This window comes from Balaenoptera borealis, assembly GCF_965194805.1.
Source record: "Balaenoptera borealis genome assembly, chromosome: 10".
Lineage (NCBI taxonomy): Eukaryota > Metazoa > Chordata > Mammalia > Artiodactyla > Balaenopteridae > Balaenoptera > Balaenoptera borealis.
Window position 1 is genome coordinate 117,619,535 of NC_138874.1, and position 69,501 is coordinate 117,689,035.

The window sequence follows — 69,501 nt, forward strand, 5'->3', positions numbered from 1 at the left end:
AGCGTCCTCGACCATGGAGCCGCCAGCGGGAGCAGCTGGAGGAGAGCTGTGGGGTCCCCGAGGGATGGGGCTCGGAGGGCGCCGCCCTCACGCGGATGGACCAGTGGGCGGATAGGACGAGACTGCAGGCACCACGGCCTCCGGTCACGGGGCACGGTGGCTCCTCCAGGCCCGAGGCCGCTGTGTCTGAGGGGTCCTCGGCTCACTGACCTCATCACGATGCCCAGGGTCGGGCCCGCGGCTCCGCATGTGAGATGGGATAGCACCCCCTTGACTAGTGGCCTAAAATCCCACCAGCTGGAGGCTGTGACTTAAGGATTAGGAGGAGAGGGACCAGCATCCCATCTAAATTTGGTCTGAGTCTCCGGAGAACAAAGATTTGTAAGGGTGGCCGCCTGGGGATGGGGTGGGGGGTGGGTTCCCTGGGGCCCAGCGCCCGCCAGAGGCTGGAGCCCTGGGAGGACGGGTGGACATGCCCTGGGAGACCATGGCCCCTCTGAAGGACGGCACAGAGCTGGGGCCACTGCGGGACTGGACCGTGGGGCCAGAGGTGTCCACCGCCTGCAGCCCTCCAGTGCTCCCTGAGGAGCGCCTGGTGACGGGTCGGAGGTCACTTCCCAGATGCTCCTTGGCTGTGTCTGAAGCCCCAGCACCGGGTTGGCCATTTCCCGCTGCTTGTGATTTGCAAAAGGAGCTGGCGAGTCCCGCCCACCTGCCTCGGGCCGAGCGGGGCAGCACTGGCTCCTCCCCCTTCTGTCTGGTCGCCCTGACGTTGGGCTCGGGGCCGGGTCGGAGAAGGCGCCTCTGTCTGGTCTCCAGGTGCTGGGCACGTGTAGGGAGCCTACACCTTCCTACCTGCCCCCGTCACCCCGGGCCTGGCAGGGCGGGGCCAGCAGCACAGGAGGCCGAGTTCCAGGCAGGCTGGGGCCCACACAGGCCCCCTCAGCTCAGGGTCATGCCTTCTCGCCCCTGAGGACCTTGCTGAGCGGGGGACTGGGAGAGCCCCCAGCCCCATGACCCAGAGCCTCGCAGGTGGGGCTGCCCCAGTCCCACCCCCGGCCCCCAAGTCTGCTGAAAAGCAGAAGGGGTGGGGGGGCGAGGGCTGTGGACGTGGGGCATCAACAAGGCCTTGGTGCAAAGCCCACCCCTGCCTACAGGCTGGGGACCCCCAGGGCGAGGGGCTCAGGAAGACCCGGGGGCTCGCTTTGGGAAGGCAGGTGAGGGCACAGGTGGCGCCCTCCGGGAAGTGCTGTCAGCCCACTGCCCAGCCCCAGCCCCATACGGACAGCCCATGGGGTCGGGATCCCTGGACTCAGCTGGGTCCCTCACGTGTCGGTCTGGAAGCCCTGACTGCTGCTGGTAGGGGACTTGGGGGGTGGGGCAGCACTTGTGTCCCGATGCAGGGAGGGCTCGGGTGACCCTGTCAGTCTCACGCCGCTCCATGTCCGTGGTTTCCCGAACCGCCCTGGCCTGGGTTCCGTGGCTCCATGTCCGTGGGTTCCCGGGCTGCCCTGGCCTGGGTTCTGTCGCTCTGTGGCAGTGGTGGAGAGCGGCAGGGCCCCATTCTAGAGCACGCCTCTTCATTCTAGGTGCACGAAAGCCAGTCCCTTTTACGAGGCGTTCCCTCACGTGTCACCAGCAGATCACGCCCTGCATTCTGTCTTCACACAAGCCCGGTGGGAACAGAGGCAGGACCAGACTCAGATGCGTCTCCTACAAGGAGGTCAAGGTTAAAGTGGAGCTGCATCCATCATGACCTTGGCTCTGCCTGGAAGCGCTGACTCCAGCCCTGAGGACAGAGTTATAGCTTCACTTAAATGCAGATTTTGGAACCAAATCATTTTCCTTGTGAGACACTGCCAGCGTACCGTGCATGCTCAGTTATAGCAAGATTATTCCCAGTTACCAGGAAACCACTGTCCGTCCGCGTCCACCCGGCCGCATGCTGCGTGCTGTCAGACACGTGGTTGAAATGGAACAAGGCTTCCCGTGGCATCTGCCTTGACGCTCCCAAGCCGCGGTGGAAACACAGCGACCCCCTCCGGAGCAGCTCGCGGGGCCGCCACGTCAGCCTCAGCTGCGAGGTCACACGGCAGGACCGTGCCCGAGGTTTGTGCCCATCGGTGCCAGGAGAGTCGTCAAGGGGCCACCACCCAGGCCTGTGTGCTGGGCGCAGGGAGCAGAGGGCCAGCACAGGCTCTGGCACAGCCGGGCGGGCAGCGGCCAGAGGAAGACGGGCAGGTGTCTCCTCACCACGCAGTCGGCGTGATGGTGACCTGGCCGCCCAACGTGTGGCAGGGCCATTCCACCAGGAGGGCGAGAGGGATGGGTTTCCATGGCCAGTCACCAGAGGGCCCCCTGGGCCTTCCCGACCTGCAGGGCCTCGGGGGAGGGTGCAGGCCGGGGCCAGGCACGGGGTCTCTGTGTATGTGAGGGGCCCCGCGGGAGGCCAGGGCCAGAGCAGGCACAGTCCTTGGGCTCGGGCTCACCCCCATGGGCAAGCGCCGTCCCCATCCGGCCACCTCTGGGTCTGAGAGCAGAAGCCAGTCACGCCAAGCCCAGGCCATCGGACGGCCTCGTAGACCCGGAGACCCCCCTAAGAGCAGGCCCAGGGGCCCAAGGCCACGTGAGCCGCTGTCCCCGCCAGGAGGGTCTGCAGTGGAGAAGAGGCGGTGAGCACAGCAGAGGGGGGAGGGCAGCGCGGGGGTTGGGGGGGGGCGGCAGGTAACGCAGGCACATCAGCCCCGTCTGAGTCCCAGGACGTCCTCGCAGAGCCTTCCGGCCGAGAGAGCTAATTTAGACAGAATCTAATAAATGATATTGACCTTGCCGAAAACCTTGTCTGAAATCATTTCTCTCCCTGTAGACGTCACTTGGAGACTCTAAGACGCAGGATGCGGAGGGGGGGCACTTCAGGCTGAAATCCTTCAAGGGGCGGCCTTCCCCTCTCCCGGCCACACAGCCCGGCTAACCTGGGGTCTGTCGGCAGCGGCTGCAGGTCCCCGGGCCCCACAGGGAGCCGTTTGGAGGGATGAGCACGCAGACCCGGGCCCACGGGGACGTCAGACATGGTGTGGGCGGCGATGAGGGTGGGGCAGGGACCCCAACGGGATCCGACAGGCCCCTGGGAGAGGACGAGGAGCCGACGGCGAAGGCCAGGCAACGGTCAGCCTGTGTCCCAGGACAGGCCTGCAGTCGGCGCACCTCTCATGGAGCAGGGGTCCCGCGTGACATGGCCAGAGCCGGGGCCCCACCCTTCCCACCAAGCGCCAGGCAGGGAGAGAAGGTGCTTTCACTCCCAACAAAAGGTATCCTGGGTCCCTCGTCAGGGTTCCAGCTGTCTGGTGTTCCTCACGGGCAGGAGGTCAGGCAGGTGTGACCCTCACGGGCAGGAGGGCAGGGCCTGGTTTGGTCCTTGTCACCTGCATGGCCGCAGACAAGGAGAAAGGGCCTGGGCAGGAGTCCTCTGCTTGTGCAGGTCATGCATTTCCCTGGAGGAGGCCTGGCCTGGTCCCCAAGGACATCACGAGGACAATGCACAGGGCATAACAGGTGACACAGGATAGAGGACTCCAAGGCAGGAAGACTCCACAGCAGGTCCCACTTGCTCGGTTGTCACTAGAATCTGTGGCTGATCAGGTCAGGATCCTGTGACTTTCTGATGCTTCAGAGACGGCGCTCTCCTGACTCGGAGAGAAGCACAGCCCACAAAGCTGCCACACTGCACCCTCTGGCTGACGAAAGGCACAGCCTTCGTGGGCGCCACCCATGGCCTCTGTGCCCTGCGCCCACGCCTGTGGCCCCTGTGAGGGTGTCTCAGCGCCGGGAGCAGGGATGTGGCAGCGGGGCTAACTGAGCGCCCAGAGCCCAGCACAAAAGGGCTTCCGCTCCCCCTGCCCTGAGATGGTGCCAGCTCTGCGTTGGTGCCGGAGCCAGAGTCGGAGCAGAGGTGGCGCGCCCTCCTCGCCGGCCAATCTCACACCGAAGGAGAAGCAGCTCACCTTTGAAGTCAGCTCTCCGACAGGTAATACGTTTTCAGGAGACACTCCCATTTATACCTGTTTGCTTTCGATCTCCTGCCTTTAGGCAGCAGGTCACGAGGCGCCCAGTGCAAGTGGGCCAGCCAGGAGAGCAAGGGTCCAAGATGACGCTCCAAGGCGGCTCCCACGCGCTGGTGGCACTGCCTCAGCCTCTCAGGGAGGTGGGACCTAAAGGGACCAGAGCAGGAGGCTCCCCTCTCAGCCCCAGGTCCCAGGGCTCTCGGCACGCAGGGCACTGGGGACCAAAGGCAGGGAGGTCACAGCCAGGACCCGAGGCATGGTGGCCGCTGGGATCCTTAAAAAAAGAATGGTCGGGTGAATGGGTGGATGGGTGGATGAGTGGATGGAGGATGGATGGGTGAGTGAGTGGGGGGTGGAGGCGTGGTTGGATAGGAGGACGGGTGGTGAGTGAGTAGATAACACGGGTAGGTGGACGGGCGGGTGGTGAGTGAGTAGATAACACGGGTAGGCAGGTGGATGGGCGGGTGGGTAGATGGATGGCAGGAATGGACAGGAGAGAGGACAAAAGAAGAACACGATGGCTGGAGAGTGCACGAAGTGGCAGATGGCCAGGAATCAAGGATGATTTCACCTTTCAAAAAGAGGAAAGTTTTCTCCAAAGAACAGCATTTTAGCATAAGCCAGTTATTTCCTCCTGGAATTTATTACAGCTTTGTGAATACTGACAACACATGGGGAGGGCATTTATTGATCCACTGCACAGGTAAATTGTCCTTTAAAAATTCAAATATTGGGTGAAATATAGTGAAGCAAATTCATGTTTCAAACCCCTATGGAGAAGTAGCAGCGCATGCGCGATGATAAACGACAGGACATGAAAAGAACATTGTTTGTGCCCTCCCCTGAGGTCAGAGAACAAATCTGCCTCTGGAGAAGGAAACTTTCCAAGGGGCAGCGGCAGCTCCGGGGGCAGCGCCATGCGGCCTGCAGACGGGGTAACACACGTCCCTCCTTGGAAGCGACCGAGGAAAGGCGGGCGTGAGGCCCAGCTCCCAGCAAGTGCACAGCAAACAGTGTTTCATCAGTGAGTTCTTCTTAAGCAAGGCTGTGTCCAAACATACAAATTAAATTTTACAAAAGCACACGTGTTTGGGAGTTCCTCAGCTACCTCATGAAAACTATTCTGCTTTTATGCAGAGAAATTATAGGCTTAGCGCTGGTTCTAAAAACGGTCATTATGGACTCTGTGTGCAGAGGTGGGACCGAGCAGGTAGCGAAGCGCTGGGGTTCACGGGGCTGGAGCTGTTCGCGGGCAGGTGTGCGTGAGAGACAGACCTCCGTGGACACACGGGCACAAAGTCACGTGGTGGGACCCAGTGCACGGCAGTCAGAGAGCGGGTGCCGGCCGGCAGGGGCACAGGAGTATGGAGGCCGGGCCTCCTGGACCATGAAGTCCTGGGCCACCTTCCCCCTTACCCCCCGCCGGGATGCGTGTCAGCACGTCTGGCCTCAGAGCTTCTGGCGCCTGCGCATCTGCCGGTCTCTGTTCCCCAGGCCTGGCCCTGGGAGTGACCGTCGGGGGGAGGGGAGAGTACAGGTGGGAGTGGCCTTGCCCTGCTGGCCTTGTGGGAGTGAGCTCCTTGGGAGGCAGGGGCGTGCAGCACCTTGGCCCACTGGCTGGAGCTGGAGGAGGCTCCAGAATGTTCTGCACTGAGCAGCTGGGCTGGATCCACACCCCAGTCTGGGTGAGCACCCAGTCCCAGCTTCCGGGTCACAGACCACGCAGGCCTGAGGGCCCAACCACCCCCATCCCCCTGAAGTGGCCAGAGAGCTGCCCGGCCTGACTCCCACCTGCGGCCCCCTGTCTCCCCACGTTCCCTCGAGCCGCCCCTGCCCCGCAGACCCTCCTCCCTAACCCACTCTGCCGACCCCTCCTTGCTTTGGGGATGCCCCAAGCCGCCCACCGTCTAGGACTGAGTGTCCCCCTGCCTCGGGGGCTCCAGGGGCTCCTGGCTGCAGGACAGCTGCCTCAGGGGTCTGGTCCCTGCACTGCTGTCTGTGGCCGTGACAGCGCACGGCGGCCAGGCCACTGCAGTCCCAGCCGAGAACCCAACCACGTCCCCAGTGCACGTCCGCTGGCACAGCAGAGATGCCCGGGGGCGAGGAGGTGACTTGGGGGAGCCCGGGGCAGCGGGTGCCTGAGCCCACCTTGCCGTCATGACAGACGCTGAGCCGCGAGGGGGGACCCCACATGGGTCGGACTCTCCTGGGCAGCGGTTCCTCCGAGGGGCTCAGGCAGCCTGCGGGTCCGAGAGACCATGAGGAGAGCGCTGTTGGGACACTGCTGTCACCCCTCTGACCCTGAGCGCCTCCTGCACGCCACCCGGCCCTGGACCGGCACCCACAGAAAGAGGGGAGGGCCCTGCCTGACCCCCAGGCCTCCCAGCCCCGCGGGGGCGTCACTCCCCCCCCCGGGGGCTGGGGGTCTTAGCGAGGGAGCTAGAAGACAGGTGGGGGATGGGGGCTTGGACTCAGGCTCACCCTGGCTCTAGCCTGTGCCTCTGACCTGGCGAGCGGCCTGGGCCCCAGTGTCCCCCTGGCGGGCTGAGTGGGGCCCCTCCCAGGGTCACGGAAGGGCTGGCGATCATCTCAGGGCTTGGCCCCCGAGCCTCGCGGACAACACGGGGTCACCTCACCGTCTTCAGGTCCACTCTGCATGCTTGGCCGCTCTGAGCTCCAGCTCAGGGGGTGAAGGAGAACTGACCACAGAGGTCGGAGGTCGGGGTGTGCTCCCTGGAAACGCAGGCAGCCTTGGCCAGAGCGACACTGTCTGGGGGCTGGGACCACCTGGGGCCCCACCGTCCTGCCCAAGGTGACCTCCTGGCTCCAGGCCACCCCTGACACACAGCCCCCCGCAAGGCTGGTTGCTCAGAAGTTTCTTCCTCCTGGCCGGTAGGGGCTGCGTCCAGCCCTTCGGCCTGTCCCCCAGGCCCCGAGCCCAGCCGGTTCCCCTGGGTTCTCGGAGGTGCCCGAGCTCTGGGCACTTTATTCTTTTAATTATCGCGCCAGTGACGACTTTCCTGTTTCTTCTCTAAAGCCAGGTTTGGGGCCCATCGGGAGACAGGAGAGATTTTCTCGTCTCTCTGACAGCCCCACTGGTTTTTAATTACTGCAAAGCCCTCGGGTGCTTTCTCACCTGCTTCAGACCGAAACCAATAAACACGTTCATTTACTTCTGAGTGACTCAAGCCCCAAGGCCTTGGTGCAGTTCTGGGGCCGGGAGATCTCAGAAGTTCTGACCATGTCCTTCACCCCCTGAGCTGGGCAGGGCCACCCTCCCTGTGCAGAGAAGGTGTGGCCTCCATCAGGCCCCGCTCCAGGCCCTGCGGGCTGCACACGCAGCCAGGAGGCGGGGCGGTGAGGTCGCCAGTGGGCCGTCCTGGGAGGTCTGAGGCCAGACTCTGGAGTGTCCAGCCCATCACCCGCCACATGCACCCATCAACAGACGTTTGCTGAGCCACGAAAGAAGGAACGGAAACGGTCTGAGGTTTTCTTAGAATGGCGAGAAGCATATTGTACTTGACAATTTTAATTGCATTTGCCAAAGGACGTTTAAGTCTCCCTGGAGCAACGAAGGAAACCGTGCCCCATCAGTTCGGGACAAGCAGCCGCGGGTGTGGTCTTGGATCAGAGGCAGAGAAGGTTCTGGACCCTCCAGCACCCGCGGGCTGACCACCGAGTCCTGCTGCCCCATCCCTGGGGCTGAGCAGAGCCCTGCCCGGGGGGGGGGCCCAGCGGGCACAGACGGCGGAGGCCCGTGCACAGGAACTCCTAGAGCACCTTCCAGAAAGGCCGCCAGGAAGCATTCCCAGCTCTGAGGGCACGTGGTCTCTGCCGAGCAGCTGGCCGTGCTCCAGGAGACCCTGTGGGCAGACAGGCCGGCCTTGCTGTGCGGAGGACCTGCCTCTTGGGGCTCTTGCTGCCGGTCGGGGGCGCCTGGTCTGGGGTCGGCCAGCATCGGGCCCCAGGCCTGGGCTGTGGAAGCAGTGGGGGCTGAGGCGGGCTGAACCCTGGCGCGGGAGGAAAGGAGGCCTGGGGCCTGAGTTATTCCGGAGGGGGCGTGGGGAGGGGGAGGGGGCAGGGGCCCAGGCTGCAGCTCAGAGGCTCCCTCTCGGGCCCCGACCCCAGCAGGGCCCGGGCCAGGCCTGCTCCCTGCCTGAGCCCGCATCGCCCTCACGCCAGCCCCGTGCAGCGTTCCTGTGGCTCTTTGTCCAGCGGTCCCCCGGCCTCGGGCCCTCCCCAGCTGGCTGGCTCTGACTGCTCTTCTTCCGGCTGGGGCGCTGGGCAGCTTCCTTTGCCCCGCGGAGATGCCCTTCCCGCTGGCCTTCGAGGCGTCTGCTGAGCCGACCACACCCTCCGCCGCGTCAGTGCTCACGGCCCCAAGGGACCGGGCCCCGCTGCAAGCACGCGGCACCACAGTCTCTCTCCACTCGGGGGGCTCCTGGGCACCATTCAGGGCACAGCTCAAAGGCTGCGGCCTCCCGGAAGCCCGGCCTGCTTGCTCCGCCCCGTCAGCATGGGTGGCCCTGTGCCCCAGGCTCACTCCTGCCCACCCCGTCTCTTCCCCACAAGCAGGGCCTGCCCGACCGGCCCTGCGTCCTCCAGCGGGACTCTGCCCGTCGCAGGCGCTGAGTGAGACTCGGAGCCCAGCGTGGGGACGGGGCCGGCCCTCCGAGCAACTTTGGAGAACGTCGCTCCCTCCATTCGCTCTCCGGATCCACGCGGAGACCCCACCCCAGTCTCCGGGGCGCCCAGCCCTTTCGGAACGGGAGGACAGACTGCCAGGATGAACGCGTCGCACAGAAACCACTTGCGGTGACATCCAGGGGTTTGTCTCGGTGGCATCCCTCACCACCAAGCAGACAGATCGCACAGGAGCTCGTGTCACTGAGGGTGCGTGACTTAACGGTCGCCAGGACGGTGGGGATGCCAGGGACAGCCAGGCGGACCGCCCACCCGAGAGCCTGCCAGCCAGGGGCGGCGAGCTCAGCTCTCCCAGAGCAGGTGTTTCTGGGAGGCCCAAGCCCAGGGGCCTGAGCACCCAGGCCTTCCGAGGTTAGCGGTACGTGGACACGGGTAGCGGCTGAGGGGGCGGGGAGGGGTCAGTGCAGACTTGGGCTTCGCGGGCCCTCCTCCCAGCTCCCCTCAGCCGTCCAGCCCAGGGGTTCCTCCCGTGAGTCCCCCAGGGCCCAGCAGGCGGCCCTCCTGCTCACTCCCCCTCCCTCTCTGTCTGCGTCTCTCTCTGTATCTTGAGGAGCGAGCTGGGCCCTCGCCCCGGGGATGACGAAGGCCTCTGGGAGCATTAGCCCTGCCGGGCAGCGGGCGGAGGGGCTGTGACCAGCAGCCGGCGGAGACGACGTGCCCAGGAGGTCGAGGCAGTGGCCTCGGGGAGAAGCTCAAGGCACCGGAACCCCCAGCTGCTGTCAGTCTCCGCTTCCATGTAAAGTGTCAAATTTACATACGTTTATTGTACTTTGTTGAGAGTTTAAGAACCGCAAGTACCTCATTTACAGAATTCGCACGTCAAGATTTTCAACCTCACTCCAATTTCACATCGTCCTTCTAAAGTCTAAAGTGCTTCTCCTCTAACGCAGTCTCAGGGCAGCGTCAGCTTGGCACCAACCCTGAGCACAAGCGGGTCCCAGGGCATGGGCCGTCACTGGGATCGCAGCCAGCGGCCCTGCGCACGGAAATGCAGCTGTTCAGAAACAGGCATCTTTATTTTCCCAAATTTCCTAGGCAACAAATAACCAGGGGCTGCGGACTTGCTTGGGGAAATTAATTCTGGGAACAGTGTTATTTTTACTTCTGTCTTGTATCCATCTCACCACCTCCCCGCCCCCTGCACCCGTGCGTACATCACGAAGTCAGGAGCTGCTGTGTGTGCTGGGCCTGGGGCTGAGCTGGGGCTGCCCGGTGCACAGGGCCCGAGGCAGCAGGGACTCAGGGCACATCTGGGGCCACGGCTGCAGCTGCAGAGGCCAGCGGCCAGCGGCCGGTCCCGCCGCAGACCGTGGGGCGGACGTCACCAGAGGCTTTGCCCAGCTCTTGGGACATGTCAGCAGGTGGCAAAGGGCCACGTGACTTCAAGGAGACATGGGGGACGAAGCCCAGGTCTCACCGGGGGCCCGCCTTACAGAGCAGGTGTCCAGACATCGGGTCTTTACAAACACATGGCACACCCACACACACACTCTACCGTGAGGGTCAGAGTGAAGCGCGGTCACCCAGCCCCCAGGACGGCAGTGTGGTCACCGCAACTCTGCCCCCTCCCCTCCCCGCACAGGTGACTGGGAAGCAAAGCCCAGATGTGACGTTGATCATCCCCCCTCCGAATGCCCCGTAAGTGCAGCCACAGGACCACTACCAACCCCTAAAATAGAGCAAGAAGAGTCCTGGGTTTAATCAAATATTTAGCCCATGTTCACATTTTCCAGATTGTCTTGTACTTTTTACAGTTTATTTTTAAATCGGGGTCTAAAGGTCCCTGAGCTGTGACCGTTGTTGCCTCTTTCTCTCCTCGTGCATTTTTGCTGAAGAAACACAGTCGTTTGTTCCCACGTCCGGCTTCCAGCGGCTCCTTGGGTGCTGTGTGTCCTGTAAGGTGGCACTTCTGTCCCCAGGTCACTGGGTCCCACGTCGGGTGCGACAGGGAAGCACCTGGGCCGCCCTCCCCGTGAAGGTCACGCCTACGTCACCTAACTCACTGGGGCTGCAGGACGAGCTCCGTCCTTCGTCTTCCTTTTGCCTGGACGCTCCCGTAAGAGAGACTCCCTCTCACCGTCCCCTTGGCCACCCCGAGGTGCACACTCACAGGACAGGCAGAACAGGCACTGGGCTTTTCCCTGTAGTGACCCATTTTCAAAACAATGAGTTTGTCCCCCGGAATCTGTCAGACGCGTCCTGAGCGTGTGACCCCAGCAGAAGCCCCACTCAACCTGCCGAGTACTCATGCCTGCGCCGGGGCCCTCGGGCCAGCTCCGGATCGAGCAGGGCTGTGGGTGCTGGCAGCCTGTGCCCCGCCCGGCCTCCCCTTCCCCCGAGGAGGCCGAGGAGGGGCGCGAGGACTGCGGAGGTGGGGCAGCAGCCGGCAGGCGGGGCCGGCCCTCGCCGGGGGCAGGGCAGGGGCACTGCCCACCTCCTCCTGGTGGTGCGGGGCTGGCAGGACGGGCCCCAGGGGCCCAGCCTCGTCTCCTCGGGAAGCTCTGGGTGGGCGGGCGCTGGGGCCCGGGCCGCTAGGAGGCTACCTTGCTGAGTCCTCCCGGCAGCAGATGTTTCAAACGACCTGTCCTGTATCCTGCAGGCGCCACCACAGCTCAGAGTGGAAATGGGGGCCAACCTATAGATGGCAGCTCACCCCCCAGGGGCTGGCCTCCATCCGGAGCAGGACGCTTCGGTCCCACTCCCCCGAGAGGGGTGCGGACCTTCCAGGGTGTGTGCTGGAGCTCAGCTGGGGGGTGTGAAGCCGGGGCACTGGGACCAGACCTGCGGGCCCACCGTGCCTCTGTTCCTGAGGCCTCACCCACAGCACCGGGGCCCACTCGACCGAGGCCCCAGCCAGAAGGACTGCCGCGGCCTGTGTTCTCCAGATGGCAGCCCCTGCTCCAGGCATAACGTAACAGGTTCACTCTGAGGGCACTGGGCCCACCACCCCCAGCACAGCGAAGAAACCAAGCCAGGCCGCGCCGAGTTACAGCCCCTTGGCCGCCTGCCATCAACACAGGGACCTCGCGTGCTTTCCCAACGAGCAGGCCGAGCGGGGGGCCAGGGGGCTCAAGAGAGGGGGTCCCTGCCAGGCGAGCGTCTCCCAAGAGCAAAGCCCCTTCCTCTGGGCCTGGACCTCGAGCTGCCGCAGGGTCTGTCCAGGAGCAGCAGTGGTGCCCTTAACCCCGCACGGTCTGCAGGGCCCCCGGTGACCGGCCTGGGGCCCGTTGTCCTCCCATCTCTCCAGACACCCCGACACTGGATCCTGGGCCCTCCGGGTGCAGGGACCGCCTATGAGCTCACTTCAGCATCAGGACCTGCCGACTCTTCCAGGAATGAAAAGGGAAACGCAGGAGGATTTGAAAGTCAACTTGAAACCTGACTCGGTGGATCTGACTGCGTCCAAATTGGACACATTTGGAGAAAAGTGCTTAACTGGGAATCTTTTATTAAACCGGGGATGAGGAGGGCTTTTTTTATCAGTGGTTTAGGAGTGATGAAGGATTAAGATGCACAGCAGAGGGATTCAAAGCAGGAAACAGAATCTTCCTGCAGTGCTGCACCCCTCACATCCGGTGGGGGGCCCGGGGCTCAAAGGCCTTGCAGGCCTCCCTGTGGGGTGATGAGCACAGAGGGGGGCCAGTCTGGCCTTGGGGACCGTGTGGCCCAAGCCCATGCTCAGCCCAAGTCTGTCCTTGACCATCTGATCTCTGTCTCCGTATCTAACTGGAGGCAATGGGCAGGCGTGGTCAGGCCCAGGGAGACACCGCCCCGACTGCCGGGACCCGGGGCCTGACCCTCCCTCCTGGGTTCTGGGTCCTATCGCTGCCCCCCGAGCCCCCCATTTGGTCTCCACAGCTGGCACCCCACAACCTCAGGGAGCTGGGGTGCCCGCCTGAGGCTGGGCCGAGTGGGGCTGCACGACAGGGCGGGTCAGGGGCTGGGCCCTGGGAGGACCACACACCCTTTCTTCCCACCAGGACCCCGCTCCTCCCCAGACCGATGTGCCAGCCCAGGGCGCCGGGCTTCCTGCAGAGGGGCTTGTGCAGGGGGCAGGGGTGGAGCCCGCCATGTGGACGACTTCTGCCCGCCCGGACGGAGATGGGCAGAGCGGAGCTGACAGCAGCCCACCTGGTCACCAGCAATGCCCGCGGGGCCAGGAGCCTCTGCCCACACCTGTGGTCTCAGGGCAGCTCCAAGGAGGCTGGGCAGGGAGGGAGGTTTGAGCCCCTCGTGGTGCCTGGGGGCCGGGGCAGGTTTAGACAGATGGCAGTGGCCACGGGAAGCCCCAGAACCCAGGGGAGGGGTGAGGAGGGAAGAGGGGCAGGGGGCTTATGAGCCCTGCCTGGGGTGGGAGGACCCCGGCCGGTGGGACCTCAGTTCCTCGGAGGGAAGTGTGAGCTCCGTCAGAGGATAAAGAGCACGGCTTCCAGGCAGGGGCTGGGCGGGAGGCGTGAGGGTCTCTTCCCCGGCCCGCGCGAGCCTCCTCCGGTGCCAAGCTGGTGAGCAGGACGGTGGTGCTGGCGGCCTTGGCAGGTCCTCCCCCGGGGGCCCCGACCCTCTGTCCTCCTCCTTCACGCCCACTTTCCCTCCACGTTCCCCCCACCTGCTGCTGCCGCTCAAAGAGTCCGTGGAGCGTGTGGACGTACGGGTCAATGTTGGAGTTTGCGAACCATATTTTGAAATTAATGAGGATCTTAGCTTTTATAGACTTCCAAAATGTATAAACCTGCCAACCTGGGCGAGTTCAGCGTGAGGCCAGCTCCTCGTGGACCTGACTGCTGTCCTGCAGGGTCGGCAGGGCCGGCCAGGGCACCCGGATCTGACTGGAGGGTGGCCGTCCGAGCGCCCTGGGGTCTGGGCGCCCCGCCCGCCAGCCTCCCCCGCGGACGCCTCCTCCAGGTGCTCCTCGTCACACGAGCAACCCAGGACGTATGCCCACTGCTTTCACAGGGTCCCAGATTGGGAAGAGGGGGATTTTGAAAATGCTTTCTTTATATTCACAAGTTGTGATCCTTTTTCAAAATTCAAGAGATTTTCTACTTTTGTTTCTGTTTATCATAATGTTTGCTTTTTCCTTATTTCTTGATTTTTTGGCTTGTAACTAATTTTAGTTATTTTGCCAGCCCTGCTTTGTAACGTAGGCAAACCATGGAGTGAGCCAAATAACTACAACTGAGGAGTTAATCACAAAACCTCAAAGTCACAACTATTAAAATTTTATATTTTTTTGTTTAAACTGATTTTGTTGGGTTTTTTTCTTTACCAATAAAACAATGCATGATCAAGAAAGTAGTATCTAAAATACGGATGCAGAAGAATAATCTGACCAATGGTCACTATCCTGCTTGGCTGTGGGCACCAACACCGCCCACTGGGTCCCTCAGATGGTCCCAACGCACACGCACAGGTTGCACACACTCGCTCCGCTACGCACATCCCGTCACACGTCTGTGAACAGCGGCTGCACGAGCGTCTGCTGGCCTCCTCTCCCAGGGCTGCTCCCCCATCACCAGCCAGCAGGCGTCAGTTACTCCAAGCCACCCCGTTAGACACTCAGAGCGTTCCAAACCTCTGCCATTCCAAAGGCTCAAGGCAGGAATAACTGGCTGAAAATGATTAGATATTAAAATGTAAAGATTATTTTTAGGCTTAGGGGTATTTTGAAAGGAGAAGGGGGAATGTTTCAAGATACAAAGCATTGGAAGTCTGTCCTGCGGTGTGCCAAAACGGCTAATGCTAGAAAACCAGAGACTTGGGAATATTAATTTTCTAACAAATCACTATTTTAACAAAATTGCCATGTGGAACAACTTGCTTTTGACCACATCAAATTTGGTATAATTACTTTGGCCCAAGTGCCAGAAGGGTTGGCAGGGACCGGGTAGCCGGCGGAGGAGAGTGGAGGCCGGGGAGACCGGTGGGAGCTGGGCCGCGTGGGACGGGCCAGCCCAGGCGGGGCCCAGACAGGCAGGGTGGGCCAGATGCTGGAGCAGGAGGCCTGAGCAGGAAGGAGGGCACGTCCTGCGGGAGCACGAGGGCGGCAGGGTCAGGCCCAGGCCGGCACCAAGGACGGACGGCTCAGCTGCGGCCATCCTGCTGTCTCCTCTTCCTGTGTCCACTGCCCCAGGATGGAAGGCTGCAGCAGGTGGTGACACGGCAGGGACAGCAGAGAAAGACCCTCCCGGCAGGAGTTTCCCTCAAGACCCTCCACTCCTGCGGGAACCCCACAGGTGAACTCAGCCCCACAGAGAGTACCAGGCCCCCCAGACACCGGCTCCAGTCCCAGGAGGCTGAATGCTTCCATGAACCAGTAAGTGCGGTTAATGACTCAGGTCTGGAAACTGGACTAGTCCCTCAAGTTTATTTTTTTTTTAATTTTTAATTTTATACTGGAACATAGTTGATTAACAATGTTGTGTTAGTTTCAGGTGTACAGCAAAGTGATTCAGTTATACATATACATGTAACTATTCTTTTTAAAATTCTTTTCCCATTTAGGTTGCTACAGAATATTGAGCAGAGTTCCCTGTACTATATAGTAGGTCCTGGTTGGTTATCTATTTTAAGTATAGCAGTGTGTACGTGTCAATCCCCAACTCCCAATCTATCCCTCCCCTCACCCTTTCCCCCCGGTAACCATAAATTCATTCTCTAAGTCCGTGAGTCTGTTTCTGTTATTCTAGATATAGAATATATATATATAGAGAGAGAGAAAGAGAATATATACCACATCTGCTAATGGACATTTAGGTTGCTTCCATGCCTGATTCCTCCAGCTCCGTTTTTCTTTCTCAAGATTGCTTTGGCTATTCAGGGTCTTTTGTGTCTCCACACAAATTTTAAGATTTTGTGTTCTAGTTCTGTGAAAAATGCCATTGGTAATTTGATAGGAATTGCATTGAATCTGCAGATTGCTTTGGGTAGTATAGTCATTTTCACAATGTTGATTCTTCCAATCCAAGAACATAGTATAGCTCTCCATCTATTTGTGTCATCTTTGATTTCTTTCATCAGTGTCTTATAGTTTTGTGAGTACAGGTCTTTTACCTCCTTAGGTAAGTTTATTCCTAGGTACTTTATTCTTTTTGTTGCAATGGTGAATGGGATTTTTTCCTTAATTTCTCCTTCTGATCTTTCATTATTAGTGTATAGAAGTGCAACAGATTTCTGTGTATTAATTTTGTATCTTGCAACTTTACTGAATTCATTGATGAGCTCTAGTAGTTCTCTGGTAGCATCTTTAGGATTTTCTATGTATGGTATCATGTCATCTGCAAACAGTGACAGTCTTACTTCTTCTTTTCCAATTTGGATTCCTTTTATTTCTTTTTCTTCTCTGATTGCTGTGGCTAGGACTTCCAAAACTATGTTGAATAAAAATGGTGAGAGTGGGCAACCTTGTCTTTTTCCTGATCTTAACGGAAATGCTTTCACCTTTTCACCATTGAGTATGATGTTAGCTGTAGTGTCATATATGGCCTTTATTATGATGAGGTATGTTCCCTCTATGCCCACTTTCTGGAGAGTTTTTATCATAAATGGGTGTTATATTTTGTCAAAAGCTTTTTCTGCATCTATTGAGATGATCATAGGGTTTTTAGTCTTCAACTTGTTAATGTGGTGTACTACACTAATTGATTTGCAGATATTGAAATCCTTGCATCCCTGGGATAAATCCCACTTGATCATGGTGTATGATCCTTTTAATGTATTGTTGGATTTGGATTGCTAGTATTTTGTTGAGGATTTTTGTGTCTATGTTCATCAGTGATATTGTCCTGTAATTTTCTCTTCTTGGGGTATCTTTGTCTGGTTTTGGTATCAGGGTAAAGTTGGCCTCATCGAATGAGTTCAGAAGTGTTCCTTCCTCTGCAATTTTTTGGATTAGTTTCAGAAGGACAGGTGTTAACTCTTCTCTAAATGATTGATAGAATTCGCCTGTGAGGCCATCTGGTCCCAGACTTTTGTTTGTTGGGAGTTTTTAATCACAGTTTCAATTTCAGTACTTGTGATTGGTATGTTTATATTTTCTATTTCTTCCTGGTTCAGTCTTGGGAGATTGTACCTTTCTAAGAATTTGTCCATTTCTCCCAGGTTGTCCATTTTATTGGTGTATGGTTCCTCATAGTAGTCTCTGATGATCCTTTGTATTTCTGTGGTGTCCATTGTAACTTCTCCTTTTTCATTTCTAATTTTATTGGTTTGAGCCCTCTCCCTTTTTTTCTTGATGAGTCTGGCTAAAGGTTTATCAATTTCATTTATCTTTTCAAAGAACCAGGTTTTAGTTTCATTGATCTTTTCTATTGTTTTCTTTGTTTATATTTCATTTATCTCTGCTCTGATCTTTATGATTTCTTTCCTTCTACTAACTTTGGGTTTTGTGTATTCTTTCTCCAGTTGCTTTAGGTGTAAGGTTAGGTTGTTCATTTGAGATTTTTCTTGTTTCCTGAGGTAAGATTGTATTGCTATAAAATTCCCTCTTAGAACTGCTTTTACCATGCCCCATAGGTTTTGAATCATCGTGCTTTCATTTTCATTTGTCTCTAGGTATTTTCTGATTTCCTCTTTGATTTCTTCAGTGATCCATTCATTGTTTAGTAGCATATTGTTAAGCCTCCATGTGTTTGTGTTTTTTACAGTTTTTTTCTTGCAATTGATTTCTAATCTCATAGAGTTGTGGTCAGAAAAGATGCTTGATATGATTTCAATTTTCTTAAATTTACCAAGGCTCTCTTTGTGGCCCAGCATGTGGTCAGTCCTGGAGAATGTTCCATGTGCACTTGAGAAAAATGTGTATTCTGCTGCTTTCGGATGGAATTAAGTTTGGTTAATGATTCAGGTCTGGAAACTGGACTAGTCTCTCAACATAAAACAGTCTGACCACTGGATGCTCCTGTTTCTGTCCTGACCTTGGGTTTGAGATCAGCACGGATGACCTCGATGCCAGCTGGGCAGGGGATTTGAAGGAGGACAGTTTAAGCAGAGGACCCTGGTTATAAAGCCTCATGTTCACAGACGGCCTTGGGACCCACATTAACTTCTGAAAGCGAGGCATCTCCCTGTGCTTCTCACATGTGCAGAGCCAGCGTCAGGGCTGCGGCTCAGCTGTCCCTCTGAGCGGACCCTTCGCTGCCCTGCCTGTGGTCAGCCCGTCCTCCATGGCAGAGCGCACCGGATGCCTCCTTGCCCGAGCCCATGCAGGTGTGTGCCCTCCACCAGGCACTTGCAGGTGTGTGCCCTCCACCAGGCACTTGCAGGTGTGTGCCCTCCACCAGGCACTTGCAGGTGTGTGCCCTCCACCAGGCACTTGCAGGTGTGTGCCCTCCACCAGGCACTTGCAGGTGTGTGCCCTCCACCAGGCACTTGCAGGTGTGTGCCCTCCACCAGGCACTTGCAGGTGTGTGCCCTCCACCAGGCACTTGCAGGTGTGTGCCCTCCACCAGGCACTTGCAGGTGTGTGCCCTCCACCAGGCACTTGCAGGTGTGTGCCCTCCACCAGGCGCTTGCAGGTGTGTGCCCTCCACCAGGCGCTTGCCGGTGTGTGCCCTCCACCAGGCGCTTGCCGGTGTGTGCCCTCCACCAGGCGCTTGCCGGTGTGTGCCCTCCACCAGGCGCTTGCCGGTGTGTGCCCTCCACCAGGCGCTTGCAGGTGTGTGCCCTCCACCAGGCGCTTGCAGGTGTGTGCTCTCCACCAGGCGCTTGCAGGTGTGTGCTCTCCACCAGGCACGTGCAGGTGTGTGCTCTCCACCAGGCACTTGCAGGTGTGTGCTCTCCACCAGGCACTTGCCGGTGTGCCCCTTGGTCTGCTGAACCCCAAGTCCATGTCGAGGAATCAGACACCTCCGGGGCTGTCGTGCATGTCCAGGACTGCCTGTGTGGGTGTGCAGTGTAGGCCCTTGGAGGTGACGATGGACAGAGGCTGGTTTACAGCTCAGGGTCATGGGTCCCAGAGCACATGTGGAGGGCCAATGGCACGTTTGTTCCTGCCTCGAGACTGTCCCTAACAAGTGTTCTGTTTTTACAGTTTGCAAGGGAAGCTCAAACAGGCTAGGCATGGAGCTGTGGGTTTCCGCTGCGCAATGCCAGCTCTGGGTGCCGACGGAGGGTGCTGCCTTTGGGATGCACCACAGTGCACGGACCTTTCAGAGGATTGCTGTGGACACACTTTCTTGCCTGGCCGCACTCAGGGTTTGCTCCCAGGCCCCACATCCCTCACGTGCTGCAGAGACCCTTGGTCACCACGGCTGTCCCACTGATGGGCTAACCCAGGGCATCGGGAGGAAGGCCGTGTCCTGGGTGAGAGGGTTGCAGCCCCCGTGTGGCCTCTGGGGAGACTGGGGGTAGGGTGGGAGCAGAGCTAAGGGAGACTGGCTGACCCCAGGAGTCCAAGCAAAGTCCCAGCTCATCAAGCTTTACCATGCAGCTAAGGGCAAGACTTTCCTCCCTACTGACTTCCCCCAACACCAGCCATGACTCCCCAGTGCTACAGAACCAGCAAGGATTCCTCAGGCCCTGGCCCTCCCCACCTGGTCCCAAGTGGCATCCCGGGCTGTTCTTCCTACAGGAACATCCTTCAGGCAAACTGGCGCCCTGGCTGCACCCAGCAAGGCAGGATCTCCCCGCATCCTCTCAGCCTGAGGCCCGCCCCTGTCGCAGGCCAGCCCCCCTGCAGGCCTGGGCCCAGCGGACCCCGCACCCATGGGTATGTCTCCAGGACACTCTCCTGAAGGAGGGAAGGGCTTGCAGGGAGGGTTTGGCTCCAGGAGGGTCTGAAGGCTACGAAGGAGAAAAGAAGATGTGATGTGAGGGAAGGAAGGAGATAAATGGGGCAAATCGGGAATTGCCAAAAAGGAAAAAAGAGAAACAGGCAGTATGTTCGTGACATTTAAGCGTTGTTTTCTCCGAGTGTCCCCCGCCCTTCCTCTCCGTTCAAGTGTCTTCTCAGGGACCCTTCTAATGGGCCTGAAGGATGCAGCCAGGTGGGCTAGGGCTGAGAGCCCCCAGGAGGCAGGGGAGGTCTGGTGCCTGCTACCGGCCCAGGGCGCTCAGAGACAAAGGACGGGGGCCCGCCCTCGCCTCCCTGAACCCTGCTCACCGTGCAGTCACCCCACACCCAGGCTGACCCGTGGCCTGTGGAGCCCAAAGCGGGCCTGCTCGGGCTTGGCTACAAGGGCCCTGCACCCCTGGATGCGCCCAGGAGCCTGGCGGGGATGTGCGTGGGCATGGACCCCCGCAATGCTTCTCAAGGTGAAACCCCTGAGACACCTCTTCTGTGAGGGGACCACGAACCCCCGAGGCTGCCCATTGGTCACCGGTGGTCAGCGAGAAGTTGCACTGGGGGTGGCCTGGTCCTCTGGGGGCTCCAAGAGGCTTCAGTAGAGGAGGGGTGGCCATGAGACTAGGGTGCGTTTGCTAATTTTACTATTTGGTTCTCAGATTCGGCTTGACCTCAAGGCAGAGTGAACTTGTTGGCATAAATCTTGGTTAGAAATGTTCTGCACAAATTCAAACTGACACTGTTAGGGGAGATGGCTGGTTGCCATGGCAACCAGAGAATGGTTTTCATTCCTCTCTGTGAGCTGCGGATTGAGCGCACGGCTGGGATGGGTCGGGCGTCCGGCCTCCGGGGCCAGGCTGCACGCAGCCCGGAAACGCCACCAGCGCCACCTCTGTCCAGCGCACACAGCCTCCAGGAAGCGGCCAGAAAGCACGCAGCCCGAGGACCCCGGCAGCTTCCACGGAAGAGGCAGGTCCGCCGGTTTGAGGCTCTGCGGCCCCGGGCCGTCCTCAGTGAGCACTCGCGCATGAAGCTGCGGCCAGACTCACGCCCAGGGAGGGAAGACGGCACCCCTTCCCCCTGAGCTGACCCCCAGCCCATCATCTGACCTGTGACCCCGTTCACCGTGAGGCTGTCCGGAGGAGCTCAGCAGCGTGACCAGGCTGTTTCCTGGCCTCGCACAAGCGGCCTGCAGGTTCCCAAAGCCCGCCCGACACCCTGGGCATGGGGACCAGGACCCCGGCCCTCCTGCCCGGCCCGATCCTCACCCCGGGGTTTCCCTCCCCCACGAGGCGGGACCCACGCCCACAGCCCCGGCTGCCCCTGAGCGCGTCCTGGCCACACGCCCACCCTGCCCTGGCCCCGCTAGAGCCGTGGGTCACCCCTGCTTCAGGAGCGACTCTCCCTCCAAGGGGCTGGATAAAGGGCTGGGGGGCTGCCAAGAGGGGGTCAGGTGGGGGGCACGCAGCATACAGACCCTCGGTGGCGGCGAGTCCTGAACTCACAGAATGTTCCAGAAAGGGGTCTTTCCCGGGGGGAGGCAGAGGCTCAGTGCAGTGAGGGCTGAGAGCCTACCCGCTGAAGGAGACACCTGTTTTACCACAAAGAAGCCACACAGGTTTCAGGAGTGAGTTCTCGGTGACGGTGAGAGGCCTGTGCCTAGAAGACACATGTTTGGGGCATTAGAGACCATAAAGAGCGGGGATCCACTGAACCTGGCTCTGTGGTCGCTGAAAATTCTAGAAAGCAGGGGCTCCGCTCACGGATGGCAGAGAAGCTCAGGGCACGGGGCAGAAGGTGGCCTGAGGCTCCCCAGCCAAGGCCACCCTGAGGCCCCAGGGGCAAACGAGGCTGCGTCCCCAGCACAAAGCATGACACCCGTGACTTCTGGGACGCAGCCCCGTCCGCGCGGGTCCCTCTGGGCCCTCTGAGCGGAGGCCGTCGTGTTAGGGAGCAGGCCTGAGGCTCCAGCAGTGTCAGTGGTCGTGGGCGCAGGGCCGGCCGACAGCGCCCTGCTCTCCCCGGCCTGGCTTTGCCCCTCTGACCCGGCGGCCAGCAAAGCAGCCGACAGCCCCGGTTTCCCCATCTCGCAGGTGTGCTGCTCTGCCACGCGTACAGAGCCCGGTCACCGTGTGGGGCTGTGTGAGGGCATCGCCGGGCCCGCGTCCCCTCTGTGGGCAGCTCGGCGCCAGCTCCTGGGCACTGGGTAGCCAAGCCCGAGGAAGGGCTGGTGCAGCAGCCCTGAGGGTGGCCCAGCTCCCCACACCGTCACAAAGCCCAAGGCCCGCGGACGTGGCTCCCAGGACGGCCTCTTCCTGAGAGACGCCCCGCCTCCAACCCCCACCCAGGCTAACACTGGGATTCCGGGGCCAGCACCCACGGGGTCGGGATGTAGCAGCCAGACAGGCCTGTCTGCCCCCTCGGGGGACCTCCCAAAGCACCCAAGAACCTTCTGTGCACCCCACCCAGCCCCCAGTGCCCCCCAAAGCACTCAGGGACCCTCCATGTGCCCCACCTGGACCCCTGGCGGGTCTGGAGCTTGATTAGCCTTTCCCTTTAGAGCCTGTGGGCCCTGGCCCTGGGCATACAGGGTGGGACTAAGGCCTGGGCTAGGAGGGGCTCCTCCAGGCCACCCCAAGCCAGGCCAGTGCCCCCCAGCCCCGCCATCCCTCTGCATTCCTACAGCATCTCCTGTAAGTTCTCCCAGAAGCCACCTCTGGTCCCGGCCCCCACCGGCTCTGAGGCCAGGGCGGGTCACTACTCTCTGGCCAGGGCACAGGGACAGCGCAGGAGGCCGTGCACAGGACAGGGGGACAGCCCCCCACAGGGCCTCTTCCTTGTGCCCTCCTGCCACCTGGGCACCTGGGCCCCGTGATGGGTTGTTCACACCTGCCTTTCTGTCACCTCTGGTCTGGGAGCCCCTGACCCGTGTTCACTTGTGCCCCTTCCCCGGACAGTCTGTGGAGGCAGCTGCAGGTGGGCACAAGCCCCGTGGGGACCACCGCAGCCTGGGTGAGCCTGAGCAAAAGGCCCCCCAATCCTGGGCGGGCCTTCCCACCTCCTCCACTGCCGCACTTGTCCAGGACCATCAACCCGGGCCCCCAGGGAGCTCCACAGCGCCCTCCAGCCCTGAGGGAGCCACCCCAGGACGCCAGGTGGGCCGGGCCTGGGCGTGAGGGTCTCCACTCAGCTCTGACACCAGTCACTGGGCGACTGGAAACTCCCTTCACCCCTTGGGGTTTCCTGTCCCTCAGCTGAAGTTCAGGACCCATCACAGCATCCCACAGTGGTGCAACGGGAGAACCGGGAGCGGTGCAGACAGGAACATTGGGAATACTGGTGGGATGAGGGACAGGAGCGTGGGGAGGCCCCACCCAGAGGCCTGCTGGCCAGGCAGCGGCCCACTCCCCCGCAGGCAGGATCCCGCTGGGTGCCCTCCTCCTGTCCCCTCCCCTCCACACACTCGCCTTCCTTCCCGTGCCCTGTCATTACCAGCTCTACCGCCCGGGCTGGGGGCTAGGGGCTGGGCCCCCGGGCTGGGCAGGGGGCTGGGGGCCTCTTTCTGCACAGCTGAGGCCTGTCTACACTGGCACGATCACACTGCTGACTCATGCTGGTGCGGACTCGTGGGTTCACCTCGGTGTGGCCATATTTGGATTTGAGAATATTTTAATATGAGGACCGTGAAAATTCCTCCAAAATCAATTTCCTTGGCTGTATTTCTGTTCTCAGAGCCCTAGTGGACAGGGGTTTCCTGTAATAATAAAATAAAATCGGCCAGTCCTCCTTCCGCCTTCTTCAGGGAGATGTTTTGTTGTGAGGTGTCCGATTCTGTTGGAACGGAAGGCAAAACCGCCGGTTGTCTCTTTAAATCGGCTCTGCGGTGTGATGGGGCCGGCGGGCTGGCTGGGAAGAACCATTCCCACCCTGCCGCAGGGAGCTGGCCGCCGCCATCAGCGCCTCCCCCATCCCCATGGTTACGGCTCCTGCTTCCCGACCGTCCCTGGTCCCTGGCTGTCGCCCGCCCGAGGGAGCAGGTGCCGGCCGCCGGCCGCCAGCACTCCTCACCGGAGTCCGGGAGGCCGCCTGCTGAGAACGGCAGTGACTGCCTGCCCCTCCGGCTCTGACACCCTCCCCGGTGCAGAGCCCTGGCCGTCGCCGGGCTGCAGCCTTGCAATCTGTTGATAACTCCACTCACGGGCTCCAGCGCTGCCCCTGGGGTGGAAAACTGCTCCCAGACCCGGGAACTCACCGCCTCTCGCCAACAGGAAGCGCAAGACCGCTGCCACTCCTGCTGTTTTTGCCAAAATAGGTGAGAAGTTGGGCTGCGTTTCTCCGGGGTCCGCGCGGCAGGTGGGCCCCCGGGCGAGGAGGCAGCAGGACGCGGGGGGAGGCGAGGTCGGAGCCCGGTGGCCTCAGCGTACACTGCCCTGGCCGCTTCCTGGGCATCTGTGCCAACCAGGAGTGAGCAGCTCCTGCCCTTCCAAATGCAGATTCTCAACAACTTTGGGTTACACAGACGGCACGGAGCCACCAGATAAACTGATCTGTGTGGGAGACGCCAGCCCGTGAGGTCTGGCCACGTTCGGGCAGCGGCAGCGTTGCCCTCCCAGGTCTGGCTGTCCGTTGGGGGTTACTGGAGTCTCTTGACTTAAACTGACAGACATGCTGTACGTGTCTTCTGCAGCCTGAGGTTGGGCTGAGTGTCTCGCGCTGGGATGGCGAGCGGAGATTGGTTTTTAAATATGGAGAAGGAAGTGCTCCCCGGGGGCACCGTCCCTCTAAGGCTCTGAGGCCCCAGGTGGTCCCCAGAGCCTCTGCCTGACTCAGATACCCCAAGCCAGACACTCCGACAGGCTGGCTGGGTCGAGGGGAGAGGAGATGGGGGCAAACTTCGGAAGGAGCTGCTGCCGGCGGCACCTGGGGGGCTGCCCTGTGGGTGGGTGCTAGATGCAGGTGGCAGGGAGAACCCCCACCCGCCCTGACCTGCCCTGTCTTCGCAGATGGGGGCGGCCTCTTCACCCTCACCCGCCCCATCACGGTTGCCCAGGGCTCGACCCCGTGGCCGCTGCCTGGGACCTTGACCTTCTGGACGGCCATGGAGGCCGGCGGGGAGAACGGTGCGACGTAATCGGCTGTGCCGTTGGCACCACCTCCATCCCCTGCTCACACTTCAGTAACTTCACTGTGCTCATGGTGAGTACACGCGGGGACCGGGTCGGGGGGGGCAGGCCGAGGCTGCCACCGCCACTCACGGATCCCCAGGCAGGGAGAGCGAGCTGCCTTGTGGTCAGCCGGGGGCGGTGGGCGCATGCTGGCCCTGCGGCCAGGGGCCCTGGGGGCGGGGCCGGGGCAGGAGGGGGGCCGCGGGCTGCCTGCTCCGTTGCTCGTCAGCGGCTGCTCGGCGTAGCTCATACTAATTAGCGGCAGACGTGCTGCAGCGTTGAATCACTGAATCAGTGGAAGACACAGTGTCCCACCACCACCCAGGCTCAACCCGTGACCTGTGAAAACCTCTCTGACCCCGGGCCGGGGCCCTCCCTCTCCTGGCCCCAGGCCCCGCACACAGCCCTCCCGCTGCGGCCCTGCCGGCCCCCTTCCCGTCAGAAAGTTGGCTGAATGGCAGGGGATGCGGGTGGGCTTCAGAGGCACGTTCGACAAGCACAGAGGACGCCGCTCTCACCAGAAAAGGGGGTGCGGCCGGCTGCGTGGGGCTCGGCCTGCAGGCTCGGGGCGCTTCCCTGTGGTTGCCGCTGGCTTGGATTCCGGAAAGGGTGGTGCTGAGTAAATAACGCGTTGTGCGTGCTCGTGAGGGACAGCGGCCGAGCGCACGCAGAGAACGCCGATGGCCGAGGGCAGCGCGGCCACAGTGGCCGAGGCTCGGACACCGACAGTGGGTCGTCAGTGCAGACCCGACTCTTCACAAGCAGGGCTGTGTCTGAGTCACTTGCTCATTTTCTTCCTGTTGGATTAGAAATGTCCAAACAAGAGAGATGCTTTTTGCCAAAGGTCGGCATCATCTTGCAGAGCTGCCGCGCCACCTGCCTCTCAGGCGTCTGAGGGCGTGTGTTCCAGGCGCAGCCCGGCCCGCACCCCAGCTCTGAGCCCGTCACCTGTTGCCTGCAGGCACCACCCCGCAACAAGCCAGGGCCTCTGGGTTGGCCGCGTTTGAAGCTTTGCATCCTCGAATTTAGATCCTCATTTGCAAAATGGGTCCTGTCATTGGCAGATGAAGGGTGAACGGGGGAGGGGGGCAGCACCGCCCCCGGGGGCCCCACCACACGTGATCCAGGTGCCCCAGCGTCAGGCCCCGTCTTCGCCTCCGTCTCTGACCCTCCAGCCCTTCTGTGCAAATCTGCAGGGCCGCCCAGGCCGCCAAGCACCCTCCTTCCTCCAAATCCATCCACACCCTCCCCCCAGCTCCCAGCCCCCTCCACGCCGGCCAGTCTGGGACTCTGGGAACCAGCTGGATTACCCTTGCCTGGAGAGCTTGGAATCTCAGCAGTTTGTTGGGTTTTTATCGCTAACAAATAACATTCACACTGGAGAGAGCTTCTGAGAGGAATAGAGATGCCAACCTCACGTGTGGTGCTGCAGCTCTGCTGCAAGCACTTTCCTGCCTGTGTCTGGGAGCCTGTGGGTGAGACGCCTGCGGCCCCTGGGGGCCGCGGGGAGGAAAGCCAGCGGGGGCAGCTCCGGCCCCGTGCCCCAGGCTGCCACGCTCCGGCCACCTGCTCGGGCCTGGCCCTGGAAGTCAGCTGCCCTGACCAGCTCCTGAGTGTAATGGCACCGAGGTGTCCTGGAGGCCACGACCCCGGTTTGAACCGGGCTGAACCCTGAGCGTCTTCGGGCAGGCTTTCTGGCACCTGTGCCTCCTTCTGAGCGAGTTGCCTGTGTGCCCTCGGCACCAACAGGGTGGTGAACACCCAGGCGTTCCGCTGGGGGCTGAGGGGCTGGGGGCCTGCACCCTGCAGCGTGGTCTCCAGCAGGTAACGCCCAGGCCCCGACACCTGCCCAGCGCTGACCCTCATCAGAGTGTAAAACAGGATCTGACTGCACTGCTGCTTCTGCAACGATGCCGTGGATACTCAAGTTCAAGCAGGTCCCAAAATGCGTGTGACTTCGCCCCTCGCGCTCCCCTGTGATCCTCACCGTTAGCACAGAGAACAGCGCTCTCCAAGGGAACAAAGAGACACGTCTGGAACTGGAGTAAAAACCGTCCAAGCCTGGGCACTCTTTCCTTCCTGAGTGTGGCATCCGGCGGTCCCGCGGGCGGTGCTGGCACCGCCGCTGCTCTCCGGCCATACCCGTCGCAGGGGATTAGCTGGGCGGCAGGAATGGTGTACGTGGCCTCCCCACGCGGCTTCCCCGCAGCCCCTGTGGCCTCAAGTGGGGCCCAGAGGGGGAGCCCACCCGCTCACCGATGCGGTGGCCTGAGTGCCACGGAGACCCGCTCGGCGATGGCGCATCAGTGTGGCCCGGGCCCGGGAGGCGGCCGCAGTGGCAGCCCCGCTGGCTTTGAGTCGGGGTGACCTTCGCCAGGCCCTGCAGGGCCCGGAGCCGGGACAAGGTGAGAGGCCAGGCCGCCCCAAGGGCAGACACCACGCAGGACGCCCCGGTCCACACAGAAGCACCCGCGTTCCCACAAGAAGGGTGGAAGTAAAACCCCAGAGAGACCAGGGTGGATGCAGGGCGGGGCCCGGGAAGCCGGTGCCGAGGATCAGCAGGGGGCTGGGGGCCCGCAGGGCATCCGTGGGCTCCCTCTGAGCCAGTGGAACCCGGGCCAAGCCTGTGGGGCGGCTCCCACTCCGACCCGCCCGCTGCCCGCCTGCGAAGCTCCAGCCTCAGCGCCTCCGTGAGTTCTTCCAGTTTGCTGCTTTCTATTCAGTCCAATATTTAGATTTCTAACAACTTATAAAACCTGCCTTCATCTCACAGAGTTTGTCGCCCACCTCAGACCTCCCCTTACTGTTGACGGTTTTAAGCAAGTAACCCCAGTCCTGAAGGAAAGCCCGTCGTATTTCTCAATGTCTTTTCTCCACAGTTCTCCATAATTAGACCAGCCCACCCACCCTCAAAGGAAGATGGCTACAAACCACACAAACGTCCAATCGGGGCAACCTGTGCTCCGAGGGAAGAGGTGGCTCATCTGCGTCTGCCTCTCCCCCTGGACTCCCTCAGGGAAGGCCGACAGGTCAGCAGGATCGCCACCAAAAAGCAGACGAGGGGCCGCGGGCTCCACAGAGTTCAGTCTTGGTCGGGACAAGCCCGGGTGGATGCCTGGCCACGCGGGAGGGACGCCCATAGACGGTCTGCACCGCGGCCCAGAGAGGCCAATTTGCCGCTTTTAATCAGACGAGCGACACCTGACCTGACCTCTTCCCTCCTTTCTTCTTGTCTTTCTTAACATTCCGATTTGTTTGATTGCAGAACATACCACAAAGGACACATCCAACTAAAATCATAATGAGGTGTAAAGGAAAAGGGGAAATTCAAACCAAGCAGCACGGGGACTGCCGCCCTGGGACCATTGCAGGCTCCACGGGGAAGCAGGAGCCCGGGGTCCCCGGAGGAGACACACCTTGGCTGTAGCTTCTCCCGCAGCCCCGCTGGTCATCCTGCAGGCACAGACGTGAGCAGGAATTGCGGGCTTCAGCCCCACAGCCGGGCAGCACCACGGCTCCCGGCACCTGGTGTGTGGCCTCGTCCGCTGGGCGTTGCCTTCGCCTCCCCTCTTCCTCTGTGGGTTCTCTGGACCTCTCTCCAGCCTCTCTGCTCTGAGGTCAACGCTCCATCCACTGTCGCTGGTCCCCAGAGCACCGCTGGTTCCACAGCCTCTGAGGGACTTGTTCATCCGATGCTGTCTGACCACATACTGGACCATCATAAGGGTTTTGCCTGTGAAACACTTGCAGAGTAGCTTCTTCCAAGAGGAACTTGTACATGTGTGAACTTTAAAATATAAAATACATCGCCATTTTGCATTACTTACTTTGAATTTTAAATGTCACCTCTAAAAATGTAGAAAGCACTGTTGATAACTCTGATTTGGAGAAAGGGAAAAAAATAGGAGGCCAAGTGGAATTAAATCTGTTTCTCCTAAATCATATATTGTGGATGCAGCTGCTGCGGGGTTGGAGACGCCCCTCACCACCGTGAGAAGCCTCAAAACTGGGCCCTCGGACGAGAAGGAAGGGATCCAAAGGCAGGGTGACCTCCGGACTGGTCCAATGACAGGCTGGGCGTCATCCTGAGGAAACGCCTCTGTGTCTTGAACGGATGCTCTGAGATGCTTTCCTGCTGCAGGAAAACCAGTTCTGGCTCTTACTAGGCTTAACGTACAGGGGTTTTGCGTGTGTGAATAGAAATTGGCAGATAAGATGCTTTTGGAGGTAAGCTCTCCACCGAAGGTCCGGGCGCTGCATGGGCTCCCCCATCATGGGTCAGATGCACCTGTGGCCCTCGGACCCAGGGCATCAGGCCGTTGCTGTGGACGCTGCATCAGGAAGCAAGTGCTTGCTTTGTTCACCCCCCTCCTCCATCCCTCCCCCAACCCCAGAAAGGGTCAGGGGTCTGACCTCAGTCTTTAGGGGAAGCAGTGCAGGTGACAGCACCCGGAAAAGGTAGGGAAGGGGCTTGTAAGCCCCCCAGAGGGGGTAGACCCACCCCGGGTCCCTCAGCTCCAGGAGAGACACCAGGACACGGGTCCCGATTGAGTCAGTGAGAGAACTGGACAGGCCAGACCCGAAGCGGCTCTCGCGTGTGGACATGAAACCAGTAACAGAGGCCCGGGTGCACCTTTGTGAAGAGTCAGGGGGTCTCAGCCCCGGCTGATGTCACAGGAGGGACACACCATCGTCTCCCATGAAAAGGACGATACACACAGGCCCAGGGACGCCGCCAGGGCCCAGTCAGACCTGAATCCAAACACTCCCGGCTGACGACTCTCGGAAGAAAAGATCATTTGATATCAGGGCTTGACCAGGAAAACCTGCCTTTCCTCGACGCTTGCAGTGAGTTGCATCTGGCAGGAGGCTGGTGCCCGCGGAGCCTGACAAATGCAGAAACACCCTGGGACTATTGGGCCTCGTGAGCCCCCTTCCCACCGTCGCCTAACGGCAAATGCTCCAGAATTCGGGATGTGTGAGGGCCCCTGGCAGGCAGGACGCTAGTGGGAGCTGAACGCCCCCGGGAAGTAAGAATGGCAAGCTGCTCTCTCTTTCTTGTGAAACATCTATTCTCCACCAGGAGACCATCCTGCCCCTCGTCACAGAGGCCCATCCTTGCCCAGACGGAGGCTCCTGGTTGCAGGACAGAGGGCCCAGCAGCCTTCGTGCTCCCCTGGGTGAGGTGTGAGCCGGGATTTGACCACAGACCCTCCCCTGTGCCGAGCCTTCCCGGGCATCTGGAGTGGGCGGGACCTCCAGGTCTCCCCTGGGGACGTGCAGCCTCCGCGTCCCAGTCACCTTGAGGCTGGCGTCTCTTGGCTGCCTTTCCTCCTGAGCTCGTGACTCCACGGATTTGGGCTGTGAGCGCAGCGTGCATCCTGCTGACACCCTGGGTGTCTGGACGGGAGCCGTTGGGGTTCTGTGCACGTCTACACCTGCGCTTCAGGCTTCCCGGCCCGTGGACGGTCAGGCCTGCAGCACGAGGGCAGCCGCGGCGCCCTTCCCCGACCGCCGGCTTATTCTGGGCAGGGCGCTATTTCTGGCTTCACTGGACAGTGGGGACCCTGGGCAGCCAGACGCTGAGGCCCCCTCGGCGTCCAGGTCACTCGGTGCCTCTTCCCGGTGACCAAATTCAATCAGCTGTTGCCATGACAACAGCGACCTCCTCACCAAAGTTCCTGCGTCGGAGCAAAGTCGGGGTGCGGAGGCCCCAGCTGGGGCCCAGGGTGGCTCCTTTGAGCGCGTCCCCTGGCTGGCCGGGCCTCCAGGAACGTCCACGAGGAGAGAAGCCACCTGAGCCCGGACGCGCTGGCTTCCTGACTCCTGCTGTGACAGGCCAAGGCCTTCTCGGGTGCATCTCTGCTCCCCACGACCCCATCCTGGAGGAGCCGCCAGCCACCTCCGCTGTCCTCGCAGCCCAGGGAGGCACCAGTTGGAGCTGCTCTGGGCCTGGGGCGGGGGCGTCAGCCTTGGACGCCCCTGCGGTCTGCGGGAATGGGGCCAGCACGACGGCAGAGCCCTGGCTCTGACCACCAGCCGCGTGGTCACAGCCGGCGCAGCTCAGGTGGTCCCCCAGGGGATGCCAGGTGGCTCTCCACAGGCCCAGCTCAGCCTGTGGGCAGTGCCCCCAGCCTGCTCCCCAGAGCCCAGCGTGTCCCCCAGGGCCGTGGGAGCAGAGCAGGGCGTGCAGGCTGGGGCATCGAGCAAGGGCTCCACCCTCTGACCTGGGCAGTGGGAACCAGAGCACCGCTCAGCTTGTCCCCTGGGGCGGCCGTGACAAAGTCCCTCAGAGCAGGCGGCTTAAACCAGAGTCCAGGAGGCTGGACGCCCAAGGTCCAGGCACCTGCAGGTTGGCTTCTCCCGAGGCCTCTCCTTGCGGTGTAGACGGCCCCTCCCGCCGTGTGCTGGTGCTGTCCTGTCCTCTGCCGGCCCCTTCTTACAGGGGCTCTGGTCCCTTTGGTCAGGGCCACCCGAGGACCCTACCCAACCTGAGCCACGTCCCTAAAAGCCACGCCCTCCGGATGGTGGGGACAACTCAGTCCACAGCGGGCTTCTCGTGTGACTCGACGACTTGTACCACACGAAGCGTCCAGAGCAGGGCTCGGTGCGGGCAGAGGGTCAGAGGTCAGAGGTGGGTGCCGCAGGCTCTCGCCCCTACCTCCCAGCCTGGTGTGCCCCGCGCCCCTCCGGGTCCTCACCGGCCCTGGGGGTGCCCCTGGCAGGTGTGCCCGGGCTCGCCCTGGGAATGCAGCTCCGATGCAGGGCACTTCCGGGGCTGCGTCGGGGGTTGGCCTCTGAACCCCAGCGCCTGACGCAGGGGGCCTCGCTTACCTGATGAATAAAAAGACAGAACCTCCCTCAGCTCTGAATGTCTAGCCCGGGACATTCTGCCCTCAGTCTTACATCCTCCAGGGAAAATGGATGTCCTTTGGACCCTGACCTTCAGCCCTTTACCTGGGCTGTGACAAACAGTGAAGGTGGTGCACCCGGGGTTCTCAAGCCTGCTCACACCTGCTGCTCTTCCCCCACTGACCTGAGTCACCTCTGGGCAGACTTACTGAAATGACACAAATTCTCCTGGGAGACCACTAAAAGCAGCATTGCAGTGGGTGTGAGGCCCGGAGTGGACTCGGGGGTAACCTGACACAAGCCTCACGGGGGCAAGTTGTGCCATCGTACAAGGGCATTTGACAGAAGCAGGAGCCGGGTGTTCAGGGGGCTGCCCTTGGGGAGCTGGCCGTCAGAGCCCCCAGAGGCACCCGCAGCTGAGTGGACTGGTGGGGGGCCCACGAGGCCACACGCCACCTGCCCTGAGTGCTCCCCTGGTGGGGCCCCCCCCCCCCCGCCCCAGGCCGACCATTTCTGCTGAGACCTGCGAACCTCCACGCGATCCAGGAAATGCTTCCAGCCCCTTGCTGGGCAGAGGCTGGACCTGGGGACAGCCCGGCCACCTTGGTCACACGGGTGTGCTCCATGTCCTTTCCAGGATTTGAGAACCGTCCTGTCCCTGCCCCAGTCCCCAGGGGAGTTCCTGCACCCCGTGGTGTATGCCTGCACGGCCGTCATGCTGCTGTGTCTGCTGGCCTCCGCCATCACCTACGTCGTCCACCAGAGGTAAGGCCCGCTCTGCCCCTCACCTTCAAGGGCAAGCCCTCTCCTGCCCTCATGTAGCAAGGAGTCCCTGGAAGGTACTTCACAGGCAGCCGGCCAGCTTGAGCCTGCCCAGCGCCCAGATGGCTCTGGCGGCCGAGGGTGGCCAAGTGCTGGGGGACAGCCTCGCCTTCCATCCCGGGCCTCCCCGTGCTCATCAAATCAGGTGGCACGCGCTCTTTCTCCAGTGGCGCCGTGTCCGTTCAGGGGCCCCGATAGCCCGTGGCCTGAGGAAATTAGAGCAGCTGCGGAAACTTCGAGCAGCCTTGCCCTCTGCTTTTCATCGACAGGGGAGTCCAGCTGGTTTTCTACAGAGCTGGTTTCCTGGCCATGTCTGCCTGGAGGGGGTGGGGCATCACTTGAAGATGCGCTGGGTAATGTGAGGAGGGGTCCTGGTCGCCATCACGGTCAAGTCCACAATCAAAGTCATGGGCAAAGCCTAGGCCACAGTCATAACCATGGTCATGGGAAGAAGCTTGGGTATGCCATGGCCATGGTCATAGGTAGAGGCTTGGGCGTGTCCAAGGCCAGGGTCAGGGGAAGAGGCTTGGGCGTGTCCAAGGCCAGGGTCATAGGTAGAGGCTTGGGCATGTCCAAGGCCATGGTCACAGGTAGAGGCTTGGGCATGTCCAAGGCCATGGTCATAGGTAAAGGCCTGGGTGTATTCAAGGCCACAGAGGAGCTGTGGTCATAATCACAGCTGCAGGCATAGGCTAAGAAATTTCATTTTGTCCATCGCCAGGGCTGGGGCCTGGTCATGGGTATGTTCACAGCCACAGGCAGCGTCCTATCCAGGTACAGGCCCGGCTACAGGGGATCATGTCAGAGACAGTCAATCACAGCCTCCTCCTAAGGTACAGCCTCTGCTCAGAGAGGGAAGAACTCTGTCTGGGGAACCAGGAGGTGGGACTGGGTTTCCTCCCCATCCTCCCTCTGTGACATTGGACAAATCATAGAGTCCCAGGGCCTCAAGGTCCTCATCTGTCCAATGACCAGAGACCTTCCAGTCACAGCATTCCAGGGCGATTTTCCAACAAACCACCCAAGGCCACATGCTAAGGTGGATTCAGCGTGTCCATCCATCTTTCCCCGACCTGGTCTCTCTGGTGTGCTTTTCCCTACCCGTCTCCGTCCCACTCCGAGGTCTTCAGCCCATTCCCCGCATGGACGGGACACGGCATTTGGAGAAAAGGGTTCACTTCTACACTCTGCCCTGAGAGGCCGGTTCCTGACCTGAAATCTCCGTTCCTGCAGCGCCATCCGGATCAGCCGGAAAGGCCGGCACACGCTCCTGAACTTCTGCTTCCACGCGGCCCTGACCTTCTCCGTGTTCGCCGGCGGCATCAACCGCACCAAGTACCCGATCCTGTGCCAGGCGGTGAGTGCTGTTGGGTCTTCATTTTGCTACAAAATCTGAAGTGTTTGTCAACTCTCCTACCAAAGGGGAAGTTCGTGATAACCGTCTTGGGTACGAAACCACATTCGAGTGCTTGTTCAGGCTTCTCGTGAAGGGGACAGTTAAGCATCCTGTGCGTCTACACCTCTCCCGTGTGAGTCTGACCGATTTGCTCAGCATTTGATCATGTCATTTAGTTTCTTTTCCAATCGGACCAGTTTTCTCCAAGGCCTATGGTGACATGTTAATGAGACATTCATAGTCCGGGGCTCATCGCAGAAACAGGGACACGACCTGCCTCTCCTGCAGAGACAGGTGGGGTAGGAGCACAGGGGCGGGACCCCCTGCTCCCTCGGCCCAGGTAAGAGTCCATGGATGTAGGTGCCGCAGCTCCTCGTCAGGGAGAGAGTGCCATCACTGGCGGGTCGCCAGGGATTCGGGGCCATGGAAGAGACATGCGGGCCCCACCCTCCAACTGGGACTCGGCGGTCTTGTGCTGGGGAGGTCTGGCCCCCTCAGGTGAAAGGGGAGCATCGAGAAGAAGGCACAGAGGGGTCTTCTTCCCACCCCACAGCCCTGCCTGACCTTCCTTAAAAGGGGGGAAAGGGACTTCCCTGGCGGTCCAGTGGTTAAGGCTCCACGCTTCCACTGCAGGGGGCACAGGTTTGATCCCTGGTCAGGGAACTAAGATCCCACATGCCGCGCAGCGCGGCCAAAAGAAGGCGAGGGCGGGTAGTACGAACTACCCTCCGGTCCTGACAGAGCCCAGAAGAGGCCCTTCTGTCAACTATGAGTCAAGGACAGAAGGCCCAGGTGCCTTTGCAACTGGACACCGAGGCCCCTCGTGCTCTCCCCCTCCAGCCTCTCACCAGCCCGCCTACTCCTGGCCTCAGCTCAGCCCAGTGGACAGTCCCCTCCAGGGGGACAGTCCCCTCCAGGCGGGCAGACCCCTCCAGCACCCAGGCAGGGGCCAGGTGGGGCTTCCCCATGGACCACAGGGCATCTCACCAAGGACTCATTTGGTGTGTGTCCATCTGCTTGGACCACATGGAGGGAGCGTCTCTGCTAGCACCCACCGGGACGTCACATGCACCCCTCGCAGCCTTGGTTGTGTGAATTCAACAACAGTTTATTGACAGCCGTGAAGTCTGCTGCAGCCCAATTACCTGACCTCCACGCCCCTTGTCCACACGAAAAATGACTTGTCCTCCTGCACAGACGGCAGCAGCTGGGCGACTCCTGGGTATCAGGGGCAAGAGGCTGCCCCCACAGAGGTACCTTGGGGAGGAATCAGGCTGTGAGCTCCTCCCCCGATGCCTCCCCCCTGCAAACAAGGTGCCAGACCCATGAGACAGGACCCGGGGACCCTGTGGCCCAGTCTCCCCAGGCGCCTCTACACAGAAGAGAGGTCGCTTTTCTGCAAATCCATGTTAGGGCCAACTGTCCCACTGGGAAGCCGATTCTGCCACCTGTTCCTGGATCCCAGCAGAAAAGTCACCAGCACATCCCTGAAAACCACGCAGAGGGGCAGACACGCTTCCGGAAGCCTCTCGATAGCGTGGAAACACCCCCTGGGAGAGCCCCGGGAAATCCAATTTACCGTCCGCCTGTGAACACCTGCTGAGACGTGGAGCCGTCTGGAAGCAGTGAAATGGATTGTTATCTTTAATCCACACTTTGCCACCAGCGCTCCACATGCCGGGACCCTGCAGTGGGAGCCCTGGGACCTGGCGGTGCAGCCAGCTCCAGGCACCCCCAGCCCCTCAGGTCATCACGGCCCTTACAGGCCTGGGAGCCCTGCCTCCCCCAACCGGGAACTGACCCCAAGACTGCCAGCCCAGACAGGGGCTCCGGGGGCCAGGCGTCCTTGTGGCAGCCGAGGCCTGGCCGGTGCAGCCGGTTGGACCCCGAAGTGTGTGGTGGATGCGGGAGGACAGGCCTGGAGGGTCTGGAGAGGCAAGATCTGCAGAGGTCCTGTTGATGTGAGACACGCTCGGTCCCCTTGTAGTGACAACCTCATGGCCCTGTCGGGGAGCAGCCTCGGCTCTGGAGTCCGTGCTGGCCTGGCTTCCTGACCACGTTTCCAGAAGGAATCAGGGCCTCGCTCTCTCTCGCAAACCAGCAGTGGGCCAGGTCTGGGGCAGTGAGAACAGGATTCCAGCCGGACGGCCAGCCACACACGGGCTGAACGGCGCCCACCGAGTGCCCAGAGGAGAGATGGGGAGAGAGAGCAGGTGCGGGGCTGGGTGGCCACAGCCGTGGGGCCGCCACTCGCTGGAGGAGAGAGAGCCCAGGGGACACAGCCCAGGACCAGGACGGCTGGAAGGTGTGAAGGTTGATGTCCTGTGTCGAGCCGACCGGTCATGGTGCAAACGTCTTTCTGCGCGTGTCTGTGAGGGTGTTTCAGCATGAGGCGAACATTCGAGCCGTGGCCTGAGGAGAGCAGACTGTCCTCCCCAACGCCGGCCTCATCCAGTCCCCGCGGGCCTGGACAGAACAGAAGTCTGAGTAAGAGAGACCCCTGTGTGTCCTGGGGCTGGCCTCAGTCTTCCTCCTTTGGATTCGGGCTCAGACCGAAACCACACCATCGGCTGTCCCGCCAGCTGCAAACTCTGGGTGTCTCAGCCTCCGTGACCACACAAGCCGGTGCATCAGCGTAAATGTGGATTTGCTCCGGCCGGCGGCCAGCCTGCCCGCACGGGGACAGTGACGGTTCACCGCCACCCCAGGCCTGGCACAGACCCCGCAGCCAGCCGTCCTCGTCCAAGCGTCACAGCGAAACGTGTTACAGAGACATGAGGAACGGGAGCGGCCCAGAGCTCAGGATGGCTGGAGAGAACGGACGATTGTTATGGCGACGAAACCACGGCTGCGCGCCTCACCGAAGGGCTCCTTGACGTCGTGGGCACGGGCGGCCGCCACAGGCCCCGCTAACCCCGGTGCGTCAGCGCCAGCCCTGGGTCCGGGAGCACAGATGGCGGCCGGGATGGTGGAGGGGCTGTCTGTCCGCCAGGGTGATGACCCTGCGACCGCTCCACGTGTCCAGCCTGAAGCTGGCGTCTGGCAGACAGCGTCCTGCTCTGTGTACCTTCTCATCAGCCACAGACGTGCACAGTCCGGCGAAGCTCGGAGCAGGCGGATGAAGGGCCCAGCCGGCTCTGCCACCTCCCTGCCCCCGCTCTGGGCTCCGGGTCCTCTTCCCGGCCTGGGACCAGCTCCAGAGGCCGAGGGTGGCGTTCCTTCCAAGGACGTGTCTCTGACTGTTTCTACTTACACATGATGAGAGCCACTCTGCTGTCCTTCAGTCGAGGGCCAGGCCCACACGGTCCCCTTTCCTCCTGTTTCTGGTGCAGGGAGTCCTGGCCCCTCAGTTCCTCATGCCTCCTCCTCTCGGCCAGGCTGGGGTGCGGCCGTGAGCTCAAGGCACCAGGCACACGCGGCCCCATCACGAGGCCCAGGCCAGGCCGAGGGAAAGGCTGGGCTCTCCCACCTGCAGGGAGCCATCTGAAACCGTAAACACAGCCCGGGGAGTTTCCCACCACCCCACAGCGTTCTCACCGATTATTACGGAGCCTTCTCATAAGTAAAAATTGAACCCTGGATTTGATAAATCATTATAATGGTGTGATGTTTTACCTTTATTCACAGAATCTCTGTATTCCTTAAACATTGACATCCTTACAATTACAGCTATATTTTACTTGTCATTGCGAAATGTCAGGTTATTACTTCAAAGGTAACCTCATTTTACAGAATCGGGTGGAGATGATGGGGTGTGGAATATGTAATCAGCTAAGGCAGAGCCGCCGCCATGGGCGACCGGGGCTGTTGCCATAGTAATGAGCGACTCCGACTGGCAGGGAGTGAACTTCAGCCTCTGACCCCGAAGCGCTTTATCTCACCCCCGAGCCGCAAACACCGGAATCCCGGGAGACCCCGCTGCGCCACCGCCCCTCCCTTCCTTTGGTGGGCGCCGGTGGGGCTGAGCCATGCCAACCACATGGACGTGTGCACCCGGCCCACACGCGGGAGGATGTGCTCGCCACCAGGACCATGCCCAGGGTGTCGTTCACACACCTCTCTGCAGGACGGCCGTGCTGACCTCGTTCAAGGGTCCTGGCAGCCCGCGCAACCCCTTGGGCTCCAGCCCCTGTGAAGTGTGGCATCTGACCTCGTTCAAGGGTCCTGGCAGCCCACGCGGCTCCCTTGGGCTCCAGCCCCTGTGAAGAGTGGCATCTGCCCTGAGGACCCCAGTGCCCCCGCCAGGCCCACTTCCTGTCACTGTTGAGCTGCCCCCTGCGGATGCAAGGGGGAGGGGCTCGGACTTGGGGGAACGTGCGCCGGCGGGGGCAGGGCTGGGGGCGGTTGGCTCACTGGCTCTCTCCCCCCAGGTGGGCATCGCGCTGCACTACTCCACGCTGTCCACCATGCTGTGGATCGGAGTGACCGCCAGGAACATCTACAAGCAGGTGACCAAGAAGGCCCCGCTGTGCCCAGGGGCAGACCAGCCACCGTACCCCAAGCAGCCCCTGCTCAGGTACTGAGTGCGCCTGGCCGCCCCACCACCCGGCTCCAAGAGACCCCGGCCCTGGACCTCCTTCTGGGGGTCTTGGCCACAAGGGAACTTGGGGCCTGAGGACGATCCGATGGCACAGGTGGCCAGGGGCAGGGTGGGGCCCTGGTGCTGGGGTGACTGCCCTCTGGTGCTGCTGAGTTTCCGCTGGGAGAACCCCAGCACCCACGTTGGGTGGGCGTGCGGACAGATGGCTCCGTGGTGGGTCAGTGCCCTGGTCTTGGCTTTGGTTTATTCACGGGCCTCAGTGAGCTAAGAGGGGAACCTGATCTCAGGGTGACCGCGTGGCCTGGGCACGGATTTGGAGGCCCCTGCTCCAGCCAGCTGTCCCTGTTTCTTCCTCGGGCCAGGAGGGTTCGAGGTGGACGTGGTAGGAACAGGCCTGGGGCCGATGGAGCCCCAGACCCCCTTCCAGCATCAGAGCCAGGGAAACGCTGGGGCACCAGCCTGGCAGGGCCACGGCAGGAGTGCATCTCACTTCACACCAAGGAGCGATCTCGGCTCCTTTAGACAAGGACATACCTGCCCCCATCACTGGGCAGCCATCCATGGCAATCAGTGTTTTGCTGGGCTCTGCCCTTCAATTTTCTGAGCCAAGACTGAACCCAAATCGGCCGTTGGCAAGAGCCAGGCTCAGATCGGCCTACGTGGCCCTGAGCCTGGGCACCAGCTGCCCAAAGCCATCCGGCTGCCACCATCTCCAGGACGTCACCTGAGCTCGGAGAGCATAAGCCTTGGCTGCCCACTGAGCTTCCCCAGGGCGCCCGCTGGTGGTGACGTGCAGCTCGGCCAGAGGCTGCCCTGGAAACTGGGCTGGGGGTGGGGGGACCCTTGGCGTTTGGGAGCCTTTTGCCTGGGATTCCTGAGACGATCCCAACCAGGCGGTCTCTGGGAAAGGCAGCTGCTGCCGCTGTGAGGTTGTGGCCCAGGCGGGGGGCACCAGGGACTCCCGGCCCCTCGGACCGAGCTCTGTCTGGCTTTGCATTTGGAGGGCCGTGGACCAGCGCTCAGTAAGCCCACAGCCCGGCAGAGCGCCCATTCTGAGGCAGATTAAAAAGCGCCCTGTGTTATTTAAGTGGATGGTGCCCCGCCCCCCAACACCAGCCTGTCCCCATCCCCAGGCTTCCGACACTATTTGATTTTCAGGTGGAGCAGACGCGTTGCCACGTGGCAACCAGGGGCAGTGGCGCTTTCGCAGTGACTTGGGCCAGGGAGGCGGGGTTTCATCATCTCGTCTCCTGCCAGGGAGGCCCCAGGTCCCCTGGGTTTAAAAATCACTCTCAAAATGCGTTAGCGGGTCTGAAATTGACGGAAGCGCTGCCTGGTCGCTTGAAGGCTGGGGTGGGGCCGTGGAGCACGCTCTGCTTTCCTCTGACAGCTGCAAAGGGCACGCGACCCGGCGCCGCGGGGCTCCGCGACCTGGGGCTTGGGGTGGGGACCGCCCCAGCCGCACTGTCACAGCCGCAGGTCACTCTGGGAAACTGGCCGCTCCTCCTGGTACTGCCCGGAGGCCACTGCCACCCCCCCGCCCCGGCGTCCACTTCCTTTAGTACAAAGGGCCTTGGCGCTGGGGCGTCCACGTAGCGCTGTGACCCCAGTAGCTCCTTCGGTTACCGGCCTGCCCGTCGCCACCCCGTCCCGGCACGCACACCCCCGACGGGTGCAGATGTTGGGGGGGGGGGGCGTCTGCTTCTGGCTCCACCACGGGCCCGCTCCCCCCATCACCACCACAGTCTGCTGTCTTGGGCCCGGCCTGGCCGGGGGCTGGCAGCGAATGTGATGGGCCTGGGCCTTCTCCAGAGAGACCAGAGGCTGGTCGTGGGGACCTCAAAGGCTGGGGGGAACCATCAGGGACCAGAGACTTTCGTCCCAGGCCCCCGGGGCTCACGTCGTGCCCTCCGCACTCCAGGCCCTGCAGCCTCTGCCCTCAGCCTCCTCACCCCGGAAGCATCCTCGTCAGTGGGGATCTTCCCACCGGCCCCGCAACAGGCGTCCTTTTACTGCATCCTTGACCCCACTCCCAAGACTGGAAAGTCTCCTGGGCTTTACCAACAGCAACAGGAAGTTAGCTCCTGGGACTTCCTGGGAGGGAAGCGCCCCAAAAGGCCACGTGCTGCCAGGGCGTCGTGCGTAAGCTGTCAGAACAGAGCGCACCAGGTCTTGCTGGACCCTCGGGGAGGGCTGGGCGGCACGGGCAGTGGCCAGAGGCCCTGTGTCCTCCCAGCCCAGCTCTGCAGTTTTCCATTGAGAAATAAAAAGAAAACAGTTGTGAAATCCCACACAAATATTAAAATAGTTTTCTCCATTTCTGCAAAAATGGCCATTGGACTTTAAATAGAGATTGCATTGAATCTGGAGAGCATGTTAAGATGTGTTACCATTTTAACATTATTAAGAGTATCCAATCTGTAAACGCAGGATATCTTTCCATTCTTCTTTAATTCCTCCCGGGAATGTTTTACAGTTTTCAGTGCACATATCTTGTGCTCCGTGGTTAAATTTTTTCCTAAGTATTTCTTATGCTATTGTAAATGGGATTGTTTCCTTAGCTTTATATTCAGGCTGTTCATTACATACGTATAGAAATACAACTGATTCCTTGTGTTGATCTTGTGTCCTGCAACTTGGCTGAAATTGCTTACTAGCTCCAGCAACTTTCTGTGGATCCTTTGGGATCTTATATACATCATGTCATCTGCATGTAGGGAGTATTACTTCTTTGTTTCCAACTTGAATGCTTTTCTTTCTTTTCTTGCCTAATCGCTCTGGCTAGGACTTCCAGGACTGTGTTAGGCCTCTCTCTTTTTCTCTTAGTCTAGCTAATAGTTAGCCAATTTTGTCAATCTTTTTGAAGAACCAACTTTGATTTCATCAATTTTCTCTATTTTTTAATTTTTCTTTTTTGAAATAGGCGACATTTATTGAGCACATACTCTGTCACGCTCTACGCTAAAGGGCAGGCATGTGTTTTATGATTATTCACAGTTTGTTTAGAACAGAAAATGTGTCCGACGTAAAGTAAGTTTACTAATACCTCATAGTTTACAAAGTACTTTCACACACATTAGAGGGAACATGACTATTTCTATTTTACAAAATAAGGAAACGGAGGCATAGAGATTCGAGGGTTGTCCCAGTTCACACATCAGCAGCTAATTAGTGACCGCCTCTGTTGTATTTATCTCTGCTCTAGTGTCTATTACTCCCTTCCTTCTGCTGATCTGAATTCAGTTTGCTCTTCTTTGTTCCAGTTCCTTACAGTATAAAGTCAGATTCCCGATTTGAGATCTTTCTGTTTTGACTCTAGAATTTATGGCTATGAATTTCCTTCTGGGCAATGCTTTTGCTGATCCCAGAGGTTGTGGTGTGTTGTGGGGTTTATTCATTCATCTCAAGGTCTTTTCTGATTGTCCTTGTGATTTTCTCTTCTACCCACTGGCTATCTATGAATGTGTTGTTTATTTTCCACAGATGATTCAGTTTTCAGGGGGTGGGGTGAATCTCTCTAGAATTGTGCTGAAAGTCTTAGAGACAGCTGAGTGAGGGAATTCCAGATTGACTGAAGGGCCACGTGGCTGAGGGGAGAGATCTTGACTCCAATGATGGGAAACATACTATTTCATTCCTTCCGGTGCTTGGAAAGCTCTGAGGTCAGGGTCAGGAGCCGGGGAGGGCCTGGGGTGGAGGCGGGTTACTTTGCAGGTTCTGCTGTGGGGCTGCTCGGCCAGGCTAGCTGTCTGCTTTCTCTATGTGAGGAATGGAATGGGCGTGGAGTGTGGGCTCTAGGGGAGCACCTCGATTCAGGCCCTGGGCCAGGGCCAAGGGTCACCGAGCAGAGTCAAGGCCTTTACGGGTCTCTCGTGGCTGTGAGCTGAGTGTGAATTGGGTCCCTGGCCCGTCAGTCCTGCCTCAGGGCTTCCTGCTGGGGTATCACCACCTGGAACAAAAGGGTGAACATTTAGACAAGGAGGTGCTACCCCTCAGCTTTGGGGGTGGGAGTCTGGGGATGGGACAGACTCAGAGCCTCAGCTGGGCCCAGGGTGTTGGCACCAGTACCTTCTGGTTTTCTTGAGGGGGGGCGGGTAGGCCTTGGGGAACCAGCACATGGGCAGCGCAGGAAGCATTGTGAAGGGCTAGGGGGAGAGCGGAGGTGGGAAAGAACAGCAGGAGGCGAGGGAGGACCATGCCCCACAGGGGAGCTGCCCAGTGAGGGGGCAGGACTGGACCATGGACCCGGCCAGGAGCCCGGTCCAGCTCCCAAGGGCCCACCCAGCCCAGCCTCCACTACCAGGCCCCCCGATCCAGGACACAGCGCCGCCCACCCATGACAGGGTCCCCTCACACCAAGATGCCCGGAGGGACTCAAGGCAGAGCTCCCCACTCCAGCCACCAATGCCCAGTGTCCATGCAGCCCTGGTCCAGCCTTCGGGCCCCAAGGTGCCAATGCTGTCTCTCAGAGGCCCCAACACAACTAATAGTGTGTCCACGAGGGCCACAAAACCACACCCACACTCCTGTGTGTCCACATGGACCCGAGCGCACGCCCAGCACCCTGGTGTGTCCACGTGGACCCGAGCCCACGCCCAGCACCCTGGTGTGTCCACGTGGACCCGAGCCCACGCCCAGCACCCTGGTGTGTCCACGTGGACCCGAGCCCACGCCCAGCACCCTGGTGTGTCCACGTGGACCCGAGCGCACGCCCAGCACCCTGGTGTGTCCACGTGGACCCGAGCGCACGCCCAGCACCCTGGTGTGTCCACGTGGACCCGAGCCCACGCCCAGCACCCTGGTGTGTCCACGTGGACCCGAGCCCACGCCCAGCACCCTGGTGTGTCCACGTGGACCCGAGTGCACGCCCAGCACCCTGGTGTGTCCACGTGGACCCGAGCCCACGCCCAGCACCCTGGTGTGTCCACATGGACCCGAGCCCACGCCCAGCACCACCACACACAGCAGGCGGCTCAGTCAGGCACTAGCACCGCCACCCCCACGTCAGGGTCAGGAAGCTGGGCGTTGCTCCGCGTTGGTCTCGTCCCCTCCCCACGTCAGGAGGAGCCCCTGTCTTCCCAGCCTCCCCTCCTCTGTCACCCCGCCTCCCTCAGCCACTGTACTCCCTTCAGACCGCTCTCCGTCCCCCAGGCCTCCCGCCCTCAGTGCCCTTCCGTCCAACCCCCGTCCCTCCAGAGTCCCCTCCTGACGTGGAAGCACGCAGGGCCCCGACGCCGCTGACGCCGGTCCCCAGCCTGAGCCCCCGCCGTCCCCCGGCAGCCCCTGCTAGGACGCCTGCCTCCACCACGTGGTGACGGCCGCTCCCCACGCCTGCCACTCCCCTTGCTCCTGCAGGGCCGTATCCCTGGATCCCACAGAATGCCGCTGGCAGCCACCGCAGTACATCTAACAGGGGCTTTGCTGCGCCCTCTCCCTGGCCCGAGGGAAAGGACTGCCTCTAGCCCCTTTGTCTCCTCGGAACCAGGCCCACAGCTCCTCCTCGTCAAATGTCGAAACCACGTGCAGATGAATGACAGTGATTCAGTAAATATTTTTTAATTCGGCCTTGAATGCATAGCCTCAGTGCTCATCTGAGCTGGGCGCTGGAGGAAAGCAGTCTGAGCAAAACTCTGTTCTGACGTGAGGACCAGAGGCTCAGCTATCATCATGGGACTCCCGGGGTCCCCCCTCCACTGCTCAGCACGGAGGTGACGGCTGCTTAGCTGCGCTTCCACAGAGGGACCCACACGGGGCCGCAGTGGGGGAGACGCCTGAGGCTGAGTCTGGGCGAATCCGCACAGGCTCGCACGCTGGGGAGGGGGTTCTGGGCATGTAGACGCTGGGTGAGGGGTGATAAAGCTCAGCTCCGGGAAGAAGCGCAGACGAGGCCTTGAAGGGGGCTCGCTGTGCTCACAGGGGGGCCACGGAGCCATGCCAGGCACACAGGGCACAGCCAAGGCGCTCGACCCAGAGGTGCGGACCTTGCTGGGGCCCGGGGTGCAGCTGAGGGCCACTGGCACCAGGGAATTTCACTGGGTGGTCTGAAAGCAAACCAAGCAGCAGGAACAAGCAGAAGACCGAGTCCAGGGCCGGGTCTGCCACGCGGGTCCAGCCGGTCGGGGTGTGAGTTGCAGCGTGGGGCTGAGAAGGTGCTGCAGCTCCGAGCAAGAGCCCAGGTGGAGGGTTCTTCACGCGGGAGCGTCGCCCAGGAGCAGGGCGCACACGGGGTTTCTGCCCAGGGAAGCCGGCTGCGGGCACGCGCGGATCTGCCCTGGGGACTGGCCACACAGGCGCCCCTGCAGCCCGACCGCCACAGCTGGTGACCTGCAGACCCTGGAGGAAGCAGGCGCCCCAGACCTGCCATTGGCACAAGTGTCCGGGCCGAGCCGGCACACGAACACCCTTATCAGCCAGTGATACGGGCAACCACCGAGACCCAGGTCCCCAGCCACCAGCCCCGGGGAGCAGAGCCGGCCTGCTGGTCAGCACTTCCGAGTGTCGGGGGGGAGGAGAGGCAGAAAGCTGGGGAGGGAGAGCCTGGCTGAGAGACACAAACAGAGAAAACGAGGCACGTGTCCACGCTGACGGACCAGGAGCCATGGCTCGGCCACTGCTGAAAGGCCACCACCACGAGGAGGGCTCGGCACCCAAACTTCACGACTGTTTGTCTCTTTAGCCTCGTTCAGGCCCTTCTCTGTCCACGTCTCTATCTTCCCTGCCTGTGTCATCCCCACGGAAGGTGCCGCGTGTAAGCTGGTGATCGTGAGTCTCCAAGCCCAGCCGCTCGCGGGCCGTTCAGCCAGCGCCGGGGGAGCCACTAGAACAGCTGTGCCGGGCACCGCCCGCAGCCTCTGTGGATGGGCTGGGCCGGCCAAGGCCCCTCAGCCAGGGTCTCTGGGTGGACAGACCTCTCCACCTCTCCCGCTCCCTTAGCCTTAGTCCATTCGGGTGACGAAGACAAAACTCCACAGGCCGGCGGCTTAAACAACAGACACTTGTTTCCCACGCTCTGGAGGCCGACCGTCCAGGACAAAGGCACCAGCAGCTTCGGTGTCTGGTGAGGGCCAGCTTCCTGGTTCCTAGAGGTCCGTCTTCTCGCTGCGACCCGACACGGCAGAAGGGGCTGCGAGCTCTCTGCGGTCCCTTACAAGGCGCTAATCCCATTCGTGAGGGCGCCACTCGCATGACCAAGGCCCCTCCCAATACCACCACCTTGGGTTGAGGATTTCAACATGGGAACGGGGGACATTCAGTCCACAGCAGTCGGCCAAAGGGCGTCCACCTCAGGATCAAACGGAGCTTCTTGCTGTGATTTTACCGATGGTCAGGGGCTAATTCCCAATTTAGCTGCATGTAATTACATCCTAATTTTGCAGTCTGTTCTGCCCTTTCTGATAAAGCGCACCTACGTAGTTTCCTATTCCTTAAGGTCAGCCAGTGGTTTTCTTATCTGGAAACCGCAGTTGGCGCTGGTGCCGAGGTGCCTACACCCGGGATGACAGGCTTGCAGAGCTGAGGCCCTGGCTCGTCCATTAGCCCACGTGCAGCCGGCCCCGACTCTGGACGGCCCTGCCTGGCGGAGGGGTAGTTCCCTGGGGCTCTCTCTGCCAGGAACCCCTTCTCGCAGCAGTGATTAAAGACGGCCAGGGGCTTGGGACGTGCTCGGCAAGCGCTGGGCCAGGCGGAACCACACAACTCCCCGGCACGGCCACGGGGGCAGAGGGCTCCGGGGCCGTCGGTGAACCGAGCAGGACCCTCCAAGCCTGACCCCCGGGGCCCCGTGAGGCCACACCTGGGATCACGTCCTGGCTCACAGACCCGGCCCAGGAACACAGGGCTCCTTCTAGGTGAAAGCAACCACGCGGCCCCACGTGCTGGCACCTGTCACTGAGAGAATCATGGCAATTGGGGTGCGGTTTCATGCTGGTCATCGTAAAGCACCCTGGCTACATGTTACCCTGGCACACTCTGAACAGGAGATGGTCTTGGAGCATCTGCACGGCATGGTCAGGGCTCGGACAGGCGTCCCTCACTGTGTGGCCCCGAGGCCTTCATCCACCAGCTTTTCTCCAGGCCTCAAATCCTCAGGGGTTATCACCGTCCTCTGTCCACCCCGGTCAGTGCAAGCTGGATGTGAGGGTCTGCATCTCAGAGGCACGTCGGTGGCTCTAAAAGCCACATACCTGGGCGATGGATGTGGACGGCTCTCTCACCTGAGCTGAAATCATCAACCTGATCTCTCGCGTTTCAGAAGTCCTGAGCAACACAAGGAACGCTAACTGCACCAGGAGATGGACACCGGGTCTGAAGGGCGGTGCCTGGGCAGGTTCACAGGTCATCCTCCCTCCAGCCTCCACCCCCCCCACCCCCGCCTGCATCTCCCCGGCTCAAGGACACGGGGAGGCCTGGCAGCAGTGACCCCCGTGAGAATCGTTCATACCCGCTCTTCATGTCAGCGCATCTCGTCCAGAGAGACCCAGGCTCCACGAGGGCGCGGACCAGCCAGGGTCTGTCGGCGGACGGCGGTTCCTCGGGCTGTCCTGGGGGAGGGCGCCTTGAGCACGTCTGGCCCCGGACAGTGGACCGACTGTCCAGCGGGGCGAGGGGGACTCATGGCCCCCAGCCCGCGGGCAGGACCCTCATCACAGCCTGACGCGGCTTCTCCTCCCAGGTCCTTTCTGGGGGCTCCTTCACCCACTGGTCCCTTCTGGCGGCCGAGCCGCAGAGGGAGAAAGTGGCCTCTGCTGGCCTCCATCCTCTCTTGTGGCGCTTTGGACTCTCCGGGAAGCATTGCTCCCCCTCGACCTGGAAAGAGGGTCCCCTGCTCAGCTCAGCTGACACAGGAAAGGCACTGGGGAGGCCGCTGGGATTTCAAAGTCAGGTTTCCCTGCGGCCCTGGAGGCTTGCGGATTACTAGCCTAAAAGCGCAAAGAGGGGACTCTTAAACAAAAGCCCGTTTAAAATACTGAAGCTCAAGTAGATGGGACCTGCGCTGCTGGAGCCAGAAACCCCAGTGGCCTGAGCTCACCGTGTGCCCGTCACTGACACTGCACCCTCGAGGGCAGCTGGGCCTGCCTGGAGCTGGGGACAGGCACACGCAGGGGCTCCTCACCCAGCCCCACAGCTGCCCGCCCAGGACCCGAGCGGCTTCGGCAGGGACAGCGCCCTCCATCTGGGCCCTGCGCCGCTGTCCAGCGTTCTCTGCCCCGGGAGCTGGTTTATTCTGACTGCACGCGGGCTCCGGCCAGACGAGCGTGCACGGCAGGGCCCAGGCCCAGCTCAGAGGACAGGACGGGGGACGGTCAGGTGCCCGGGCAGGCGGGTGGCGGGGTCAGAGCTGCCGGAGCCCACGCTCTCCAGGCTCTGCGGCACCCCAGGCTCAGGGAGAGGGCTGGTCCTTTCTCTTTTTTCCTTTTTTTTTTTTTTTTTTGAGAAATAGAACATTTACACCCCAAATAAGTCTAAAACATCAGCACAGGTTTATGAAATTTTCGTGTGCCCTTCAGGGGAAGAAAGAGGAACCTCCCCTGCGGAAACCTCAGCCGTGCCCACACCCAGCCCCCTCCCTGTCCTGATTCATGACTTTTATTGCCTTTTTTAACAGTTTTACCACCCAAGTATGCATCCCTAAACACCAGTTTTGTCTGCACTGACTTTGAGCCGTATCCACATGGAATCGCTCATTTCATATTTTTATCTGGTTTCTTTCACTGCACAGAGTGTTTGTCAGACCCATCTCTGTAACTGTGTCACCATCTGGCCGTGTGACGTGGACAAATGACCAGATCTCCTGTAGTTACGCTGCTCCTGGTGGCGCCGGAGGTGGGGTGTGACCCCACCAAATCCCTCAGCCCTTGCCCCTTTCCCCGGGGGGGACCTCTTGGGGGTCCCATCTGCCGTCCCCTGCTGAGCACCCAGCCTCCTCCCATCCTCCCTCTGGGCCGTGCGTCCGTCCGTCCGTCTGTCCTTTGCGCAGGACAGCACACACCCCCTGCATCACCTGGGGCTGCTGGTGTTACAAACGGCTATCCCGACTCCCACCGGCTGGAAGGCACCTTCTGAAGCAGGAGTCTGGGGCACGAAGGCTGCGTCCGGTTAACAAACCCGTCCTTCTCTCCAGATGCCTCGTGCACTCAGCTCTGTGATTCCACTGCCACTTACACTCCTGACTTCCGCCTGGGACGGGAATTTCTGGGTGGTGTAAGCTGGGGGACAGGGTTAGTTTCCTGCTCCTGTTGGAAAAAATCACCACAAATTCAGGGGCTTAAAACTACACAGATTTATCATCACACCGTCCTGGGGTCAGACGTCTAAACCAGCCCCCCTGGGCTAAATGCACGTGTGGACAGGGCTGGCCCTTCCGGACGCTCCAGGTCGAATCCGTTTTCGTGCTTTTGCCCGCTTCTAGTGGCGGCTGCACCCTCGGCTCGCGGCCCCTCCAGCGCTGGGGTCACGACCTCACGGAGAGGCTGCGGCTGGACTGGAGTTGGCCGGTCGGGGTGGGGAGTGGAGGCTGCTGCCGGAGGGTCCACGCGGGGGCGGGGGAGCCGGGGCAGGTGCGGGGCGGAGCATCCCCGCCGCGGAGCGCCCAGCGGCCGCAGCGAGAACAGCCGCCCTGGCCGAGGGGCCTGGGCGGCCTCCAGCGCCCTCTGCTGACCGAGCCTGCACGGTGCCCCGCGACCTGTGCTCGGCATGCCGCCCCCCCGGCAGGGCCAGGGCAGTCTGGCTCGGGCTGCAGCCTCGCCGTGGCGGGGAGGGCAGTGCCAGCCGCGTGGGCCCCGGACTGTCCACCGCAGGCGGGGCAGAGCCAACCTACTGGCTCTGGGGCCCCGGCTGCCTCTCGGCCTCCAGGGAAGAGAGAGACCGCGGCAGCGCTGAATCGCCCCGGGCTGAGACCCACGGCGGGGTCTCTGGGCAAGCTGTCCCCCGGCTGGCTGTGGCTTAGCCATGTCGCCCGTTTCTCCATCCACCCAGACACCAGAGAAGAGACCACCCTGGGTCCCCCGCTGCAGGGCTTCTCGGGGGCTCTCTGAGCCATGGGGCCGCGGGGGGCACTGCAGGCTTGAGCAGGGGGGTCCCTTCCATGCGTGTCACATCCCGTGGGGCCGCCTGCCGATGCACCTCACCGTGTGCTAAAGGTGTCTCCTGATCAAACCCCGGGTTTCTCTCCGAGCAGCCCCATCAGCAGCGGGAGCAGAGCGGCTGCAACACGGGGGCGTGGAGGCCCGCAGGCCAGACCCCTTTGCTGCGTGGCTGGAGCAGGACCCTCGGGCCGGGTCCCCAAGCACTCGCTCCCCTGGGAAGACTTCCCCAACTCACTGAGGCAGTCGAGCCATCGTCCCCGCAGTTTTATCTGGCCCGGCCGCTGCCCCGCCTCGCGCTGAGCTGGAATCCCGGAGGCTGGCTCGCTGCGCCTGCAGGGTCTGCAGACGCTGCTCATTTCCCCCGGGCCCCCCACGGAGGCGGAGCGCCCCCAGCCTCTGGCCCTCAGGCTGCCCCTCATTCAGGCCTCGGGCCACACTGGCCTGGGACAGCGTCCTGCGAATCTGCCCAGTTTCTGGGCACGTCGCTTCCCTCTTCCTCCTGCTCTGGGCTGGCCGCGTGGGCCGCGTGCTCACACCCGGAGCCCCAGCGAAGGCACTCAGAGCTCATGGCCCGAGGTGCTGGGACAAGTGCAGGGGCCTGCCTCACTGTGCCCGCTCTCACCTACAAATAGTGAACGGCCTACGAGAACAGAGACTCGGCACCACTCTTAGAGGAACGCGCTGTGCTGGCAGCAGGTTGAGGGGAACGGGGTGGGCGAGGCCCCCGCCTTCATGGAGAACATGCAGGTGACCCGGGCATGCAGGGAACAAAGCAGACGGTGCGGCAGGCGCAGAGGAGGTGAGCCTGGAGCCGCAGGACGGACGGAGCCGCGGGAGGGCCCGGGGTCCCGGCAGAGAGACAGAAAGGGGAGGCGCAGGCAGGAGTGAGCCTGGGGGGGCTGCAGGCAGGGATGGGGGTCTGGCCCACGGAGGTGCTTGGAGGGGCCCGGTCACCTGTCACTGGTTGTCATCAGGCTGAAAGGGCTGCCTACATAGGCCCCGCCTCCTAGAAAGAGCTCTGACAGCTTCTCTTCAAGTGAGGAGCCCCCGGCCTCACCCCAGGAAGGGAGGCCCCCGGTGGAGGGGCCGTGCTCAGCTGTTCTCTCCATGGGGAGACCCCTAGCCAGCCTGGATGGGACAGAGCCCAGTGTCCCGGTCCGCTGTCAGACTTCTTCCCTCCAGGACCACACGGTCCTGATGCTGGGGCTTCGTAGTCTATCCTGCAGTCCGTCTTTTTTTCAGGATGGCCTTTGATTGTCTAGACCCTTTACATTTCCATATAAATTTTAGAATAAATTATCCACTTAAAAAAAAAAGAATCTGCTGGGATTCCGGTTTGATGTCATTGTAAACAGCATTTTTATTTTCCAATGGTTTCCTGCTCACGTACAAAGTATAACTGATTTTTGTGTGATAAGCTCGCAACCGTCTAAATTCTCTCGCTAGTCCCAGCAGTTGTCTTGGAGACGCCACAGCATTTTTCAGGTAACGAGTCAGGTCACCTGCAACCAGAAATGTACTTACTTCGTTCTCACTGGTGCCTTTACTTCTTTGCTGCCTCATCAGGGTGCCGGGGTGTCCAGGACAGGGTTCGGAGGGACTGGGGGGAGGGGCACCTTGTCTGTCCCTGATCTCGGGGAACCTCTACCATCTCACCGTCAAGGATGACACTGGCTACCAGTTTTCATAGACGCCTCCCAGCAGGTTGAGGAGATTCATCGACTCCTAGTTTGCTGAGATTTTTTTACGATGAATGCGTCTTAAATTTTCTCAAATGTTCTTGCTATACCTATTAAACAATCACATCGCTTCTCCTTGCATTTATATGATGAACTGCATTGATCGATGTTTATGAATAACAGGCTAATTCGCATTTCTGTGATCATTCTTACTTGGTCATGATGTTTTGTCCTTTTCATAAAGTCCTAGATTTCATTTGCTGACACACTGTTGGAGATGTTTGTGTCTGTGTTCGTGAGGGTTGCTGTGTGTAATCAACTCTTTTTTAAATGTTTCCATCTGAGCTGGGTATCAGCTCATGCTGACCTCATAAATTGAGTCAGGAGGTGTTCCCTCCTCCTTTATTTTCCAGAAGAGCCCATATCAGATTGGTGTCCTCTCTTCCTCAGATGTGTGTTCTGATTCACTGGGGACACTCGCAGAGCCTGGAGTTTCTCTGTGAGATGTTTGTGGATATTGAAGTCAGTGTTTTTACTAGAAAGAGAGTATCCAGATTTTCTAATGCTTCTCGTTTCAGTTTTGGTAACTTGTATTTTTCTCAAGGAATTTATCCATTTTATCTAAGTTGCTAAATAGTTAGCGTACAGTTGTTTATAGTATACTCATTTTTCCAGTGTCTGTGGGTGGACAACGCTGACCCCTCTTTCCTGATGCTGGCAATTTGTCCTCTCTCTCTTTCTTTACCCCTGATCAATCCAGCTATAAGTGTATCCTTTTGTTGACTTTTTTTTTTTTTTCAGGAAATCAATTTTGGCATGATAATTTTCACTATTTTTTGTTTTCTTTTTTCATTTATTTCTGTCCCTGTTTTTGTCATCTTCTTCCTCCTGGTTACTTTGAGTCTACTTTGCTCTTTTGTTTTTCTGCCCTGTTGAGGTGGAATCTTCAGCCACTGAACTTTAGACCTTTCTTTTTTTCCTCATAGAAATACTCATGGCTATGAGTGTCCCTCTAAGCCCTGCATCCCAGAAATATTATACTGTATTTTTTCTCACTCTGATTAAAATATTTTCTAAATTCCCTTATGATTTCTCCTTTGATCCATGAATTATTTAGAAGTATGTCATTTCATTTTTCAGATATTTGTGGTTTTCCTAGTTAGTTTATTGCTATTAGTTTCTAATTTAATCTCACTTTGATCAGAGAATATACTCCGTATGATTTCGATACTTTTAAACTTACCAACACTTGTTTTACGGGGCATCGCATCATCTGCAATGGTAAATAGTGTGCACTTGAAAAGAATGAGTGCTATGCAATTATTGGGTGTGATGTTCTAGAAAGAGCAATTAGAGAAAAGATTAATGTTATTGTTCAGATCTTCTATTTCTTTACTAATTTTTTGCCTACTTGTTCTATCAATTGCTAAGAGAGGGGAATTCAAAACATCAACTATGATTTTGGAATTGTTGATTTCTCCCTTTAACTTTGCCCATTTTTGCTTCACATATTTTGAATCTTCCCTTTGGCTCCCACACATTTACAGTTTAATGTCTTCCTGTGAACTAACATTGATATCATTATGAAATGCCCCTCTTTCTCTCTTCTCTTAAAAGTTTATTTTGTCTGGTATTAATGCAGTCATTCTGGCCTTCTTGGACTCAGTGTGGATAGCTTTTTCCATCCATTAATTTTCAACCTCTCTATGTCTTTTTATTTAAAATGTTTCCTCCTATTGTATAACTGTGTCTTGCTTTTTTGCTGTTGTTAATCTATTCTGATTATCTCTGGCTTTGACTTAGAATGTTTATTCCATTAAAATTTAATGGCAGTTTTGATTTAGTCTCCATTTCATTATTTGTTTTCTGGTTTTGCTTCATTTTTCTCTTTTTTTGTTTTCTGTCCTCCCTTTCCTTTTTTATTGTCTTCTTTGGTTATTTTAATATTTTTTAACATTTCATTTTAATTTATCTATTAACTTTTTGCCTATTAGCTATTTATGGTTGCTTTAGGGATTAAAATCCACAGCCTTTCCACAGTCTTTTTAGTTTGAAACTTACACTATTTCATGTAAAATACATTAGAAACTTTGCAACTGCATGGGACCATCTCTCCTCCCACCCTCTTTATGCTACAGACACTATAGATAGTGCCCCTACCTATATTGTAAACTCAAGGCAGTGTTAAAATTCTTTCTTTAAACACCAATATATATTTTAAAGAAATTAAGAAGAAACGAAATCTTTTATATTTACCCAGATGTTCAGTATTTCTGATGATCTTCATTCCTCCAAGTTTCTGTCTGGTACAGCATCCTATCATCCTGAAGGATTCTATTTGGCATTTCTTAAGTGCAGGTCAGCTGACCACGAATGCTCCCGGTTTTATGTTTGTTAGAATGTGTCTTTCTCCTTCACTCTGGAGGACGTGCCCTCTGGATACAGAATTCCGGGAGGCACGGAGTCCCCAGCCGTCACCGCGTGTGACCATGTGCAGGGCCATCCACTCCCACCCGTGGACCTGGAATCCGTGTCGTTCCCCTCGCTGGGGACCTGGTGCCCTCCCATCGATTTGGGCATCTGTGGCATCCTGTGAATGACACCCTCTTATGGGGGATCGTCCCCGAGCTGGCCCCTTGCTCTCCGCTCCAGAGGCACCACCCATCGCCGTGTGTGACAACCCGCGTGCTCCATGGCCCGGTGCCCGTGGCACGGGCGCCTGGCAGTCCCCGGCCCTCGCGCTCCCCAGGATCCCGCTCCAGCACCTGTGGATGGAGCTGTTGGCTGCGGCCCCACAGATGGGACGGGCAGCTCACGGGGGGCAGGCACCTCCCTTCCAGGCGAATCCCTGTCCTCCCAGGGAGGGGTCAAACCCAGAACTTGCCCCCAAGCAGCTGAGAAACCGGGCCGCCAGGCAGCACACAAAGGCACAAGGAACGGCCCCCGGGAGTTTCTCACCCTGAGGTTATCAGGCCAGTTTCAGGCCTGAGCACGCGCGCCTAGTCACTGACGCCAGCCACCTGCTGGCACAGGCGCTACCTGGGCTCGAGCTGAGAGGCCCCGGCGCCGGCGGCATGAGCAGCTCCGCCTGAAGGGGGCCAGGCGGCTGGCTACAGTGTCCGCCACAGCCCCGTACTGTCCCCCATGGAGCACGCAGCCCCCTCCACCCTGTCCGCTGTGGTCCCCCCTCCACTCAGGGGCTTCACGTTGTCTCCGTTACTTCTGCCGCATGAACCAGGGCACCACATGCCCCCAGACGCACGTGCTGGGCCCGGCCAGGGTCACCTCTGCACAGGCGTAGCAGTGGGGGGAGGGGACACACCTGGAGGAGACGTGGGGCGACCCAGGGGGTGGGGGGATGTGGGGGAACACGGGGGGCAATGCAGGGGATGGGGAATGTGGGGCTCGTGGGGGAGGGGGCGCGGGGGAGGCCAGGTCGGGTGGGGCGCTGGCAGCGGCGACGCCACCAGGGTGGGCCGGTGCCGCCCTGACAGCTGCTCGGCCGGGACGCCTGGGCCTCGCTTCCCTGGCTCTGCCCCGAGGAAGGCGAAGGGGGGCTGCCCTGGGGCTACAGGGGTACTTGGAGCGCAGTGAGCGGCCCCTTCCCGCAGGTTCTATCTCATCAGCGGAGGGGCCCCTTTCATCATCTGCGGCATCACGGCCGCCACGAACATCGGGAACTACGGGATGGAGAACGAGGACTCCGCGTAGTGAGTACCCGGCGCCGCGCGGTGGGGGGCGGTGTGGCCCCGCCCAGGAGCGCCGTCCTCCCCGCACGCGGGCTTCCCCGCCAACCAACCCCCACCCCCCGTCCCCCACTCCCGTCCCCCCGGCACCGTGGGCTGGCAGGAGGGGTTGGGGGGTGCCCCTGGCAACAGGGCCGTCCGGCCAGGACGGCTGAGCGTGGACCCGGCCATGCGTAGGAGCCGAGACAGACCCCGCCCCGTCGGCGCCCCGCCCACCGGCCCCCCTCGCTCTCTGCGCCCCCGCCCCAGCTCTGCCGCCTCCAGCGCCCCCCGCTGCCGGCGGGTGGGCCGGGGCCCTCGGCCTCGCTGGCCCTGCCCAGGCCGCTCCCGCCGTGAGGCCACCGGTCGGCTGCACCTGGCAGTGGCTTCTGTGGGCTTCTCAGGGTCCCCCCTGGGCTCTCCCCGAAGCCGCCCCCCCGTCCTTCACCGTAGAGCCTCCTGGGGAGGCCGGTCTGGCCCCCTCGCTCACAGGAGCAGCGCCAGCCCCGGTGCAGCACGGCCCCCAGCAGACCCCCGGCGCTGGAGCCATGCCCGCACCCTCACACTCCTCCCCCAGTTGCCCCCCCAGGGCAAAGCCCCGCAGGACACGCAGGCCCTGTTCCCCCCGGGGCTCACCCCTTCCTGGGCCCGGCACTGCGGCCCCACCCTGTCCGGCTGAAGCTGGGAGGAAAGGCAGCCGCCCGAGAAAAGCAGCAGCGCCAGAGAGGCGGCCCGAGGCTTGGAACCCAGGCCTGGCTGCCGCCTGCAGGCCACCGCCACCGCCGGCGCCCCCAAGCTCCGACCACGCTGGCTGGTGGCGGCAGGAGGGGCGGCCCCGTCCCGATTTCGTGTGTCTCCTTCTCTCACGATGACCCTCCCGTGAGCTCAGGGAAGCAGTGACCCCTAGTCCCAGCCGGTGCCCTGCCTGGTGCGACCCCCTCGCTGACTTGCTCTCCTCCCACAGCTGCTGGATGGCCTGGGAGCCCAGCCTGGGCGCCTTCTACGGGCCGGCGACCTTCATCTCCCTGGTCACCTGCGTGTACTTCCTCGGCACCTACGTCCAGCTGCGGCGCCACCCAGAGCGCAGGTACGAGCTCCGGGAGCGGACGGAGGAACAGCAGCGGCTGGCGGGGCCTGAGGCCGGCGAGAGCCCCGGGGCCCCGGCGGCCACGCCACCCGCCCACGATGCCCCGGTCACCTCGCTGCTGCAGAACGAGCACTCGTTCAAGGCCCAGCTGCGGGCCGCCGCCTTCACGCTGTTCCTGTTCGTGGCCACGTGGACCTTCGGGGCACTGGCCGTGTCCCAGGGCCACTTCCTGGACATGATCTTCAGCTGCCTGTACGGCGCCTTCTGCGTGACCCTGGGGCTGTTCGTGCTCATCCACCACTGCGCCAAGCGGGAAGATGTGTGGCACTGCTGGTGGTCCTGCTGCCCCTCCCGTGGGGACCCCCACGCCGCGAAGCTCGGCGCCCGCCCCACGCTCGACGCCAACGGGGATGTGCTGAGCCACGCAGCCTGCCTGCAGGACTCACCGTGTCCCGGCAAGACGCTGGGCTTCGGCCACCCGCCAGCCAGCCACTGCAAGATGACCAACCTGCAGGCCACCCAAAGCCACGTCAGCTGCCTGTCACCAGCCACACCCTGCTGTGCCCAGATGCCCTGCGAGCAGTTGATGGAGGACGCAGCCCACGTCCACGTGCACGAGGAGGACGCCTTCGGGCATGACCCGCACCTGCACAGGTGCATCCAGGGCAGAGCTGAGCCTCACTACTTCAGCCGGCACCGGGCAGCCGCGGCCGAGCAGGAGTACGCCTACCACATCCCGTCCAGCCTGGAGGGCAGCCCCCGTAGCTCGCGCACGGACAGCCCCCCCAGCTCGCTCGAGGGCCCAATGGGGCCACACTCGCTGGCCTGCTGTGCCCAGGGTGACCCCTTCCCCTTGGTCAGCCAGCCCGAGGGCGGCGACGCCAGCCCCGTGCTCTATGGCTGTCCCCCACGGCCCGGCAGGGAGGCAGCCCACGGCCCGGCCCACTTGGAGGTGCTCCGGAGGACACAGTCCCTGCCCTTTGGCGGCTCCGGCCAGGACGGGCTGGTCAAGGGTGATGCACGGGGCACTGCGCCCTTCAGCTCTGACAGCACGGGTAACATCCGCACGGGGCCCTGGAGGAACGAGACGACCGTGTAGCAGGCGGGGCTCTGTCCCCTTCGCCCACACGGCCTGGACGTGCTTCAGAGCAGAGCCAGGCCCTCGGCCACGTGAGGTGGGCAGGGGGTCACCACGTGACCCAGCCTTGGCGGCACCGCCACTGACCCCTTCGTTGGACGACCTGAGCGGGAAGACGCTTTGGGCTACGTCGGCCTCCAAGAGCCCCGAGGGCAGCCGAGCGGTCCACGTCCACAGTCACCTGCTTTCGTCCCGTAGTGCCCAGTCCCCGGCAGCCCAGGGCAGAAACCCACCCTCAGCGCCCGGCGTGTATCCCGTCTGTCCCGCCACCTGCCTTGCTGGGCCTGGCCGCGGCAGGTGGCGCCCCCGATGTTTCCTAGTGTTTAATGTGTGCTTTCTGTTTAGGTTTGTTCCTCGGGGCGGGCAGGCAGCCTGCCTGTCAGTCCAGAGCGCTCTGGGCAGCTGCCCCAGGCCCCTCCACTCTCAGGGGCACTCGAGTCAGCACCTCTGCCCAGTGCCGGCTCCGCCTTCACCCCCGCCCCACAGGCCTCAGAGCACCACAGACGCTGGGGCAGCAGCCGTACTCTGGGAGCACAAGGGCAGAGGGAGTGTCGGCGACCCTAGGCCTTCCAAGGGCCGGTGGGGTCTCTGAGGGGCCTGGGCTTTTGGAAATGCCCACACACCCTTTAATGTAGACTCAACTTCCGAAGCCAGGCGCCATCAGGGCTGGGTCCCGCCCGCACCATGAGCGTTTGGGAACAATAAAGTCCCCTGCCACAAAAAGAGAGGGTCTGGCATTTCCGTGAACATCCGGGCACAAAGCCGTGACTCAGAGGACAGACGTCGGTGACAGCGATCCTTCTGTGACAGCAAGTGGCATGTCTCAAGGGAAGGGGTCCACGGGTCCCCGTGGAGACAGAAGCTGAGACACCCAAAGGGATGTGTGTGTGAGCCTGTCCAGTCTTTGCTCCCTCCCTCCATGCCCCGGGGTCTGTAACACATGTGCAGACATGTGCACCCCACACACACGTGCACACGTGTTGGTGCATGTACCACATACAGGTGTGAATGTGCCACATGCACATGTGCATCACATGCACACTCCCCACACGTGCACAGTATACCATACATGCACAAGAGTGCACACACATGCACTGCACACAGCATACATCACACACGCCACCCGTGCACACACGTCTACTGCGCACAGACGTGCACACGGCACGGCACGCACACACAGGATAGAGTGTTTTCCAGCCGTCCGAGCGCCACGCTCTCCTTGCCCTGTGCAGCCTCATCACCGGGACTTGTCAGCGTCTGTGTCTTGGGCGGGGACTCCAGCCGGAGCAGATCCTTCCTCACACCCACCTGGGTTGGGGCCGTGTCCGGTGTCCCAGGCGAGATGCCCCGTGTCTGAGCACAGGAGCCCCGCTTCCTGGAATTCCTGTAAACTTAACAGTGACGTTGTAACAGACCAAGGTGTCCGGTACCTGCCCCGAGCCCCATGTGTCCTCACGTGTCGACCAGACGGGTAACCGATGACCGCGGGGTGGCTCCTGTCTCCACCGCCGACCAGCCTGCTTGCCTGCTCCTGCGACTGACCCGACCAGCGCCCCGGGGCTGTGCTGGGCACACGCTGTCGACGGAGAACCGTCGACGAAATACAGTGTTGTCCTTGTTGGCACTTTGGGAGGCTGGTTCATAGCATCCGCAAGCATCTCTCTCCCTATAGGGGGGCAGGCCCACCGTGGTGCCCAGGGCTGGCAGAGGCCGGGGAGCCACGAGGCTGCCCTTCCCGGCCCCTCCAGAGGGCGCCCCCCATCCTTCCTGCCCCGGTGCCCTGACAGACCAGGGAGAGGAGCTCATCATTCAGACCAAAGAGATTCGACGTAAAATGTTAAACATCGTGTGTTTTAATATTGGTTCAGCCTCCTGAGTCCACTTGGAGACAGGGTTGTGACACCTTCCGTTTGCAGGTAATGTTTTCCAGGAATAAAAATCCACGGCACGACCACATCGGGAGCGCCCCACACGGACTATGCCTCCAAAGGGATGCAGGGCGGGAGGTCAGAGCCACAGCCCATCGTCTGAGGTCTAACGCTGTGTGTCACCCCTTCCTTTCTGCTATGTGTGTGCATACATGCGGGGTGTGTGTGAGAGTGTGCTTCCTGTGTGTGGGGGGGGTAGTGTGCATGAGTGTGCCCGTGTGCTGAGTGCATTGTGCATTCTGTGTTCAAGTTGGTTTGTGCACATGCGTGTGTGCATGTCACACATAAGTCTGCCACGTGTGTGTGCATTGTGAGTGCACGTGCAAGGGTGGGACTGTGCTGTGCTGAGTTGGGTGGGTGGGTGCCCGTGTGAGTGAGTGTGCATGCGTGTGTGTAGTGTGAGAGCACGTGTATAAAGATGACTGAGCACATGATAGCATGTGCGGATGTGCATGTGTGAAAGCGTGTGCACGGGCAAGTGAAAGCATGTGCACGTGTGAGTGCATGCATGTGTGTGTGCTTGCATGTGCGTGTGCGTTGTGTTTGGATCATATGGCTGCGTAGAGGTGTGAGTGTGGGGATGAGTGGGCATGTGTGAGCGTGTGGGTGCCTGAGTTGTATGTGTGAGTGCAGGAAGAGCACACGTGTGTGTGTGGGAATGTGCGTGCGTGCGTGTACAGGCCCTTCACAGAGAGCCCCCTGGCCTTGCTGTGCGCTCCTGTCTGACTACCAGGGTGCAGGCCTGGCGGCCTCACAGGGTCACCGTGACAACCTCAATCAGCCCAGAGGACTCGGGGAACTTGGCAGGTCTGAGCAGCCCTCTCCTGAGTGGTTCAGCCGGGGACGCGTCACGGTCCATCCTGAGCGCTGGTGTGGCGTCATCCGCTGGGGACCTGGAAAGCACTCGCCCACAGGTCCGGCCAGCACTGCCGTCCGCGGGGAGCGTTGGTGCTCAGTTAAGGGCACCTCCACCGACCCCCTCCCCGATTTCTCCAAGAAGCCCCTTGAGCCACCTCTGAACAAGCCACCCCTGGGAGCCCCTCCGGGTCTGTGGCAATGCCTCAGCTGGGTCTGCAGGAAGGGGCTGGACCGGGATTCGGGGGGCACCCACTGTCTCTCATCCTGCTGGCCCGCTGGGCTCTATAAGACGCAGACAGTCGAGGAGAGCCTTGGGGCCCAGGAGCAGCCTCGGGGGGGTGGGGTCCCAGGGCATGAGTCGCGTCTGCAAAGGCAGCCGTCCGGGGGCTGGTGCGTCGTGCTGGGCCCCCTGTGGGGGCTGGGGTGGCAGCAGCAGTGTTCGCCGCTTTGGGAGGCCTGTCTTCTGCCAGGCTGGGGACGTTGGCAGGAGCACCACGCCCTCAGCTCTCGGGGCCCTGGACAGGGGCACGGCCAGCCACGTGAATGGCCACACAGAGACGCGGTGGCTGCAGCAGGGCCACATCTGCCCTGCGGGCACCCAGGTTGCCCCTGTAGTCCTGCCACCCGCCCTGAGACCCTCGGTGTTTCCCAGGTGGGGAGGGGTACTGGCGGGCCTCAGGCATTGGTGTCACCGGCAGCTGGACACAGGCTGACCGGCCAAGATTGGCCTGAATCCAGGGCAGCAGGTGTGCGTGTGCTGCCTCTGAGGGTGGCCGCCAACCCCGCCCTGGCCTGCACACCCCCGGGTTCGTCTCTGAGCCGAGGCTTCAGCAGCAGCTTTTACTACATGATTGATTATCAGGCCCCTCGGGGCATGAAGTTGCCTGTTGGATCCAACATCAAAGAACATTCTGGGGCCTGCAAGCTGGGGAGGGGGCACCTCTGGTCCTGTTGGAGGCCAGCTCTGCATCCCCCCAGAAGGTGGGACAGAGGGACAGGGTAAGAGCCCTGTGGGGACACGGGGAGCAGTGCCGCGGCAGCCACGCCAGCTGCAGGGTGGAGGGCGTGGCCCTGGTGGGTGCCTGGGGAGGCCGGTGGGGGAGGGGAACAGAAAGGCCACGTTGGGGGGTCTTGAGGACCAAATCGGAGAGCTTCGGCCATTCAGGAGGGCAGCCGTGGCAGGAAGGGGCACACGGGAGACCCCTCGGCACGGGTGAGAAGGGCTCCCCCAGACGTGACCCAGGGCCCCATGCGGCCACTTCTGGGAGGCGGGCCTCCACCTCGCGGCGGGCGGCTCAGCCTGCAGGCGTGGGGCTGGTGGCAGGACGGCTCCGCGTGCCCCACTCCGGTGGGCTGGGAGGCAGGGGGTGTTGGTTGGGGCCGGAGTGCACGTGGCCAAGTCCCATGGCCCACCGGCCACCTACCCGGGCCTCCCATGAGCCGCGGAGCCGGCGCCCTGAGCACAGACTTGCCACCCCAGGGACAGTCCTCTAAGGGCGCCGGACAGCAGATCCAAAGGCGCTGGCCTGGCGTCGGAGGTGGACCAGAAACCCTGGCACCCAGGAGGGAGGGTGGCTGGGAGGCGTGGGGGGCAGGGCTCTCTGGATCTCCCCCACCGGGTCACGGCTCCACCGTCCTCTCCGCTGCCCTCACATCCAGCCTCCCGGGCACCACACGCCAGCGGCCTCGGCTCTGCTCTGTCCTGCTCGGAGGCCCAGGCGGGCACTGGCCACGGACGGCCTCCCCCTCGCCCAGGGGGTCCCAGGCCCTCCCGCCGCCCTGGGTGGATGCACTGAGAGGGACACTGGTTTATATCCACTCTCTGTGCACAGACGCCAAGACTCCCCTGTCCCTGGCAGCAGGTTACTTCTCACACACACAGCTCTGGCGACACCCCCGGGTGGCCCCTGTCAGGGACAGCCCAGCAACTCAGGCGCGTGTGACCGGGGTCCTGGAGCGCAGGTCCTCGCACGAGCCGGTATCCGTGGCCTGGTCCCAGGGTCGAGTCTCAGTCACTCAGATCCAGGAGAAATGTGTCTGTGTTGGGGCAAGTCTGGGGCCAAGGACAGACGATCCGCATCTCTTACGAAAGCCCGTGAGACTGAAACGCCGTCTCTGGGGTGCACGGACCTGCATGGCGCCGCTGGTCACCAGGGAGGCCTTGCCCCACCGAGGGCGGAGAGGGGGCCGCAGGGCTGAGCTCGGGGCCGGGGGAGCAGGTGGGCGGCACAGGACGGACATGGTGGGAGCAAGGGGTTGGGGCCGCGGTAGATCCAAGAAATAAGATTCGGGAAGGAGATCCCAGGTCATGGGGGCCGACTGGACGTGGAGTTGGGGTCTCAGGTGGGAGACCAGGGGCGTGTGGTCAGTCAGGGCGGGGCAGGCACAGGCCTCAGCAGTGCTCCGGCGGAGAAGCCGGGGGGCAGAACAGCCCAGGAGCCAGGAGCTCAGCAGCCCTGGGGACGGTGGGCGGGGTCCCTGCACAGGCCACAGCCTCAGAGGGCAGGGGAGGCCGCAGACACACAGGTACACAGGTGCACTCGGGCGCACACACAAGCTCTGCTCAGGGACACACCCGGATAAGCACACGCGTGTCCCCACACACACACACACAGGAGTGCAAGGAAGCACATGAGAGACACGGCGGCCTGTGTACACACACACACGTGCACACTCAGGCTTCTTTCACCCCAGGCTTCTCCCCCCAGAAGCAGGTCCTGTTACCGACCAAGGTTCTTGGCCTTCCCCAGTCAATTGAAATTGATCAGAGGCCAGACAAGAAATTCAGGCGAGGCTGTATTGGGGCCCCTGCTGCAGCCGGGGGAGCGAGAACAAACAACACACCCCCTTGCTTGCTTGCTCCCTGGCGGGGCGGGGAAGAGAGGGCGCGAGCTGGTTCCTTATATGGGGTGAGGGTAGGGGCGTGTCCAGGGGTCGGGCCGGAAGGGTGGCGTCGGTGGTCTGTCCACCCCGTAGGTGATGTTGTGTGCAGGGGGCAGGGGCAGTTCCCTGCTTTTGCTCCAGGCTCTTCAAAAGTGGAAGTTGGGTTTTTTGGCCTCTTTGTACCTTTTGGGTCCAGAATTTGCCCCAACTGTGCATGCACACAGTTATTTTAATTTTTTTTAATTTTATTTATTTATGTATTTTTAAAATATTTATTTATGTAATTTATTTTGGCTGCTCCAGGTCTTAGTTGCGACACGCAGGATCTTTTTTTAGTTGAGGCATGCGGGCTTCTTCTTTGTGGCACGCAGACTCTTAGTTGCAGCACATATGCGGGATCTAGTTCCCCGACCAGGGATCGAACCCAGGCTCCCTGCATTGGGAGTGCGGAGTCTTACCCACTAGGCCCCCAGGGAAGTCCCCACGCAGGTCTGTTCAGTCCCGCACGGTTTCTTTGTATTTTGTTGCTCCAGGAGACGTGTGTCCAGGTGCAGGCACTGCAGCACTGCCGCCAGCGGTCCCAGGTCCCAGCCTGTCTCAGTCCCACTGAGGCTCTGACCTCCCTCCCATCTGGCCTGGCAGCCCCCGTCTGCTGTGAGCCCTTCCTCTCCGGGAAAGGAGCCCAGGTCCCTCCAGGGGGTCCCCAGCCGTGCCTCCAGGGGCCCCAATGTCCCAGAGGCTGAGTGGAAGGTGTGTGGCAGGGTCTTTTCGTGCCCCCAAGGGAGGCGATGGGACACCAAGAACCTCCCTCCATGGAACCCGGGCTGCTGGGGGGCTGATGCACGTCCTACAGACCCTCCAGTCTGCAGGGGCTGGTCCCTGGAGACCCAGCGGAGAAGACAGTCCGGGAGCTGGGCCCTGCCCTGGGGGGCTGACACCCCAGCTGCCCACACGGGCTATGAGATGGGTGATGACAAATAAGGAACAGACTGTCGCCGGCCCCAGGAGCCGGGAACAGACCCTCGGGGCCCCTGTGTGGGAGGTTCCCGAGGAAACACACGTGCGTGAGGGATACCAGGGCCCCAAAGACAGCTGGTGCCACGCAGCTTCTACACACGTCACCCCACGCCAACGTCTCCAAACGCGGGGTGGTGGGGTGGTGGAGGCAGGCCTCCGGCTGTTTACAGACCGCCCCCACCGCCAGGGGGTCGCAGTGCGGCTGGGACTTGGCTGACGAACAGCGGGCTCTGTGTGGCCTGCGGGCAGCCTGTCTGTGCCATCGCCGCTGCGTGGATGGATCCTGGACAAATGTTGGGGGGCCCGCAAAGGCAGGAGGACCCCCGTGGCTGGTCAGACGCTGAGACCGCCTCTCAGGAGCATCGGCAGAGGATGGGGAGGCCTGGGGACCAGGGCAGAGGGCACAGGGCTTGAAGGGTCTGGGGGGGGGGCCGGGAGCCCAGAGCCCCAGGGGCGAGACTGCGGGGTCCGGCGGGAAGCACAGGCTGGAAGCTGTCAGCGCCTCGAGGGGCCGGGCGGGTGAGATGCTCAGAGCAAGATTTAAGGGGCCCCAAAACTCAGTAATAAAGCAAGAAATGTTGTGACACAATATTTTAAAAAACCAAAATTGATACCAAAAAATCCACGGTGACCGGCATCAAAATCTTAAATGGAGACAGAATCAGTGTTACTGGTGGCCCCCCCGTGGCCCCAGTGTGGGTGTTGGGGATGCTGAGCTGACACACAACTCAGAGGACAGTCCACGCCCAGCATCTGCCGGGTCCTCACCAGAGCCAGCGACCAAGGCCGTTACAGGGCGCAGGGACAGGACAGCCCAAAACCAGGTGAAGAAATGACCCCAAGCCGGGCGAAGCGGGCAGAGGGGCGCTGGACCTGCCAGAATCAGTTTGCAGACAGATCAGCAGCCACCTTATCTCTCGTGCTGGAGACACACGAGCTATAACAACGGAAACGCTGGAGCGTGAGATGGGGCCGCCGAAGTGCCCGTCATGCTTGCCCCACGGCTGGGCCAAGAGGTCCAGGAGTGTGCACCGCACTTCACAGTTTACAAAGAGCTGCCACATCTGAGCTGGGGCAGGGGGCGAGGCCCTGGGGGAGGAGGGGACCCACGGCGGGTGTACAGTCCCTTCGGCCCCGCGGCGCTGGGTCCAGGAACCCTTGCAGGGTGCAGGGCAGTCGGGGTTCACAGCAGACAGCGGCCCTACCCGTGGCAGTGTTCCTGCCCACAACCTGCAACCAGCTCACAGCGACAGGATGTGGTCCGGACCCCCACCTTCCCTCCTCTTGTCTTCCCCCCACTCCCGACTCAGCGCCAACCGGGGAAAGCGAGCTCCCAGCCTCCTTCAGGGCACGGCCAGCAGCCTCCTCCACCCACAGTCTCCGCTCCCGCCTGCCCTCCGCTCGCAGCCAAACCCAAGTGACCAAGCGGGCCCGGCCAGGTGCCTTTCACGCGTCACCTGTCAAATGCTCACATCCAGCCTCGTGAGCAGGCTCAGAGAGGTTGAGCAAATTGCCCAGCGTCACACAGTCAGGAAGGGCAGAGCCACAGCTTCCGTGACCAGCTCCCCCGGCGGCTCCAGGGAAGCAGCGCAGAGGCCACGCTCACCGGGCCCCAGCCTGCATCCGCCACCGCACCAGACGAGGGGCAGATGGGGGTCGTCCGTCAGCCAGGGACCCTCCGTCTTCACACGACAAGCCAGTGGCAGGCTCGGCTGTCTGTCTGCAGCCCACCACCCACGTCTCTTCCCCACTTGGTCCACGTCCTCACAGCTTGAGAGCAGTTGGGAAGCTCTGGGGACGCTGGTGGCCTCCGTGTGGGCTGGGAACCCGGAGTGGGTGGGGAGGGGCCCTTCGGAGCCAACTTCGCAGGAGGATGTGGAGGGGCCCCTCCTGAACCAGGGAAGTGGCATCGACGGATGGATGGAGCTCTCCAGGTGAAGCCTCCTTCAAGGCCTCAGACTGAGCTCATAGGATAAAGATGACGGACAAGCAAAGAAACAATTCTCTCATTTCCTACAAATGCTCCAAAAACTGTGGCAGGTAAGTACAAATGCCTGGGAGGAGCACCTTCTGGAATGTCCGTGAACACGCGGAACTCGCTCCATGAGCTGCGTGGAAACATCCTACACAGAAGGTGTTGGCCTCGGGCTCCAGGGGAGAGCAAGCCCCCGCCCGCAGAGCTGCATCACAAGAGGAGGGTCACGGCCAGCAGGGCTTGCGAACCCCACCCAGGGAGGAGCCAACCTCCCTGGGGATGAATGACAGAACTGACCTCCTGGTAGAAAAAGAAAAAGCCCATTCACGAGTCAGATGGTGGGAAGCGCTGACGGGCGGTGGCCGAGGGACCCCTGAGAAGGCCTAGGAGCTCAGCCCGTGTCCCCAGCTCCGTGGAAAAGTCTCCAAAGCTGTGTCCTGCAGAGACTTTGGGAAGAGGACGCTGGGAATAGGCAGGGCATCTCCAAAGGGAAGAAACCTCAGGGAGTTTGGAGCAAAGGGGAGACGGAGACCCAGGACAACAGGGAATTCCTGTGCCCTGCTCCCCTGTGGCCCAAGGGTCCTTGTGTTCAGTATGTCAAGAAACAGATAAAAGAGGAAAAATATAACTGTGTATCTGAGTCTCAAATCTTTTCACCTTTTTCTGAGAAATGTACCCCATTGAAGTGAATGAAATGGAGTTTCTGCTATTTTTCAAGAAACATAAGACATCACCATCCAGGAAAGATGGTGGCATTTCAGCATTTTGCTTACAGGGACCCACGGTATTAAACCAATTCTGCTTTTCGCACATAGGGGTAATAGCCAATAAGCTCCACGTCTTGGCAATGTCTTGTTTAAACTGGGTTTAATTGGATTTATTCTGGAGTTTTGTTTTTAAAGATCAACATTTGCTTTATGAAGGATCAGTGCCAGTCTAGGGGCCAAGAAAGTCTCAGCTGGCCCTGCCTGTCAAATGAACGGACCCCCTTCACATTACAAAGGGACTATTGCCCCTCCGCTGGGGGCAGGGGTACCAATCACAGCAAAAACCCTTTTTGAAATTGGTTCCATGAACAGAAACAAAGAAAAAGAATGCTAGTCCCCGTGAGAGGTGTTGCTGTACTTAAAGACCCAGGACGGGCGTGCCCACCGCAGGGAAGGGCTAAGCCTTGCCGGGACCCTCCGAACTTACCCGAAATCCACGCCAAGCTTTTCATTACAGAGAATCCAGAGCAGTGGAGGGAGCGGAAGAGATGCCTCAGGTGCCCTGCCCCCGGCACCATGGGCGGCAGTCCAACAGGACCGAGATCTGCAGGAGACGATGTGTCACAGTTGGGTCTATTTGCTCCCAGAGAACAAAATTAGTCTACCTTAGACATTAGCACACTCACGGAATAAAGGAGAGGATCAAACCATCACCTTAATAGACACAGAAAAAGCATTTGACAAAATTCAACATCTATTTGTGATTTTAAAAGAACATTTGGCAAATTAGCAATAGAAGGGAACTTCATTAACCTACAAAAACCGAAAGCAAAATTATCCTTGACGGTGAAGAAGCGAAGCCCAGCTGCTCACCTTGGGAACTCAGCCAAGAGGACCGTCTCACCGCGTCTGCTCGGCGCTGCGCTAGGGTCCCATCGGGGCAGTGAGGGCAGGGAGAGGCGTGGTGAGGATGAGAAACGGAGAAGCGGAGCTTATTCCCAGGAAGTGTGATCGCTCTCACAGGAAATCTAAGTCAGTCTCCAGATCAGAACCACTCAGTAGGCTTAGCACATTGCTGGACACAAGGTCATCGGACAAAAGCCAATTTGAAACTGATTCACTTTGCTATACAGCAGAAACTAACACAACATTGTAAACCAGCTATACCGCCATAAAAATTAATTTTTTAAAAAAAGCCCATTTGACTCCCGTAGGCCAGCACTAAACAGGAAACAAAATTTTTACAAAGATACAATTTACAATAGTACCAAAATACGCCCAATATTCATGATAAATACAATAAAAGAAATGCAAGTCCTCCTCACAGAAAACCACAAAATATTATCAAGAGACAGGAAGGGAGCCGGATTCTAAGGGGAAAGACCCACATTCGGGGCTAGAATACTTGCCGCTCCTCAGGCTTGTGGCATGCACACGCCACACAATCCCGCTCACATCCAGCAGGACCATGAAGGCCCACAGCAGGCGGGCTCTCACAGGGCCCAGAAGAGCCGAGACATTCTTGGAGGAAAAGCAGGAGGAGGGGGGCGGGGGCGCGGGAAGACTCGGAGCATGGGGACTTCTGCGAGGCTGACCACAGGCCAATGGACAGACTCACACATGTGCGCCCTCGGTGTCTTTCCAGCAGACTGAGGCTGGGCAACTGCACGCATGCGTGGACTTGGACACGAGCATCACCTCTGACCCGGCAAGAACACGTGCAGGTGCACGACGCGAGCAAAATACGTGCCAGATGACACCCCAGACCTAGAATATGTCTGGATGCGCAGACATCTGTCAGCGGTGGATTCATGTATCTAACACAATTCAGTAACAACAATGAGCAGATTTCCGCTCCCAGGACAGCTCTGAGCGAGAGAAGCCAGACGAAAAAAGAAAATGCACACAGTGTGATTCCATTTATACAAATTACCAAAAAAGAAAAAAATGAGCAAAACTAAATTATTTCTTTAACGACATATGCTTAGTGGTAAAACTATATGAAAAAAGAGAGTAGAGAAGTCTCTTCTGCAAGGGTAGGGCAGTGACTGCCCTCGGGGTGCAGGGGGTGGATTGGGGGGACGTTGCCTGCTATCCTGTCTGATAGGTCAGGAGGGTGCCCCTCTCTCCCTGGATGTCCTGATTTGCAATTTACAGTAAGTTTCCCAGCGGCCCTTCTCTGGCACCCCCAGGACCTGCCCTCCACGGGCTGTGACTCCCCCTTGCTTGGGGCTGGCTCCCCCAGGTGCTGGCAGCTTTATCTGTGTCCCAACAGAAGGCAGGCTCACTGCCGTCACCTGATGCCGGACAGGTGTCCACACCGGAGCCAAGGAGCTCCGAGGTGGAGCCCCAGACCTCCAGCCCAGCTCTGAGCTCTGGAGCCAAGATGTCACCTGCGTGTTCACAGGGGCAGCAAAGACCAGCAGTGTGGTGGGGGCATGGGACACCCACGGTCAGGGTTAGAGAGACGGGTGGTTTAGCCCAGGGAGCTCGCATGTGACGGCATCAGAATCACAGTGTTGGGGGGGAAGGGTTAGAGACGCAGCTTCCTGACCAAGGTCCCCCCATCACTCTGCCCACCTCTGATGAGGGCCCTGCCAGCTCCATCCACGAGGGGACCCCAGTCTCTCTCAAGCTCCCCAGGTGTGAGAAATTGCATCTGGGGTCTTTGAATGCTCCCAGTCGGGCATGCTCCGTAGCAGGACAGCTGGACTGGCGACCTTTGTGGGTAGCGACCTCACCCCATCCGCCACACTGTGAAGCACTGCAGCGCGCGTCGAGAGGCGAGGAACTTGGTCCGGGGGCGTGGGCAGCGCGTGCCGGGAGATACGAGCCCTGGAGCCCGGTCTGCGCCCCCTCCTGGGAGCCATGAGCTCCCTCACGCGCTGAGCCCGTGACTCATGACTCAGCTGCACGTTTGCGTGACTGTGAGGACGTGGAGGCGGCCGACGCACACGACACCCGTGAGTGCAAGGACCTGGTCTGGACCTGTGGGCGGTGCAGCCGCGCCAGTCACTTCCACAGAGAGCATGTGCACGGGAAGCAGGTGCTGGAAGGCAAGAGGGGCATGAGGGTCCTTGGGGACAGTGCCTTCAGGAGC

General features: G+C 60.4%; 1 protein-coding gene and 1 long non-coding RNA gene across 2 annotated transcripts; both read left to right on the forward strand.

Moving 5' to 3' along the window:
- Positions 1-9,003: 9,003 nt before the first annotated feature.
- LOC309635602 lies at positions 9,004-14,008 on the forward strand. Its single transcript, XR_014248928.1, has 2 exons — positions 9,004-9,123; positions 9,316-14,008. It is a non-coding gene; the product is annotated as an uncharacterized lncRNA (long non-coding RNA).
- An 8,930-nt stretch (positions 14,009-22,938) lies between these two features.
- On the forward strand, positions 22,939-57,756 carry ADGRA1 (adhesion G protein-coupled receptor A1). The gene is made up of 7 exons (XM_082407865.1): positions 22,939-23,857; positions 24,549-24,741; positions 32,200-32,327; positions 33,618-33,741; positions 38,151-38,296; positions 54,695-54,793; positions 55,773-57,756. Exons 2-7 carry the CDS (start codon positions 24,739-24,741, stop codon positions 56,992-56,994), a joined length of 1,722 nt encoding a protein of 573 aa, XP_082263991.1. The 5' UTR covers positions 22,939-23,857; positions 24,549-24,738; the 3' UTR covers positions 56,995-57,756.
- The last annotated feature ends 11,745 nt before the right edge of the window (positions 57,757-69,501 follow it).

Bases quoted from the DNA above. Each gene is read 5' to 3' on its own strand.
- ADGRA1 (XM_082407865.1), top strand. The intron at 33,742-38,150 runs GTGAGTGCTGTT...CTCTCCCCCCAG, and splicing joins ACCCGATCCTGTGCCAGGCG to GTGGGCATCGCGCTGCACTA. The intron at 54,794-55,772 runs GTGAGTACCCGG...CTCCTCCCACAG, and splicing joins GAGAACGAGGACTCCGCGTA to CTGCTGGATGGCCTGGGAGC.